A 71,642-nucleotide genomic window follows, 5' to 3' on the forward strand; every position below is an offset into this window, starting at 1 on the left:
AGTGAAAAACAGGTGGGATGCAGATTCAGGTTGGCTATGGCAGAAAGGGCAAAGGTCATTTTCAACCTGAATTTGTCTTTTAACTAAGTTATCCTTAGTAGGGAGTCTATCCCATAACAATCTCCGGGCAAAAGATAAGGCTCTAGGAGGGATTTTAATCTCCCAAAGTTGCTGGAACCCCAAATGCTGACCTTCATCACCCTGCCCAGATTTAATGACTTGGTAAGTAGATTTGGATCCCATTAGCTTCAGCTCTCCAAACTCAGGTGTCCTTCAAGTTGATGTTTAACCTAATTGCATGGATTTGGTCAATGAATTTGGAAGCTGGTTGCAGCTCATTATCAAAGAGATGTCTTCTCCAAGACATGTTCCAAACCCACCCATTATCAGACCAAGATCCCACATCTGCCACCCTGAGATCTCTTTGGGAAGAGATTCTGAATAATTCACAGAATTGATCTTTGAGGGGAATTCCCTCATCACCCCAAGGATCTTCCCAAAAGAGGAACTGGTCACCTCTACCCACCTTCCAACAAGTTTGGTTAGAAGTAGCATTCATGCTCTGGTGTTGAGTAATGGCCCTTAAGTCAGCCCACCAAGTAGAAAAGTACTGCTTTTGAGGCCCCTGACCCAAACCCCTCCATCCTTTGTATTTAGAAACCAGAATCCTGTTCCAAAGGTGGTATGGTTGATGGAACAACATCCATTTCCATTTGAATAAAAGAGCCTAATTGAGGATGTTAATGTCTTTGACCCCCAAACCTCCCATATCTCTAGGAGTACAACAATGACTTCAAGATATCCAAGCAATCTTCCTCCCTTCTCGATTACCACCCCAAAGGAATTGCCTTTAGATGGCAGAAATCCTATTAATGACAGCTGAGGGGGCCCTGAAAAAAGACAGATAAAACAGAGGTAATGTTGTTAAGACAACATTGATAAGGGTGGTTCTACCAGCCATAGAGATATTTCTCTGGTTCCATTTGCTCAACTAAGCCTCAAACTTCCTTATAATCGAATCCCAGACCACCCTTCTTCTTGGATTGACACCAATTGGAATTCCTAAGTAGCAGAAAGGGAGCTGAAGCAGAGCACAATTGAGGTAGGCAGCAACAGAGATGCACCATTCCTCAAGTTGGCCTATAGCACCAAACTGGCTCTTTGCAAAATTAATCCTCAAACCAGAAACCATCTCAAAGCTTCTGAGAATGACCTTCACAGCTCTGACATTCTCCATGGAAGCTTCTCCAAAAAACATAGTATCATCAGCATACTGGAGAACATCCACAGGAACCTTGTTATTCCCCACCAAGAAACTTCTAAAGCAGTTTTTAGATACTGCTTCCCTCATCAGACCTATCAAGCCTTCAGCCACTAGATCAAAGAGAAGGGGTGCCAAAGGGTCCCCTTGTCTCAACCCTCTTTGAGGCTTGAATTCAGAAGTTGGGCTACCATTAACAAGAATAGATATGGAAGCTGAGGTGAGACAAGCCCTTATCCACCTAATCCATCTCTCATGGAACCCCATTCTCCTCAGCATATATATGACAAAATGCCAAGAAATAGAATCATAAGCCTTCTCAAAGTCCACTTTAAATACCATGCAAGACTTCTTGGATCTTCGAGCCTCCTCAATCACCTCATTAGCCACCAAAACTCCATGAAGCAATTGTCTGCCTTTTATAAAAGTTGCCTGCCTTTCATCTATAAGATAAGGCATGACCTTTCTCAGCCTATTAGCCAACAATTTGGCAATAATTTTATAAATACAGCCTATGAGGGATATTGGTCTGAAGTCATTGATAACTTGGGGTTCCTTCACTTTAGGAATGAGAGCAATAAAGGAGGAATTGCTGCCTTTGGGGAAGGAAGCATTAACAAAGAATTCATCAATAAACCTAAGGAAATCATGTTTAAACTCCTGCCATAAATGCTTAATAAACCTGAAATTAAACCCATCAGGCCCTGGACTTTTATCATTACCACAGCTCCACACAGCACAAGTGGTCTCCTATTCTTTAAAAGGTTCAACCATGATATCTCTTTGAGAAGAAGATGAGACACTGAAAGATACCCCATCCAGAGTAGGTCTATGAAGTTGAGGTTCATGGAATCTATTTTGAAAGTGCTGTAAAACCTCAGCCTTAACCAAGAGAGGGTCTTCAACCCAAGAACCATCAATCAGCAAACCCCTTATAGCATTTCTCCTCCTACTGTAATTGATTAGTTTGTGGAAATATAAACTGTTGTTGTCCCCCTCTTTAACCTATCTACTTCTAGATTTCTGTCTCATGATAGATTCATGAAGATTAGCCTTTTCCCAAAGCTGAGATTGAACTTTCTTCAGCTGCTTGACTTGTTGCTCCGAAGGCTGAGATGACATAGAGTTTTCCAACTCATTCATATTCTGTTGAAGGTGCTTTATTTGAGTACATAGATTTGTTGAGTTATCCTTACTCCATATTTTCAGCCTGTGTTTAAGGGTCTTAAGCTTGCTTTTTTAAAACGAATCCCCCCACCCCATGGGCTGATAAGCAAACCAGCAGTCCTTCACCACCTGCTGGTAATCCTTGATCTTTAACCAACCATCAAAGACCTTAAAAGGCTTAGGGCCCCAGTCAGTGGTCTTAGATTTAAGGATAATAGGGCAGTGATCAGAGTAATTTCTCTCAAGGTTGAGTTGAGAGCTATCGAGCCATAAATCAAGCCATCCATCTGAAACCAACACTCTATCAAGCTTACTTTTGCAGGTTCCATTAGGCCTCATCCAAGTAAAAGGCTTACCCAAGCAAGGAATGTCCTCCACCTCCATATCAGCAAGCCACTCATTGAAATCAGCTATGATTTGAGAGTCTGAGTTGCTACTGTTAGTCCCCATTCTTTCTAGAGGGTGTCTAATACATTTGAAGTCCCCAACCAGACACCAACAAGTGTCTTGAGACTAAGATTTTCTAGTGCTGAGATTCTGCCATAACTGTCTTTTCCCAGCAATATCACAAGGGGCATAGATATTAATGACTACCACCCTTTGCATTTGAGGCAGCCAAACCCCACCCAGCATAATGTAGTCTTTATCAGAAAACCGAAAATCAACCTGGAATTTATTATTATCCCAGACACAGAGCAGACCCCCAGCAGCATTCACAGCAGGCTGCCATTCCCAAGCCAAGTCAGATTGCCCCCACAAAAATTGACACGAAGCTTTATCCAAAAATTCCTTTTTGGTTTCTTGAAGACACAGAAGATCAATATTAAACTTCCCCACCAAATTCCTGATAGAAGCCCATTTGAGACCTCTACCCAGCCCTCTAATGTTGTAGGACAGAATATTCATCCCTGAATATTCTTATTCCCTAACTTCAAAGCTTATTTCCTGTCCCGAGACTCCATGGTTGTAAAGCTGTGAATACAATCATGATGATCTGATTCATGTTGAAGGCCTATAGATTTCGCAAGAAGTCATTGCTGCATAGCCTCTTCCAAGTCTTCAAGAGAGTTTTCTTCTGTATTCTTGAACCCCTCAAAAGCCTCTAGAGTCCTGTTGTTTGGGCCTTTACAAGAGGAATCATTTAAACCACCCAGACCCTTGTCCTCCCTTAGCGAGATATCTTCTTCTACTACAGGCTCAAGAGGGGCAGCTTTAGATGGGCCATGTCTTTGTCTAACATAGACTTTAGAGAACAAATCAGAGCTCCCTTTTGATGTCTGAGCCGAAGTTGGGTGGTTTTCCTTTTTACACCCCTCCATCTTCATTATTGGGCCCGAAATAGAGCTTGGCCCAATAGCCTTTTGGAACTGTAAAGAAGGCATGCCTGGTTGTGATCCCCTATCCGTTACAAGTCTCGTGTTTACCCCGTAAATGTTTTGCTCCTTTTCTGCTAAATCTTCACAATTCAAAAAATTTCCAATCTGGTCTTCAACAGGCTGTCGAGACCCAGCTTTTGCAGGGTCCAAGGTTATCATATCTGTTAAAGCATTTCCCTGAGCCTTCTCTGTGAAACATACCACAGGGTCAACCTTTGCCGAAATAGAACCCTGAGTATGCTCCCCTCTGTCTCCTGACTTGTCTATGTATTCATCAGCAGAAGGGGTATTATCCAGCGGACTAGAGTGGTTGGGTGTTTGGCAGCAGTAACCACTGGGTATAGCGTGAGACTGATGGCTCGAACGAAGCTGGTTCTTGGTCGATGACAGCTCCGCCGAGTAGGAGAAGGTTGTGTCATCATCGTCGTCGTCCTCCTCCACCGACGTTATCTCTTCCGTCCACTCTTCGGACAAAGGAGTTCTCGTTCTCCTCACAGCTCCGTCGTCTCCGACCTCCTCCACCAACCACACCCTATAGTCGGCGTCCCCAGTACGAACAATGACCTCCTTCATGATCGCCGGCGGGAGAGGTGTCCGAACCAGTAGTCGAGCACGATCCAACCGGTGACGGTCGTCGGTATCTTCGTCAGTTTCAATAACATCTCCAATAATGGAGACAACCTGCTTCATGTGGTCAACATCCCACACTTCAATCGAAAATCCCCATAGTTGTAGCCAAACGACCCGATTGTTTGGCCTGCAACCCGATCGTCATTTCTCGAGGGAGTAGAAAAGAGAGCTGTCGCCATCGATCTCTGAATTGATAATCTGTTGAGCTTTGTCCTCCGACAGGCCAGTGAGAATGACCATATCGTCACCGAGGAATTTGGTACTAATATTGTACCCTAACTCCCACGATATGCAATCCTTCATTCTCTCCAACACCATAGGTTTCTTTAATCTGCGAATTCAGGCCCCTTTGCACCAGAAGTCACGACCTTCATGGGGTGTGACCGAAATGATTGGTGTATCTCCTTCGCAGCTCGTCCTTCCACCTGAGACTCCTCTCTGAGCCGTCACCTCCGCGTAGGATCTCACCCGAGGTCTGTTGGTAGCTTCTGGACATATGATAGTTCCTTTTTTTGGCTCCCCTCCTTTACCAACCCTTGTCTGCATCTCAAGGTTCCAAGCTGATCTTGCAAACCTAGGAAGGTTGACGAACAACTTTTGATCATCGATGAAGATATTATCCAGTTGCACCTCCAGAAGCTTTACATCTGAAACTCCCTTAAATCGCACGAACCCGTATCTTCTACCTTCCTTGTTACGACGTTTAGCGATAAAGACTTCACGCACGTCACCCCATACCTTAAACTTCTCCCAAAGCCGCACTTCGTTGACCTCATCTGTGACGTGGGTGAAATAGAAGGACGTGATATCCTCCTTATTTCTCCAGTTGAGATGATAGTTTGAAGGATTACCCCTTATGTCATACTTATGGGGTGTTCTATCCTCTGAGGTAATCTTCTTCCTTTTCTTTGCTTTCCTCCTACTAATCACCTTTGTCCACTCTTCGATTTTACCAAAGCTAGCGTCCTTCGCGTTCTTGTTAAAGCATTCCTTGTCGTCTCGTTTGTGTTCCCTTTGGCCCCTGTTCAAACTTCTGTTTGAAGTACCATTGAAGCTCCTTCTGTGCGTATCTCCATTTCTCCTCTGTCTCGAGTTGCTCCCACAACGTAGGGAATGTTCTTCCATGTTTCTCCTACCATTGTCAGTGAATCACTCTCTCTATCTCCCACTCTATCTCTCAGCCTCTCTCTCTCAGACACTCTCTCTCTCTAAGGTCTTTCTCTCTCTCATCTCAGAAGTCATTCGTGCAAGCCTTGATCAGGTTTCATGCAAGCCTTGATCATGTTTCTCCTACCATTACCTAACTAAGGCAGCCATAGGTCTGTAGCTGATTAGTTATCATCCCTGAGTCCCCTTTCAAGTTTGGATTAATTACAATGATGAAATCAGTTCAGAGAAAATGTAAATTAGGGTGGATATGAATTCCCTTTTTTCATAGATTTCTCCATGGGTTGATATAGTTGACAACACATACTGTGAGGTTGTCATTCTTTTAATGCTTGTTTGTCTTGATCCTTTCGTAGGCTTAATTTGGGTTATGTGGTATTGTTGTTCCAAGGTTTGAAGATGTTTGGGACATTGAGGATCTTTATCCTTTGCCTGTCATCTTAACATTGTTGTGTTCTCAAAGAAAATGGAAAGCTACTTTCCGGACTTGATCAAGATTTAATTTTGAATACTAATTTGCTTTATTTGTTGTGCATTGTTAAAGTCATTGTTCTCTCTCTCTCTGCATACTTTCTTTCTCTCTCTATCTCTAATGGTATTTTAACCTATAATTATATTATTTTTCACTTTTAGTGTTATTATATATTTTTATTATTTTTGTTGTCTTGTTTGTTTGTTCAATATTTTATCAAGAGTTCAGTCTGCTATGTTACTTAAGTTGAAGGGCCGAAAACCCGAAACATGATTATTTAACAGTTGTTTCATATAATAATCTTTGCAGCTTTATATAAAGATTTTTGTCTTATAAAAGTGGAAGTACATAAAGATGCCTGATCTTCGATTCCAAGTTGGGGATTTGGCGGAGTCAGGATGCTTTCAAGGTGGTTATTGTGGTGCATGGTTTAGATGCAAGGTATAAATTCTTCCTTCTCTAAATTTGTTTTATTGTGATAACGTGCAAAGCATGGCAACCTAAATAAGAAGAGAATTTTTGGATTGGCATTGGCTTCTTATGAGACACTTTTATCAAATGTGCATTACTAAAAAGTAAAAACCAGCTATTTGTGGTGTTTTCTATTAATTGTTAAACAGCAGCTGTGGAATTGCCATTTTCTAACAATATACTATAATATGGTTATGGCATCGTGTAATTCTCATGGCTGCTGTAGTGATAGGAAGAGGTATGGTGGGGAAAGCAGTACTTATTCTTTCTTTTTAACACAACAAATTCTGATTGTTCAGACTTTAGTGACTATTTCCTTGCATTGAATGTTCTTTAAACATGGTTACTACAAATGTTCTCACATCTGTCACAAACTCAAACCCATGACTTGAATGAGACCTCTTTGATTGAACACTTCTACCAAATTTTGTGTCAGACTCTGCTGTGAACAACTGTTTTGGTTTTCTTTGGTAACCTGTCTATTTTGAGTCTCATTCTTTGTTCTTTTTCTCCAATTATCTCATATGTTTCCTTGTCTGTTATCTCTCTATTTTTTTAAATTCTGTAAGATACACTCTATTCCTTTATTTTGTGTGTCTATCTATTCCTATGTGTTCTAAGTCTCTACTTTTCTTTGTTCTCTGTTTTGTCCTTTATGATTTAGGACTAGTGGTTCTCTAATAGAGTTTTGTGAAAGAGAGTGATTGAGAGTGAGGAAGATATTATTATTCAACCTAATTCTTTAATCAATACATGCTCAGTTTATATACAGCTTAACATAACAGAACTGAGTAACTAACTAACTGTAGTTAGTTAGTTAATACAGTTGTTTGCAGCTGTAATGACAGCTGTCAACAGTTGTACTAACAAAAGAAAAATAAACCCATCAGAGTAGGTATACTCTAATACCCCTGCGAGCTCATGAGGGGTTGGCTGAAAGATTTTCAAGCACTCTAAGCTTGTCTCTATAGACTGAAAAGGTGGAAGGTGTGAGCTTTTGTGAGGATGTCTACACACTTATCAACAACAGGAATGTGAACAACTTGAATCAGATTAGTGAGTACCTTCTCTAGAACAAAAAACAAATCCAACTCCATATGTTTACTTCAAGAGTGGAGAACAGGGTTATGTGCCAAAGCCACTGTACTTGTGTTATCACAAAGAATAACAGAAGCATGACTGACCTTGAGTTCAGAAAGCAGAGACAAAATCCAAGTGACTTCTACTGCAACTAAGGTCATGCTTCTATATTCAGCCACAGTGTTGGATCTTGGGACAACAGTTTGCATCTTGGACCACCAGGAAATTAAGTTTGGACCAAGGAAGATAGTTGCTCCAGATGTGGACCTCCTGTCATCAAGATCAGAGGCCTAAGCTGCATTACAATAGGCATGAATGGAGAAAGGATGTTTGGCATTTTATTAATGGTCACATATTTTAATGTCATGTTTGATTGAAACTTTTCAGATTTGAATATTTCATTGTATCTTTGATAATATGTTTTATCGCTAGCCTCAAATTCATAAGTCTGTTTTGCATCCGTGATCCCTGACTAAGTTTACCTGTCTTGTGATTATTGTAGTATGGCCAAAAGATTGCTGCTTTCATGCAATAATTTGTTTTTCGTAGATAGTTTGCACAAAAGAAAGACGGCAGAAAAGTAGTTGTATTGTTTATGGATCCAGCCTCTTCCATATATTATCTTGATATAAGCTGGAATGAGATAGCGAGAAAAAGGCCACAGAAAGGTATAATCTTTCTAGATACATTATACTAGTTTATAATGGAAGCTTTGATTACTTTTTCAATATCTGTGGAAAAAAAGTGAATTGTTGGCAGTATTTTTTATGCTTTCACTATCTTGTGTTACATCAAATTGTGTACTTTGTCACATTGTTCATGTATGATGTTGCAAGGGATACCTTTGGTATTACCATCTTCATTGGCGTTTTGCTTCATCATCTTGGATGGTTCCTTAATGCTTACATCTGCTTCAAGACTATAATAATTTGAAAACGGTGTCGTCAAGCTGCTAACAGGGTTGTTACATTTCTAATTATATTGTAAAGTAGATTTTGTCTGCTACTTTGCTTTTAACACTTCTTTATTGATGCCAGTGAATTTGGGAATAGTGTACTTCTCTTTGTTATGGAGAAAATTTTCATGATATTTGCATAGAAAAACGTAATGGACAATGTTATAATAATTGTTTGTAGATACGTGGATGACTAATTTGTGAGGAGGTATATTGTGTCCTTGCAAAACTTTTTATTGATGAACATCAGCCAAATTAATGCTATTTCAAAAGTTTGTTTAATTGTGTTCAGTTGGTTTTGATACAGTGGAGACACCTTTGCCTTATGTTATGTTAGACTTGGGTTTAGTGGATGGTGATGCTGATCAATGCAGGTAGCAATCTGAGGAATGGTAGTAAAGGGTGGGTGAAGGCTGGTTTGTAAGCAGAATTCACACTTTGGTATGGACGTGCCGTTGGAAGGCCAAAGGAGGAGAGTACAAAGGCAAGTGGAGGCATGACTGAGGAAGTAGTTACTTGCATGGTTTTTATTAGTCTTTGTTATAAAGGAAAGAGGAAGCCCAATAACATTAGAAAGTTGTAACTGACTTCACATAATAAGATCATGCTTTTGTCAACCAACATTAAGATTTTTTTATAAAAAAGAATTCTATAAGATGAGATAGTGTTGTGGAATTTATGAGGATAAATGACGCAATGAAACTAGAATAAGAAAGAAGCGAATTAAGTGGTTTACTTAAATTACTCTAAAAATAAAATAAAATTCTGTCAATAATGATTTAAAGAACAGTAATGATACATAAATTATCATCTATTTTAAGCATCATATTACTTTTTTTTTTTTGTTATCACATCATAAATCTTATCTGCCCTATCATTTCTCTTTTTTTTTTTAATTCTTTCTCTAGGTTTTAAATAACAAGTGTTTATCAAACATTTTTCTTTAAAAAATTTAGAAGACAATGAGTTTTTCTAACTATTATTGGGAGGCCTGCTTCCTGCATTGTCTTCCTATTCAAACAGTTGTCGTTAGTCACATTCTCATGTACATAAATAACTTTTTCTCAACCATTGCTGGTGTTAAATAACAAGTGTTTATCAACCATTTTTCTTTAACTTTTTCAAGAGGCTTACAAAATTAACAAGTTTATAACATAGGGGAGTTTTTTAATAAAGAAAACAAATTCATAATCTAGATGAATGTTGCACATTTGAACCCTCTTGTATGGATTACAACTTTTACCTTAAACAATTACTTTACTTCAAGACATACAATAATACAATCTTACAGCATTTTAGATGAAACTATGTATTATTAATAACACTAGTAAGATTCCCCTGTGGTGCACGGATCACTCCTATTTTTACTCAGATTCAAAATACACTTATTTATAAAAGTAAAATTTTACATTGAAACAATTTTAATTAGTTATCTAGGTTTTAAAAAATAAAGAAAAAATCATTTAACAATTCATTTACATAATTTAGTATATGAAAATATATATTTCTAAACGTCTTATTTAACTATAGCAAAAATATTAAATTGTTGGTCTTTTACTATTTTAAGCTTAAATATTAATTATTTACATGAGCAAAAGATATTTATGCATAAAAGAGATACTATTACGCAAGAAGACAAAAAGCAAGTACAAAATAAAAAAGACCATACATTCTATAGATAAAAAGAAAATACTGTGTATATAAATTGACTACTACTATCACATTTTATGTATACATATTAATACTTTTACTTCTATTAAATATTAATTATTTTAAGCTTAAATATTAATTTTTTATATGAGCAAAAGATATTTATGCATAAAAAAAGAAAATACTGTGTATATAAATTGGTTACGAAAGTACCACATATTTTATGTATACACATTAATACTTTTACTTTGATCAACTTTTTCAATGTATTACTGTTTTTATACATTTTATAATTTTAAACTTATTTTGAAAAATATTAAAAATAAGATAATTTATTGAATAAAATATTATTGACTCAAATATAAAATATTATTGTCCAAATATAATAAATATTATTTAATACTAAATGTGTTTAAAATGTATATTTTTACTATGATATAAATTCATTTTTATTTTGTATTATATTATTTTTTTCTACATTTTAAAATAAATCCAAAAAAACCCGACATGGCCCGGTTAGGAAGCTAGTAAATAAGAAAAAATCTGAATGATGTGTTTACCAACCTGCTATACTCAAGTAGGATTGTAGCAACCAAACTTGTCAAATATCCAAAATCCTAAGTTCCTAGCCTGAAACATATTTACTAGGATTGCCTAAGTTACAATTCTTCCAAATATAACTTAAACCAGTATCCAAAATTTCCTATAAATATGTTTTTTATATAACAAGTACTAATGTCTAATGTCAATACCACAGATTCCCTACAACAAGGAAGTACTCATGGGATTGGCGAAGAAATGCTCTCGGCATATCAACTTCGGTTGACTGGATTTGCTTCCGATAAGTTCCGGAAGTAAGGAGGGTCCCCCATCTAACATATTTTGATGCATCTTCTTCACAATTAGGTGTTTATCCAGAACCATCAATTCCAAGAGAGTTCTACAGTTCTGTCAGAAACTCGAATCAGCATATAAGCTCAAAACCAGCATACAAACAGAGTAATAAAGGCAGTGACAGCATTAAGAAAATCATATCAACGTTTAGGCTCACAATCACCAGATGAAAAAAATAGTAGTATAAAGCCTTGCATAAAACCAATGACCTTTCCTATTATACTTATATAGTTTTATCTGATAAATGACATTGAAATAAATTGGAGTTAGACATTGAGAAACTTATATGCTTGCAAAATTCTAGGCTTGAATCTTCTCCAGTTTCATAATATACATAGATCATCCCTTATCAGCTTCTTTTCACCTTGTATGGAAGAACAAAATCTGTGATTGCAAACAACACGAGCATGGGCACACAGATAGATTTTGCCAACCATTGGAGGTTCATTGCATAATTTTAAATTAGAGAGGGTGGAGGCATATTTCAATAATACCTCAGGAAAAGGATCATTGACTCAATCTTATCTTTAAAAGATTCTTTAAGAAAAAAACAAATGGAGATAATAGTCCAGAAATTTCAGAATAGAAGTCAGCACATGACTAAACTAGTAACTAGCAATTTCATAACAAAAGTACAGAATTTTGAAAAATTTGATAAAATACCTGTGGATTCAACACGTGCATATGATGTAGAATACCATCCTAACACATACAAAATGAAATCGTAAGTGGATTTTTCCATTTCCTAATGAAGGATTAAAAATTGTAAAACTTGATTTACACTGCACCTCATTATAATGTTGTAAAAGGAGATTTTGCCCGATTTTACTTGAAATCCACACACATAAAGAAAGGTGAGGCAAAGTACAACTCTTAAAGGTTAGTGGTTATAACTAACTATTCTAGCCTATATATACCAAACTGTAACACAAAGTTCAGTGGCTTAATATCAATTTTCACTTCTTGCTTCCCAAGTTCTCTCTCTCTCAAAATATCTTTCTTATCTTCTTTTATGATTCTGTTAGAAATCTGTTAAGTAAGGTTGTAAACAAGGATAGGATAAAAGCAAATCCTTTTTCATTATTCCTTTAGGCCCTCTTGATATTAATATGCAGCATCACTCAGAGCTAATCCCATTTCAAAGTTGTATGAAATTTCAAATATATTAAATAAAGTAGCATTATAGAGTTTGCATACCTCCAATATCCCAGGGTTTTGCATCACTATTCCAAGAACACGACGTCTGAGTACCCTGTAAACAATGTTGTTGATGATCCCATCTCCATTGACCCATGGCAATATTGGCACACATGATTTACTAGAAGAAAATTCGAGAGTTTCTTTCTTATGATTGACTCTGGATAAGCCAAGTCTGTTTTGCTTACAGCCTTCATTCCTATCACAAGCTTGATTTTCAGGATCCACATCCCCATGTGGAAGATTGAGAATTGTCAATGTCTGCACGCTATCAATAGCGGCGTTTCTTTACCTCGAAGTATCAACAGAAGTAGTATCCCTTTCCTCCGATTCATAAAGCTCACATGTATGATCACTTTTCTCGATGGTTTTTGATGAGGAAGGTTGTACAACACGAAGATGAAAATCAGACATAGGTGTCAAAAAGTACTTGTGACGGTATAAGACATCAACAACACGGACAGTATCATAAGCATTAACCTGATCCAAAAATAACAAGTTATGAAAAAACATGGTTTAGTACTTGGGTTGTGTTTGAACATGATTTTGGGTCTCAAGCCATGGTATGTGTAGAAGTAGGGAAAAAACTTGCTTTCTGTTGGGTCAAACCATTAGTTGCAAACAAACACATGCAATAAACTATTGAAACAAGGAAAAGGGGGGAGGAACCTTTAAGGCTTGCCCAAATGCTTGAAGAGCATCAACAATCAAGACATCTATCTCTGCTCCTGGAAGACAAAGCCAAAGAACAATAAACATTTTCAAAGTATAAATAATTGAAAATCTATATAAATATTAATCGATTTCAAGTCAATTTTATACTTGGCTAAATCTCAGAATCTATACCTGGCAAGTTAATAACCTGGGAAATTTCTCCCATGCTTAATCCTTGGTCACCAGCCTTTTGGATGGCAGCATAAACAACTCTGAAGACCTCAGCACAAATTGCATATGCATGTTTTTTATTGGAATATTCTGACAACAAATGTCGTGCCTAGCCTGCCATAGCTTCCCAGGGTGATTCACTATGATTTTCTTCCAGAGGTACAGGGTCAGAAGATTTAGTGATTTCCAAGATATGGTCAGGAAGTGAATAATTACAGCTTTGGTCAATGTTTAATTGGAAATCTTCGTCAAAAGGTTGGCCACAGTTATCATTATCCTTCAACAAATTTAAAATATCAGCTCTTGAAATTGTTGTTTAGTGTGCAGAAATGATGATACCAGGAAAACCTTTTTCCCGACGAGAAATAATTTCACCTTCTACTCCAAAGAAGGATTTTGACTTTTTGGCTTTATCACTATATGAAGACTCGGTAGTATCATATTTACGCTTTGCACTTCTCAAGTCCTCAGCCTCTCCAACACCATTATCTGGTAGGAATGGAGAAATTGAAAGTTCACCCGATGAGACTAAAGCAAGCAAATGAAAAATGTCCCCACATTGTAGATCTTCAGCAAGATTAGCGCCCACTTCTGTGAGGTCTTTGCCTCTTTCCTCCAGCCATGCAGAAAATTTAACAGCTTGCTTTCCAGTATTAAATGGAAATGGTGACTTGGAAACACTCTGCAAGAAATGTTGTGATAGTTCAAAACGTTCATTGCCAGTGCCCCCAACCTGTCAAATGTCGATGTAATTAGAATTTGTACAAAAACATGCATGGGCACACACACACATGCACATATTCAGGTTGTCTATATAAAACATTAACTAGTGAGAAAAAGGAGAAAGGAAGAGAAAAATAAACCAGGTAGTAAAATAAATCTTAAAGTGGAGAGTGAAATTAAAATAAATGGCAACAGTACCAGAAACTATCTTAAAGTGGGCACACACACACATTCAGGTTGCTCATCATAGTTTTAACCTCTTCAGAAATCTAAGGCAACATCCATGAAGTCTTTTAAGGTCAAAGGAAAATGTCCATTACAGTTAGCAATGAGTTATCAGTAAAATTGAGTCTTAGTAAACCTGAGAATTAAGAACAACACTATAGTGACCCTGATTACTTTTATCTTATTTGGGATTTAATAGTGTGTGTATTGGGAAAACTCGAAATCCCACATCGGCTAAAGATAGCGCCAAGATAGAATATATAAGTGGAAGACAATGCTTGCCCCATGAGTTAGCTTCTGGGATTGAGTTAGTTCCAAACTCATGTCCCAAGAGTGTGTGGCTACCAATGATTTTGAAGTGAATTTCATAGCTTGAATAGGTATTAGGTATTTTTCCAAATACACAAGGATGTACAACCTATATTGGGGGGACATGTAGCAACTTTTATGTATATTTTAATCCTTGTAAACCTTTGTACATGTAACATGCGGATAGAATTTGGCGAATTATGCGACTAATCAGCTAAAATGGAGAGTATTTATAATCTGTACAGCATTCAATAGAATGGAATCTGATGCTAATTCTAAGGGCTAACATACAGGAATTAATTACTCAATCAGCTAAAAATCAGTAACAGCTAATCTGAGTTATGCATGTGCTTATCTCTTGTTTGCATGTGCTTAATTCTAATACTGACAACATGAATATAGACATTTTATCACCAAATTAAGTCAATTTTGACATAATATTCTCTTAGCAACTGCCTTCAAATATATAACCATGTTGCATATCGTTTTCCTCATGTTAAGCTACAACTCTCTTATAAGATAAATATTACTTCATTTAAAACAGGCTTTACGGTTTAGAAATGAGTCTACACACCCACACACATGTGAAAACGTAATCTGGCTCATACATAGTAATTAAAATGCTTTATAAAATTATGAGGCATGTTACTATTTCACATGATGACCAATATAAAGATGACTACAGCAATCAACAGCACAGGGTCAATTTAAGCACATAACCAATCAACATCACATCTGATGCAATTAATGCAAACAATGAGAGATTAATAACGACTTACCATAACTTTTTTCTCTTAAAGATAGTTAAAAGCAGCAAATAGATCATGCTGTGAGTATCGCCGAAGAATGTCATCTGGTAATTTGGGTGCCTGAGGATCGGTTGAGGTGCTTAAAAAAACAAGTTTAAATAGCTCTACAACATTTGAAATAGCCAATGATTCATTTACTTGTCCATAAACATTAACCATATTATTCAGAAACCTAGTAAAATTTTTATCAAGCCGCCGCCGACGTGATCTTTGGGCGGAAAATGTATGGGGCTTCCCATGACTCTGAATATTATCACAAGGAATAGCTGATGTAATTTCTTCATTTTCTTGAGATTCCTACCAGAAAAAAGATTCCTTTTGTCAGAGTATCATACAGATTCCAGATATTAGAGTATAGTATACTCTAATACCAGAATACCTGAAGACTATAAAACAAATTATAAAAATTAAAAATGATTCATCCAACAAGGAAAATGAGAGGAGTACAAAGGAAAATTATGAAATTAAAACTTAAATACTAGATCCAGCCAGAAATATGTTAAGTCTCATTTAGATACTTGGAAGCAATGACTTGACATTATTGTTGTTTAAGTCTTAGAGAATTACAAGTCCATTAGCATTCGCATTTGCATCTGACCACCCATCATATTGCAATTGACCTTTTTGGGAGGAGGCACCCAGCTTAGCCATCATCTTACAGCGAAGAATCTCATCAAGGGCCATCTTGATATTTTTGTTCTCAAAGTCATCCCAAGCTTCTTTGTTTAGACTTGTAATTTGAATTTCAGCATCAGGACTAGAATTATTGAGGATACCTTCACAGGACTGGGATCGCACAAACTGTTTGCAATCATTGTTTAATGACGAGTACTGGGACTTTTCCAGTTGCTTTGCATATCATTCACTGAGCATGTTACAGAGTTTATTCACGGCTTTCCTAAATCTCATGTTACTATTCAATGAATTCATTCTTCTCATACAAGCGATTGGAGAAGCTGGAAGATCAGAAATGGATGTCCAATCTATGCGATGATATTTGGCACCAAGAACAGCACGATGTTTAACATATTGGATCACCAACTGCCTGAAATGATATAAAATCATAGATACTCAGACCACATAGATAATACAGCAAATATGCCTTCAAATTACAGAGCAATAGAATGGATACGAGCAGGGGGGGAAATGTACTTTTTATCAATACTCTTAAGCTATTTATGAATTATAATTTAAGCCATTTTTTTTAAAAAAAAACTCGTTAATATTAAAATCGTGTCATAAAATCAGTAATCATGATCAATTATAAGCAATTTCTTTGGTAAATGATGCATATAGTACTCATGATCATCAAAATAGAGTTGTGCACTAAAAAAAGTTATTTATGTACATGAGAATGTGACTAACGACAAGTGTTTGAATAGGAAGACAATGCAGGAAGCCTGCCTCCCAACCATAGTTAGAAATACTCATTGTCTTCTAAATTTTTTAAAGAAAAATGTTTGATAAACACTTGTTATCTAACACCTAGAGAAAGAATTAAAAAAAAAAAAGGAGAAATGATAGGTCAGATAAGATTTATGATGTGATAACAAAAAAAAAATAGTGACATGATGCTTAAAATAGATGATAATTTATGTATCATTACTGTCCTTTAAATCATTATTGACAGAATTTTATTTTATTTTTAGAGTAATTGAAGTAAACCACTTAATTCGCTTCTTTCTTATTCTAGTTTCATTGCGTCATTTATCCTCATAAATTCCACAACACTATCTCATCTTATAGAATTCTTTTTTATAAAAAAATCTTAATGTTGGTTGACATATCCGTGCGGCAGCAACAAAAGCATTATCTTATTATGTGAAGTCAGTTACAACTTTCTTCAATGTTATTGGGCGTCTTCTTAGTTAAAAACCAAATTAGTACATATATTATTAACCATGAAATCTCTTAACAACTTTCTCTTATGTCATTCTTGGTCTTCCTCTTTCCTTTATAACAAAGACAAATAAAAACGCAAGTAACTACTTCCTCAGTCATGCTTCCACTTACCTTTGTACTCTCCTCCTTTGGTCTTCCAATGGCACGTCCATACCAAGGTGTGAATTCTGTTTACAAACCAGCCTTCACCAACCCTTTACTACCATTCTTCAGATTGCTGCCTGCATTGATCAGCATCACCATCCACTAAACCCTCAAGTCTAACATACCAGAAGGCAAAGGTGTCTCCACTATATCAAAACCAACTGAACACAATTAAACAAACTTTTGAAATAGCATTAATTTGGCTGATGTTCACCAATAAAAAGTTTTGCAAGGACACAATATACCTCCTCACAAATTAATCAATCATCCACGTATCTACAAACAATTATTATAACATTGTCCATTACATTTTTCTACGCAAATATCATGAAAATTTTCTCCATAACAAAGAGAAGTACACTATTCCCAAATTCACCGGCATCAATAAAGAAGTGTTAAAAGCAAAGTAGCAAACAAAATCTACTTTACAATATAATCAGAAATGCAACAACCCGTTAGCAGCTTGATGACACCATTTTCAAATTATTATAGTCTTAAAGCAGATATAAGCATTAAGGAACCATCCAAGATGATGAAGCAAACAGATAACTTATTCGTGACAAATAAATTCAGACTGTACCTGAAAGAGACCGACGCCAATGAAGATTGTAATACCAAAGGTATCGCTTGCAACATCTGTGACAAAGTACACACAATCTGATGTAACACAAGATAGTGAAAGCATAAAAAATACTGCCAACAATTCACTTTTTTTCCACAGATATTGAAAAAAGTAATCAAAGCTTCCATTATAAACTAGTATAATGTATCTAGAAAGATTATACATTTCTGTGGCCTTTTTCTCGCTATCTCATTCCAGCTTATATCAAGATAATATATGGAAGAGGCGGGATCCATAAACAATACAACTACTTTTCTGCAGTCTTTCTTTTGTGCAAACTATCTGCGAAAAACAAATTATTGCATGAAAGCAGCAATCTTTTGGCCATACTACAATAATCACAAGACAGGTAAACTTAGTCCGGGATCACGGATGCAAAACAGACTTATGAATTTGAGGCTAGCGACAAAACATATTATCAAAGATACAATGAAATATTCAAATCTGAAAAGTTCCAATCAAACATGACATTAAAATATGTGACCGTTAATAAAATGTCTGCAAGCCTGCTGAAAGCATGTTAAAATCAAGGACCGAAAAATTAGGGGAGGTAGGGATAAGTTCCATAAAGATACTAGTGATCTACTATTAACTAGAATATGATAACACTCATGCCTTGTCCCTTCCTTCACAGAAAACATACAAACAAAAAGCATAAGATTTACTAATTATTACCGGGGTGTGGATAGATTAATGAATTTCATGGTATAGAAATTGAATGAACGCTTCAAGCAGAAGTGAGCTACATGGCAAGCATAAAAGATCAACCAACTGAAGCAGCTACATCTGACAGATCTTCAGAACTGGATGTATCCAAAATTAGGTTCCACTCTGTATTATCTTCTGCCTGATGTTTATGTTTTGCTTGTACACCATCAGCATGCCTGTCAAAGTTTAAGAAATGCAATGCCTTGGCAGATAATAACCTCAAATCTCTTATCTCAGCCAACAATTTTAAAAGAGAAAGATGAGTATCTGATCTACACATATATTTACACAAGTTGGAGAAATTTCTGCCACTCAAATATATCCTTGAATCAATCATCTCTTGCAGTATCTGTTTTATCATCTGGAGATCCCTTTCTTTACAAAAAGTGAACAGCATCATATTATAGGTATGAACACTAGGTTTCAGACCATCGTTCTTCATCTGGTCATACAATGTGCAAGCCTCTTGAGTTCTTCTACCTCTAAGAAGTGCACAGATGCCAACTGTGTATGCTACAGTGTCCAGTGGATATTTATTCATTACTGCAAATCTTAAAACACTGACAGCCTTGTGAAACTTTCCGGTCTTTAGAAGACCAACTATTATTACAGTATGGATGTGAGCATCAATGTCATGATAACTCATTACAACACCATGGTACACATTAACTGCTTTATCAACTCTTCCCGCACAACAGAGTGCACTTAGTAATCCAGCAAAAGTATATTTATCTGGCACAAAACCTTCATCAATCATATGGTCATAGAATCCAACAGCAAGAGAAGGAAGGTCGGCCTTAGTAAGAGAGCTTAAAAGAGCATTACAGAACACTAAATCAGCATCTACATGTCTAGAGACTAGAACTAGTTTAGGTAAGAGATAAAACATTTTGGAACGACAGATTGTAGATAACAATGAAGCAAAGGTATAAGAATCAGGCTTTAAGTTTCGCTCTGACAAACTGAGAAAAACTTGAATTGCATCCTGGCACCTTCCAGCCTTTGAAAGACAATCAATTAATACATTACAAAGAATTAAATCCGGAGATTGGCCAGAAGATAACATGACATTAAACAATCGAAAAGCAGGGCTTGGCATGTTGGATTGCATAAAAGCCTTAAATAAGATGGTATATGTCACAACATTAGGAGAACAACCAGTTTGAAGCATATTGTGGAAGAGGTTGTTAGCAAGACGAAGGCGGCCGAATTTACAATAGTTATGGATGAGAATGGTCCAAATATTGACAGAGAAATTGATCCCGAGAACCGTCATGAGAGCGAGGAGCTGATAAGCCTGTGGGAATGCATTAATCTTGCAAAGAGAATTGAGAAGCATCTGAAAAGTGAGAGGAGAGGGAGAATAACCGGCCCAGAGCATAAGTCTGAGCATACGAGCGATGTGAGGGAGGTTGAGATTGAGATTGTTGTTGTTTAGTTTGGAAAGATGGAGGAGCAAAATGTGGAAGGTGAAGAAATTAGGGGGATGAGTGTGGTTGAAGAGAGAGAGAGTGAGGGTGAGAGCGAGATGGGAGTGGCCGACCCTAAAGAGAGCGTCCATGACCAAATTACGAGCAAAGGTATCGGGGACAAAAGCGTAAGAGGCTTGCAAGTGGTGATAAGCCTCCAAGAGCATCGCATACATACCTGCACGCGAGTAAATCCTCAACAGCACCAACTGAGATACAGGGTTTGTGAGAGAGGCACAGCCGATGGTCTCCAAGTGAGAGAGAATGGCTGGAACGGTGTCGTAGCGGTGAGTGAGCCGACGGAGCACAGTCACTATGCGATCGAAGGCGAATGAGTCGTGGCGGCGACGTTGGGCTGACCAAAGGAAAAGGGAGAAGGCAATCAAATCAGATGGACATCTCGACAATGTCTCGCTGTTCACTGTATTCCTCCTCCGCCATTTCGATGATGAATGCCATGAGCGACACAAACACAAACACCCTTCCACTGCTATTCTATGGGTTCTTCTATACCTCATCCCTGTTCCCTTTGATGTCGAAATCAAATCAATTCAATTCAAAACCCTAATTCACTTGGGAAACTGGCTGGCTGCTTACCCCATTCATTGTAACTCCCGCGTTAAGTCCTTGGCTCGTACTACAATAAACAGCAAGCACAAATTAATCACAAACAGTGCAAAATAGTGGGCAGAAACAAGAACAAAATGAAGAGTTTATGAGAGGATCACTAGCCTAATCGCACTCAAAACCCTAATTCATAAAATTAGGCACATTTCACCGTGCTTAAACATTAATCATAAAGCATTAGTCATAAACATCGATGCACTAAGGTCGAAGAAAGGAGGCATCATAGTCCAAAAGGAACTACATGGGGCATATAGAGATATTGTAAATGAAATATGCTTTAGCAAGGCTCCTATCTGATTGGTTAAATAGTATCATTTGTCTTTAGGAAAAATAACAGGCAAACCAAACCTATCATAAAAAGTTTCTCAATCCCTAATTCACAGATTCTCACATTGCCTAACTAACCAAAAAAGGGAGATAACCAAATCACTTGTCTCCAACAACAATAATAAAAAGAACAAATGCACACCTTCCAGGTTAGTAGGGCCTGATGGTGTTGGACTGTTGGTACTGGTAAAACTGTGCAACTCAAATGAATAAATTCTTTATCACCTAAATTCAAAAATGGGAACTGCAAAGACATAGAATCTATAGATATGAGAACTTGGATCCCTACTAAAATAATCACATTTCTCAGCATTTTAAATATATTCAAGCTAGAACAACGCATTCACATTCCTAAGCAATGATCAAATTAAGGTATGTTTAGAAGAGCTTATTTAAAGTTTACTTGGGCTTATCAGCCCTTCTGTAAGTTGCAAAAACTTATGAAAATAGCTTATGGTATGTCCGTAAGTTGTTTTCTCCTTATTTCAATAAGCTTTCTAGGATAAATGATGAAAACAACTTATATCTTATGTGAAAATAGTTTAAACTGATTTCTTCAATTTCAATTATAAAAATAAATTATATGATATCTAAGTGCTTATACATATCTTATGTGAAAATAGTTTAAACTGAATTCTTCAATTATAAAAATAAATTATATGATATCTAAGTGCTTATACAATAATAGACAGACTCAAGTTTAAAAGAGAAAGAAAAAACCAGCATGTGTGAAGAAGAAGTTTGCTAAACATGTATAGCGCATTTGGCTTTCTCTTTCTAAGAGCGAAAGTTTACGGGGGGATGGGTGCTCTTTAGGCTGTGCACTTCAGCCCTTCACATCAAGGTGACAGGATTCGAACCTATGGCCCTCTGTACCCAAAACAGATGCGCTGACCAGACTGCGCTACACCTCGTCTCACCCCCTCAGCATATAGATCCACCCGATCGATGAAGACTTGAACCGAACTCATCCATCCTTTTGGGCATAGGGACGTGAGAACCAATCCGAGTAATCAACCGCTTTTTTTAGAAAATCTGCCTCCAGATAGGGCGACGCCAAAAAGCCGTATAGTGCAGGAGCGCTCACATTTTTTTGCTTCCTCTTTCACTTGAATTAAAAAAAATACGGCTCAGGCTACCTGTAGTGCTTAGTAAGGTGTTCGGTGTTCAGAGTAGATGCACCAGAGAAAATTGTATGTTTTAATTGGTGGAAAATAAAGTACAGAAACAAAATTCTTGCTGCAGGATTACATGAAGAAAGAAACAAAGAAATAAAGAAAGAAAACTACAGGGCATGAACCAAAATCGATAAGATAACAAAAGAGGGAGAGAAAGGGAAACCTAATCTGAATTTGACAACAATGAAAGCCAATGCGAGTGAATGGGGAGAGAAGAGTGTACTTATCACTTGAAGATTGAAGTGCGAACAAACAATTTGAATCAACGTCAGGGTTTCTGAAGGCACAAGGTTCTTGGACTGAGGTTTGTTTGATTCTAAAATTGGGGGATGCACTCGGGGTAATTGGTATACCGGCTGCGTGCTATTGTGGGATGTGGGCTGAAAATGTAACCCATATGGACAGGCTCATGTCTAAAAAACATTTTCTTCTTCTTCTCACCCTCTACTTCCTTAGCTTTTTGTAAAATTAGTTTCCGTAAATTTCGTTGTTTAATTTTATATGATGGTTTCCGTTAAAGACATTTTTGTCAAAATAAAATAAAATAAAGGTGAGGGTGTCAAGATCAAACAGAGTATCAATATCATGGGCCATATGGACATAAGCTAAGGAACTGCTCTATAAAAAAAATAAAAACAAATATATATTAAGTCTTATTCGTTATCACAATTTTATAAGGACCACAATTATTAAGACGGTGGCATATCATAAAAAACATAGAATCAAGATTTTTTTATTTATTACCTAGCATGGTAGTTAATCGTGCATAATATTGGTGTTATTGTGCCAGAACATCACACATGGCACCCTACTCCTCCAAGCATCATCATACCTCACCTGGTCATTGTGACTGGAACAGTGCTTTTCACGGCCAAAATGGTGGCATGGGTGAGCAAATCGTGTTGCAATGCCGTTCTGCAGCTTCTATTGATTGTTTGCTCTCACGCTGCACTGTTAGGGGGTTAGAAAAAAGAAATACCTATCACAACTCTAACTTTAAACGACACCATTTTTTTTTTGCTATTTTAACTCTTGTGTTTTATTTCCAACACAAATTGTATTTGGTTTGTCAATTTTAACTATTAAATACTTATTCATATAACTTTCTTACCTCTTTTGCTCAAAATTCAAATTTATATGCATTATAGTCAAGTTTTATTTTCTAATCGAATTTAAATAGAGATATTTTCTAATTATTGTTTAGTATCAAATAAAAATTATTTAAATGATGTGATATCTTTTCTATTTTAATAAATGTTTAAATATTTTATCATAAAATATATCCTAAAACATTGTAAAATCTGTTAAATTTTTTCAAATCCTAATATTTAATTAATATATAAAATATTTATTATAAATAACATTAAAACATTGGTCATCCCACTATAGTGTTTTTGGGGCCAACTATTCCACAATGATACTTATCAAACTAACTCTTCTCAAGTTAGAACAAATTCAGTATTATGTTTCAATTTCTAACTTTCAACTTATCAAGGGGATGGTTGTTTTTGTGTGTGTACGTGTTTTTTGTTTGGGACTAGATTTTTGGATCTTGAGTGCGTCTGATAAATTTTTTATTACATAAAATATATATCATTTAACAATTCATAAATATATCATTTAACAATTCATTTACATAATTTAGTATATGAAAATATATATTACTATTTCTGTAACGTCTTATTTAACTATAGCGAAGAGATTACGAAAGAAGAATATGCTGCTTTCTACAACAGTCTTACCAATGATTGGGAAGAGCATTTGGCTGTTAAGCACTTTTCTGTTGAGGGTCAGCTGGAGTTTAAGGCTGTCCTCTTTATCCCCAAGAGGGCATGTTTTGATCTCTTTGACACCAGGAAGAAGCCTAACAACATCAAACTGTATGTTTGCCATGTCTTCATCATGGACAACTGTGAGGAGTTGATGCCTGAATATCATAGCTTTGTTAAGGGTATTGTGGATTCTGAGGATCTTCCTCTCAACATTTCTAGAGAAATGCTGCAGCAGAACAAGATCCTGAAAGTCATCAGCAAGAACTTGGTGAAGAAGTGCATTGACATGTTCTTTGAAATTGCTGAGAACAAGGAAGACTATAACAAGCTTTACGAAGCCTTCTCTAACAACCTCAAACTTGGTATTGATGAGGATTCTCAGAACAAGACAAAGCTAGCTGAATTGCTCAGGTATCACTCCACTAAGAGTGGTGATGACATGACCAGCCTGAAGGACTATGTTACCAGGATGAAGGAAGGACAGAATGACATCTACTACATTACTGGTGAAAGCAAGAAAGCTGTCGAGAATTCCCCCTTCCTTGAAAAGCTTAAGAAGAAGGGATACGAGGTTCTCTACATGGTTGATGCTATTGATGACTATGCTGTTGGTCAGCTTAAGGAATTTGCGGGAAAGAAGTTGGTCTCTGCTAGCAAGGAAGGCCTAAAACTTGATGAGAGCGAAGACAAGAAGAAAAAGAAGGAAGATTGGCTGCTTAAGTTCTACCATACCCTCACGGAAGGTAAAAAATGCTGAATGATGATGTAGATTGTGCTTCTCTTGTGTGAGAGTGACGAGGATATTACAAAGGAACAATGAAGTCAGGTTTTCGTTTTGCAGGAACAGAGTTGGAGGTTTATCTTGTTATCTAAATCGTGTTGGTTGGAGAGTATCCATTTTGGTTTTGGATACGTGACTTTTATTGGGTCGAGTTGGCCTCTTAATCGGATTCAGACTCGGATAACATTTTTTTTTAGAGGGACTTGGATAACATTAGAAAGTAGAAACTAAGGTTAATTTATTTAGGACAAAAATAAAACTTAGAATAAAGTGGAAGGGTGAAAATATAGAGTTTCAATATTTTTTTCTGGGGCGGAAAATAATCCCGCTCGTGGTAGTGTGTGATTGTTGTTAGTTTAATAAAATTTTACATAGAGAGAATCGAATAAGGATTTATCTACTAAATAAATTATTCTTCACAATAAAATCTTATCTCAATGTATCAACCAATTATATAGGTTATATAAAGTTTAAATATAATGAAGCCTTGATGACCAATCCATTTTACGGTAGATTAACAATACATACGTATATTAATTTAAATATAAAATTATTATAAAAAACTAAATATAAGTGTAATAAAATGTTTAAAATTATAAGATAAGTGTACAAATAAAATGTGCCACTGTATGAATAACAAAAATGCTTATTTACACTTGTTGAGATTATAGGATGAGCTTAATGGTTATGGACTCAGAGTATAAAATATTTTTACACTGTCAATTAATTTTAAATCATCATCGGTATGATTTTGAAGATAGTTATTATAAAAATCAATCATAAAGGGATGGACCTAAACTTAGATAGGAGGGGAGTCAAAATATAAACAAATAAAGTTCACCCATAAATGTATATACATCAAATTCATACAAAAATTCACACAACAACAATGACTCTGTTCCCGCATAGTTTTGGAGCACTTTCTGATGTTCAAATGCTTCTCTTGGAAGCTGTAGATTGTGCTAGTTTTGTTGCCTATATTATTATGCTGAATGATAAAAAAAAAAAAGATGACACAATATTTTTATTATCATTATTTATAAAATCCATAAAATTTAATAATTAACATATATAAAATAAATTGATATAGTTAATAATTGATTATTGAACTCACACAATCGAATTTTTTCTTAGGCCCCAATAATTCTAGACAAGGCCATGCCATGGCCATGGTAGAAAACAGCCTTTTGAATCTAAGTGGCTGCTGCCACAGCACAACCACTTTGAAGCTGCAAAGGCTACCCAAAACAAAGTTGTAATGTACATGGTCTCTTTCTATTAAGGCTCCAGCACGAGGGGAAGTCATCTTATGCACTACTCTGTTAACCTTGTTATAAAAATATGAGGATCACTATACATTCAAGGGTGTCCGATTACAGTTTTGTCACGTGTCTCTTTCTTTCTCTCTACTCACTCTCTCTCCTATCTATGCAAAGCTTATCCATGAACTACACCAGTGCTAGTAAAATACCACTGTGGCTGGTAAATGTACAATTTAAAAATAAGAAATGCTTAAAAAGTGGAGTTTTTGTCCACAAACAGTTACCAGAGGCAAAGCAATTGCAAAGTTTCATTAAATATGTACATTACCTTCTATTGGAGGTATATTGACCCTTTCCTTTAGCAATAAAAACTCGAACACGATGTCCCAAATATACTTTATTATTCAATTCAAGAACCTGTCATTACAACAGAAAATTGATTTTCAGGTTGAAGTGATTACAACTGAGTATAACTAAGACCTTTGTAGAACTTATTAGTATGGTACTGTATGACATGGATGACAGGATGCGATTTCTCATGACAATATAAACTAATCATTCTTATGCATGTGTAGAGGCTAGCACTTAATGTTTTCTCATATGGCTACTACAACTCACAATTTTCTTCTGCAACGACTAAAATTTAAAATAGGAACTATAAGGCACAAAGAAATAGTTTAACCAACGAAATTCTTCTAAACATAGATAAAAGTCAGAATGGAAGGACCTCAAAATGACCTAGCAATAGCAATTACTAATTTCGGTTTACTTTCTATCACTCAATTACTAATTTCGGTTTACTTTCTATCACTTTGTTGCTTTATTGCACTAAGTTTCCAATTTAAATTTTTATACATGATCTGGAGCAATTTGTTATGCGACAAATATATGTGAGTAGAGTACTCATTTGTTTTTTGGGTATGTGAGTAGAGTACTCATTTGTTTTTTGGGTATGTAAGTCAATCATAATAATTTCTCAGGATTTCCAGTTGTCTAGCAGTAATAAATGGACTGGACTAGAAACAAATAGACTATCAATAAATTTTAAAACAAAAACCATAACAAAGAAAACTATCAGTTCCTACATTTAGTCCCTAGTTGGCAACTATTTTGGTCAAGGTTTGGATTTGAGTAAACCCGGGCTTTTTAAAATGCTTTGTCATAGCCTTTGTTGGAACAAGGACATTATAATAATGAAACCATACACATGAATCAATTAACACAAAATTATTTAATTTAACTAAAGATTAATTGCAAGTTTAAATTGTCAGCATACAGTAATTAGAAAAATTGTCACCTATAATAATTTTATATATTTGAACATTATTTTTAATGAAAAATACAAGTAGTGTATAAAAAAAAATCAATCAACGGATGGCTGACTTCATGATTTAGCGTTAACTTTCAAACCCATCAGAATACAAAATTAGTGCTAACTATAGTGGATGTGTACCAAAAAAGTAAAAAGAAGCGGACAAATGACAACTCTCTAGTTATATACCAGCACATTAGCACGCACCAATAATGTGGTCTATTCTAAGGAAAACTTATCAACGGAACCAATTCGTACGAAGAAAACAGTAATGTTACAAAAAGTGAACATTGGTCTATTCTAAGGCCAACAAGCATACAAAATGAAATCAAATTGCTTATGCTAAATGAATCGCTGCTGATTGTAATTGCAAGGATGGACTAAAAGTGACCACAAATATATTCCAAAACACTCTCACTTGAAGGATTGAATAATCTCACTCACTCCTTGAGCACCATAGCACAACATGCTTGTTGCATAAACGGCTAGTGAGATAGGACTACACTATTTGTCTCTCAAAATTTTAATTTGGTTTTCCTCAAAACATGTTCCGATATGCTTCAACCATATCTTGAAATGAGATCATTAATTGGGTAGGATTAACAGTCATTCATAATGAACGGTGTTGATAGCAAGGCATGTTACCCACCAATATTTAGTTTTAATTTTTTTTGCAAAAACTGGATCCCCTACTGGTGACATGACCCTGAAATGAGCACCAAAAGAAGTTGAACAAGGTGAAGACAGCAACACATGACACAAATATCAATAATTTGCGAAGGCCACCAGACAGGGGCCACCCCCCTCAGCAGAACAATGACCAAACAAACTGCGAAATTACTCATACCTTAACAAAAGCACTACGAACAATGTTAAGCGAAGGAAGCTCACGATGTCATCCCTCTGCAATTACAGCACTAGATTAGACAAAAAGCACGGCACTATGAACACAATAAAATTGTAAAAGGGGTACAGAACTAAAAGGGGTATTTTACTACAAGCTGATCTCGGAAAGATGTACGACCTTTGTGAGTGGTAACGGAAGTTACATCGGCGGCATGGATGGGAGCTCAGGCACAAACGGACGAGGAGCGCGGAGCACGGCAAACGGCAGAGGAGAGAAGCTGCTGCTAGGGCAAGCGCGTCGTCAATGGGAGATTTCGAAGAAGTGATCGAATACGTGCACGCCTGAATCCAAAAGACACACTCACGTGTGTGGCACGTGCAGGAACATCCTTTAGCTGCATAGGGAATTACCTCAAGAGTATAATTCTTTACCCCTTCTATTATGATCAACTGGGTTTTGCATATTTTAGGCAAATTGCATGTAATTTTAACGAAAAACAGATTAAGAATTTTGCAGGTTATAAATTTTAACTTTGATAATTTTATTAAAGATGTTTTAACCTATGTTTAGTTTTTAAAAATTAATTGCATATTTTGAAGATGGACTCAAACTATTTATCTTTTTTTAAAAGTTTATACTTTTTTTAACAATTTTATATTAATAATAAGCTTTTTAACTTAAGAATATTTTGTATAATATGGTATTTATATCAATACTATTTATTTTAAAATCTACGATACCAGTATAAAATACATCTTAATTTTAGTTTTATATATTAAAATATTAGGTTAATTAGATTTGTCTTATTAAATTTTGGATAATGTAGGCTCAAATTTATGTAAATGATTCAATTTTTGTTTTCGAATTGAATACAAGTTATCTTGAGTACACATGCTTTATTATATGTTGGTTTAGGAAATTTTTAAAAGGTTGAAGTTTTTCAATGATTCTTTAACTTTTTCAAGAGGCTTACAAAATTAACAAGTTTATAACATAGGGGAGTTTTTTAATAAAGAAAACAAATTCATAATTTAGATGAATGTTACACATTTGAACCCTCTTGTATGGATTACAACTTTTACCTTAAACAATTACTTTACTACAAGACATACAATAATACAATCTTGCAGCATTTTAGGTGAAACTATGTATTATTAGTAACACTAGTAAGATTCCCCTGCGGTGCACGGATCACTCCTATTTTTACTCAGATTCAAAATACACTTATTTATAAAAGTAAAATTTTACATTGAAACAATTTTAATTAGTTATCTTGGTTTTAAAAAATAAATAAAAAATCATTTAACAATTCATTTACATAATTTAGTATATGAAAATATATATTACTATTTCTGTAACGTCTTATTTAACTATAGCGAAAATATTAAATTGTTGGTCTTTTACTATTTTAAGCTTAAATATTAATTATTTACATGAGCAAAAGATATTTATGCATAAAAGAGATACTATTAGGCAAGAAGACAAAAAACAAGTACAAAATAAAAAAAAGACCATACATTCTATAGATAAAAAAAAATACTGTGTATAAAAATAAATTACTAAACTATCACATATTTTATGTATACATATTAATACTTTTACTTCAATTAAATATTAATTATTTTAAACTTAAATATTAATTTTTTATATGAACAAAAGATATTTATGCATAAAAGAGAGATTACTACTCAAGAAGACAAAAAACAAGTACAAATCCGATAAAGGACTATATATATTCTATAGATAAAAAGAAAATACTGTGTATATAAATTGGTTACGAAACTATCACATATTTTGTATACACATTAATACTTTTACTTTGATCAAAATTTTCAATGTATTACTGTTTTTATACATTTTATAATTTTAAATTTATTTTGAAAAATATTAAAAATAAGATAGTTTATTGAATAAAATCTTATTGACTCAAATATAAAATATTATTGTCCAAATATAATGAATATTATTTAATATTAAAGGTGTTTAAAATGTGTCTTTTTACTATGATATAAATTCATTTTTATTTTGTATTATATTATTTTTCCTACATTTTAAAATAAATCCAAAAAAACCCGACATGGCCCGGTTAGGAAGCGCTAGTAAATAAGAAAAAATCTGAATGATGTGTTTACCAACCTGCTATACTCAAGTAGGATTGTAGCAACCAAACTTGTCAAATATCCAAAATCCTAAGTTCCTAGCCTGAAACATATTTACTAGGATTGCCTAAGTTACACTTCTTCCAAATATAACTTAAACCAGTATCCAAAATTGCCTATAAATATGTTTTTTATATAACAAGTACTAATGTCTAATGTCAATGCCACAGATTCCCTACAACAAGGAAGTACTCATGGGATTGGCGAAGAAATGCTCTCGGCATATCAACTTCGGTTGACTGGATTTGCTTCCGATAAGTTCCGGAAGTAAGGAGGGTCCCCCATCTAACATATTTTGATGCATCTTCTTCACAATTAGGTGTTTATCCAGAACCATCAATTCCAAGAGAGTTCTACAGTTCTGTCAGAAACTCGAATCAGCATATAAGCTCAAAACCAGCACACAAACAGAGTAATAAAGGCAGTGACAACATTAAGAAAATCATATCAACGTTTAGGCTCACAATCACCAGATGAAAAAAATAATAGTATAAAGCCTTGCATAAAACCAATGACCTTTTCTATTATACTTATATAGTTTTATCTGATAAATGACATTGAAATAAATTGGAGTTAGACATTGAGAAACTTATAGGCTTGCAAAATTCTAGGCTTGAATCTTCTCCAGTTTCATAATATACATAGATCATCCCTTATCAGCTTCTTTTCACCTTGTATGGAAGAACAAAATCTGTGATTGCAAACAACACAAGCATGGGCACACAGAGAGTAAGTGTAGGAATAGATTTTGCCAACCATTGGAGGTTCATTGCATAATTTTAAACGAGAGAGGGTGGAGGCATATTTCAATAATACCTCAGGAAAAGGATCATTGACTCAATCTTATCTTTAAAAGATTCTTTAAGAAAAAAACAAATGGAGATAATAGTCCAGAAATTTCAGAATAGAAGTCAGCACATGACTTAACTAGTAACTAGCAATTTCATAACAAAAGTACAGAATTTTGAAAAATTTGATAAAATACCTGTGGATTCAACACGTGCATATGATGTAGAATACCCCATCCTAACACATACAAAATGAAATCGTAAGTGGATTTTTCCATTTCCTAATGAAGGATTAAAAATTGTAAAACTTGATTTACACTGCACCTCAAGTTATAATGCTGCAAAAGGAGATTTTGCCAGATTTTACTTGAAATCCACACACATAAAGAAAGGTGAGGCAAACTACAACTCTTAAAGGTTAGTGGTTACAACTAACTATTCTAGCCTATATATACCAAACTGTAACACAAAGTTCAGCGGCTTAATATCATTTTTCACTTCTTGCTTCCCAAGTTCTCTCTCTCTCAAAATATCTTTCTTATCTTCTTTTATGATTCTGTTAGAAATCTGTTAAGTAAGGTTGTAAACAAGGATAGGATAAAAGCAAATCCTTTTTCATTATTCCTTTAGGCCCTCTTGATATTATGCAGCATCACTCAGAGCTAATCCCATTTCAAAGTTGTATGAAATTTCAAATATATTAAATAAAGTAGCATTATAGAGTTTGCATACCTCCAATTCATAAAGCTCACATGTATGATCACTTTTCTTGATGGTTTTTGTTGAGGAAGGTTGTACAACACAAAGATGAAAATCAGACATAGGTGTCAAAAAGTACTTGTGACGGTATAAGACATCAACAACACGGACAGTATCATAAGCATTAACCTGATCCAAAAATAACAAGTTATGAAAAAACATGGTTTAGTACTTGGGTTGTGTTTGAATATGATTTTGGGTCTCAAGCCATGGTATGTGTAGAAGTAGGGAAAAAACTTGCTTTCTGTTGGGTCAAACCATTAGTTGCAAACAAACACATGCAATAAACTATTGAAACAAGGAAAAGGAGGGAGGAACCTTTAAGGCTTGCTCAAATGCTTGAAGAGCATCAACAATCAAGACATCTGTCTCTGCTCCTGGAAGACAAAGCCAAAGAACAATAATCATTTTCAAAGTATAAATAATTGAAAATCTATATAAATATTAATCGATTTCAAGTCAAATTTATGCTTGGCTAAATCTCAGAATCTATACCTGGCAAGTTTATAACCCGGGAAATTTCTCCCATGCTTAATCCTTGGTCACCAGCCTTTTGGATGGCAGCATAAACAACCCTGAAGACCTCAGCACAAATTGCATATGCATGTTTTTTATTGGAATATTCTGACAACAAATGTCGTGCATAGCCTGCCATAGCTTCCCAGGGTGATTCACTATGATTTTCTTCCAGAGGTACAGGGTCAGAAGATTTAGTGATTTCCAAGATATTGTCAGGAAGTGAATAATTACTGCTTTGGCCAATGTTTAATTGGAAATCTTCGTCAAAAGTTTGGCCATAGTTATCATTATCCTTCAACAAATTTAAAATATCAGCTCTTGAAATTGTTGTTTGGTGTGCAGAAATGATGATACCAGGAAAACCTTTTTCCCGACGAGAAATAATTTCACCTTCTACTCCAAAGAAGGATTTTGACTTTTTGGCTTTATCACTATATGAAGACTCGGTAGTATCATATTTACGCTTTGCACTTCTCAAGTCCTCAGCCTCTCCAACACCATTATCTGGTAGGAATGGAGAAATTGAAAGTTCACCCGATGAGACTAAAGCAAGCAAATGAAAAATGTCCCCACATTGTAGATCTTCAGCAAGATTAGCGCCCACTTCTGTGAGGTCTTTGCCTCTTTCCTCCAGCCATGCAGAAAATTTAACAGCTTGCTTTCCAGTATTAAATGGAAATGGTGACTTGGAAACACTCTGCAAGAAATGTTGTGATAGTTCAAAACGTTCATTGCCAGTGCCCCCAACCTGTCAAATGTCGATGTAATTAGAATTTGTACAAAAACATGCATGGGCACACACACACATGCACATGTTCAGGTTGTCTATATAAAACATTAACTAGTGAGAAAAAGGAGAAAGGAAGAGAAAAATAAACCAGGTAGTAAAATAAATCTTAAAGTGGAGAGTGAAATTAAAATAAATGGCAACAGTACCAGAAACTATCTTAAAGTGGGCACACACACACATTCAGGTTGCTTTGCTCATCATAGTTTTAACCTCTTCAGAAATCTAAGGCAACATCCATGATGTCTTTTAAGGTCAAAGGAAAATGTCCATTACAGTTAGTAATGAGTTATCAGTAAAATTGAGTCTTAGTAAATCTGAGAATTAAGAACAACACTATAGTGACCCTGATTACTTTTATCTTATTTGGGATTTAATAGTGTGTGTATTGGGAAAACTCGAAGTCCCACATCGGCTAAAGATAGCGCCAAGATAGAATATATAAGTGGAAGACAATCCTCGCCCCATGAGCTAACTTTTGGGATTGAGTTAGTTCCAAACTCACGTCCCAAGAGTGTGTGGCTACCAATGATTTTGAAGTGAATTTCATAGCTTGAATAGGTATTAGGTATTTTTCCAAATACACAAGGATGTACAACCTATATTGGGGGGACATGTAGCAACTTTTATGTATATTTTAATCCTTGTAAACCTTTGTACATGTAACATGCGGATAGAATTTGGCGAATTATGCGAATAATCAGCTAAAATGGAGAGTATTTATAATCTGTACAGAATTCAATAGAATGGAATCTGATGCTAATTCTAAGGGCTAACATACAGGAATTAATTACTCAATCAGCTAAAAATCAGTAACAGCTAATCTGAGTTATGCATGTGCTTATCTCTTGTTTACATGTGCTTAATTCTAATACTGACAACATGAATATAGATATTTTATCACCAAATTAAGTCAATTTTGACATAATATTCTCTTAGCAACTGCCTTCAAATATATAACCATGTTGCATATCGTTTTCCTTATGTTAAGCTACAACTCTCTTATAAGATAAATATTACTTCATTTAAAACAGGCTTTACGGTTTAGAAATGAGTCTACACACCCACACACATGTGAAAACATAATCTGGCTCATACATGGTAATTAAAATGCTTTATAAAATTATGAGGCATGTTACTATTTCACATGATGACCAATATAAAGATGACTACAGCAATCAACAGCACAGGGTCAATTTAAGCACATAACCAATCAACATCACATCTGATGCAATTAATGCAAACAATGAGAGATTGATAACGACTTACCAAAACTTTTTTCTCTTTAAGATAGTTAAAAGCAGCAAATAGATCATGCTGTGAGTATCGCCGAAGAATGTCATCTAGTAATTTGGGTGCCTGAGGATCTGTTGAGGTGCTTAAAAAAACAAGTTTAAATAGCTCTACAACATTTGAAATAGCCAATGATTCATTTACTTGTCCATAAACATTAACCATATTATTCAGAAACCTAGTAAAATTTTTATCAAGCCGCCACCGACATGATCTTTGGATAATTTATGTAACAATTATAGTACAGATAACATACTTTTTAAAAATAATGATTGTTGGCTTTTCATAAGGAAAAAGGTATAAAGCAGAAGCAATGGGAGAGGAAGCACTAAGAAAATATAGAAAAGAATAATGTGTACACCAGACTACCAGTAGTCTCGACAGGAGCAAAACCCATCCTTGAAATGATGAAATCGAAATCCATCTCTCATGATAAGTTCCCTTGAGGTGACCAAGGACAACAACTTTATTACCAAGTGACAATCATTGCAGACGCGGAGATTCTTCGTTACTTGTATAGGCATCCAAGGTGGCAAACTAAGCAACCCAAAAGCAAAAGCAAGCTTTTCACTATGGTATTTCTGACTCCTATGGGCACAAGAGACGATACTAACGTATCTTCCTGTATCTTCTATCTTCTTCATCATCTCCTCCAGTTTTACATATACCTTGTTTATCTGTGGATGACTGGTTTCATCTACAGTAAACACATGTACCCTGTTATCAACCTCTATCCAGCTACAACCTGGACTCTTTCGAATTCCTTTCACTTTCATTAACTTTCTCATATCAGCAACATTTTCTAGTTCCCCAGACTCTGCATATATATTTGCTAGAAGAACATAACCTCCAGAATCTTCAACATTTAATTCCATCAACTTCTTTGCGGCAGTTTCTGCTAGTATTGAATCGTGATGGATTCGGCATGCTCCTAGTAGAGCACCCCAAACAGTGGCATTTGGCTTAAAAGGCATTCCGTCTATTAAATTCTTGGCCTGGTTTAGTAACCCTGCTCGGCCAAGCAGATCTACCATACAAGCAAAGTGCTCATTTGTTGGAGAAATGCCAAACACTTGAGTCATGGAATCAAAATAATGTTTCCCCTCAACTACAAGCCCCATGTGGCTGCAACCAGATAAAACAGCAACATAGCTTATATGGTCAGGTTTGCATTCTGTCCTCAACATAGCCTCATATGTTTCGATTGCTTTATTGCCTAAACCATTTTGAGCAAATGCTGCCATCATGGCATTCCAGGAAATCAGGTTTTTCACATGTATTGAGTCAAAAACTTTCCGTGCTTCTTTGATTTGTCCACATCTTGAATACATGGTGACAATACTGTTTGCAACTGAAACATCCGAACTAAGCCCAAACTTTGTCACATGAGATACGACTTGTGTCCCAAGTTTTATAGTAGCCAAATCAGCGCAGGCCCGGATAGATGTTGCAAAAGTGACCCAATCCGGTTTGACTGCTTTGCTTCTCATCAAAACATACAACTTCATCCCTTCTTCCGAGAAGCCATGTTGAATATATGTGCTTAACATGGAGTTCCAAGTTATGACATTACGCTCAGGCATCATATCAAAACATTGGCGGGCCCTGTCAATATCTCCATTCTGAGAGAATGCAGTGATCATGGCCGTCCATGATATGGTATCTCTTAGTGGCATTGATCTAAATGCAAGACTAGCTTTCTCAGTATCACCACACCTTGCATACATTGTAATGATTGCATTCCCCACAGGAACAGAGGAATCCATCCCACTTTTGATTGCATATCCATGAAGTAGTTCCCCAGAGGCAGCATAATTTTGACCTGAACAAACCCCAAGAATTGTCGCAAGGGTGAATTCATCCAACACCACAGAAGCCTGCCTCATTTGGTTAAATAGTGCCAAAGCATCATCACCAAGTCCAAACTGTGCAACCCCTGAAATGAAGCAAGTCCAAGAAACTTGATTCTGTTCCCCTAAACTGTTAAACACACGCCTCGCCAGTGCTAAGCATCCACATTTGGCATACATGTCTATGAGACCACTTCCCAAAAACGCATCCAGGCTATGTTCCATGCGAAGAATCCGAGCATGCAAATGGGCACCCCATTTCAGATCAGAAATGCTAGCACATGCACTGAGTACACTGCCATAAGTCATGAAATTGGGCTTAAACCCCAGATTGCACATCTCCACAAACGTACTAAGACAGCGGATCCCATGGCCGTATTGAGAGAACACTGAGATCAGCGTGTTCCAAGAAACATGGTCACGTTCAGGCATTCGGGTGAACACGTGGAGAGCTTCATAGGGTCCATATAATTGAGAATATCCATAAATCATACTGTTCCAACAGAACAAACTTGGGCTTTCAATGTTAAGGAAAATAGTCTCAGCCAAAGTGATTGCTCCACACTTAATATACATATCAACAAGGGAGTTCTGAATGCAGGTTTGGGCTCCCAAATGTAACTTGATGACATGGGCATGCAACTGAAGAGCCAACCGAGTGGAGGCAAGGCAGCCACAAGCCTTCATAGTACAAGTATAGGAAAAGGGGTCACAGTTTTGAATGTCATGATTGGAGTCCCGGAGCATTGACATAAAAGTTTTGATGCTATGACCAGGGAGGCCGTTTTGACAATAGCCGGATATCATGGTGGTCCATGAAACGGAGTCTCTCACTATCAGGGGCATTTCATCAAACAAGTTCTCTGCTTCCCTCATTCGACCCGAATCAAAAAAGGCATGGAGCATGGTGTTCCAAGTGAAGATATTGGCATGGTTGGCCTCGCGGAAAACGCGAAAAGCATCGTCTACCATGCCGCAGTTGGAGTACACGTGCAGTAGATTGTTGAGTAAGAAAAGGGAAGCATCCAAACCGGAGAGTATGAGTTGGGCATGAAGTTTGCGAGCAATGGGTGGGGACCCACACAGCTTGAAAGCATCGTAAAACTTCTGAGACAGTTGCATGTAAGACATTTGGTTTTGTGAGGTTCCTTACTCGCATATTCATGATTTCAATGGGAAGCACGGACAAGTGTTTTTCATTCTGTTCTCCAGCTTCACCTATTACCCTTGTTGGCTCATAATTGGATCAACACCTTGTTAAGGAAAAAAGCCCGAAATATATTAACCTAAAATAATGATTAAAGTTATTAAAATATAAGAAAAATTAATTTAAAGTAATTATATATATGTGTGCCTAGATATTGAAAATTTAAAAAAATCAAAAAATTATATTAATAGATACTAATTAATATTGTAAAACATATTACAAATTTAAATAATATACCAAAATGAAATATACCCCCGACATATGATATGCTACATAACATGCATCCATACACATACCAAAGAGTATCATGCACTAAGTAACTATGGTATAAAGTATAGCATTTATGAAAAATGAAAACCATATATTGGTCAAAGGAGTCTACCTCAACTCGCCCATGCAATACAACAACGACATCAGACAAGTTATTTGCTTTCACGACTTCATTTGCCTGCTTGCAAAACAAAAAAAAAAATAGCTAGTTGAAACCAAGTAGGTCAAGGTAAAAAAAAGTGCTACTTAACCAACTTATTCACAATTCAAAATTCATAACCTCAACCTTTAAACTTATAGAACAACTACATAACTCTTTGTTCTCTAAATTCCACAAAAAGAAAAGATGAAATTAAACAGAACAAGAGCAACCACTAAATTGTACAACACAGAAGAGATGAAAAAAAGAATATGTAGACACACTGGTAATCAATGTACACTTGGTATTACAATTTACAAAATTTAAAATTTTGAGCAAAGTAACGTAATTCACTAAGCAAGAAAAACTTATAAGAAAAAAAAATTATTACAAATTACAATGCTTTATAGGTAAGGAAAACATAAAAGGCCTGATGAGAATTCTCTCAGTCTTTCAAATAGAAACAGATCATATAATGGTTGACACCATCATTCATATTTTCAAGGAAAAAATATTAAAAAAATGAACTATTATAACATTGTGCATTACGTTTTTCTATGCAAATATCATGAAAATTTGCTCCATAACAAAGAGAAGTACACTATTCCCAAATTCATCGGCATCAATACAGAAGTGTTAAAAGCAAAGTAGCAAACAAAATCTACTTTACAATATAATAAAAAATGCAACAACCCTGTTAGCAGCTTGACGACACCATTTTCAAATTATTATAGTCTTGAAGCAGATATAAGCATTAAGGAACCATCCAAGATGATGAAGCAAACAACAGATAACTTATTCGTGACAAATAAATTCAGACTGTACCTGAAAGAGACCGACACCAATGAAGATTGTAATACCAAAGGTATCCCTTGCAACATCATATATGAACAATGTGACAAAGTACACAATCTGATGTAACAAAAGATAGTGAAAGCATAAAAAATACTGCCAACAATTCACTTTTTTTCCACAGATATTAAAAAAAGTAATCAAAGCTTCAATTATATACTAGTATAATGTATTTAGAAAGATTATACCTTTTTGTGGCCTTTTTCTCGCTATCTCATTCCAACTTATATCAAGATAATATATGGAAGAGGCTGGATCCATAAACAATACAACTACTTTTCTACAGTCTTTCTTTTGTGCAAACTATCTGCGAAAAACAAATTATTGCATGAAAGCAGCAATCTCTTGGCCATACTACAATAATCACAAGATAGGTAAACTTAGTCAGGGATCAGGGATGCAAAACAGACTTATGAATTTGAGGCAAGCGATAAAACATACTATCAAAGATACAATGAAATATTCAAATCTGAAAAGTTCCAATCATACATGACATTAAAATATGTGACCGTTAATAAAATGTCTATAAGCCTGCTGAAAGCATGTTAAAATCAAGGACCGGAAAATTAGGGGAGGTAGGGATAAGTTCCATAAAGATACTAGTGATCTACTATTAACTAGAATATGAAAACACTCATGCCTTGTCCCTTCCTTCACAGAAAACATACAAACAAAAAGCATAAGATTTACTAATTATTACTAGGGTGTGGATAGATTAATGAATTTCATGGTATAGAAATTGAATGAACACTTCAAGCAGAAGTGAGCTACATGGCAAGCATAAGAGACCAACCAACTGAAGCAGCTACATCTGACAGATCTTCAGAACTGGATGTATCCAGAATTAGGTTCCACTCTGTATTATCTTCTGCCTGATGTTTTATGTTTTGCTTGTACACCATCAGCATGCCTGTCAAAGTTTAAGAAATGCAATGCCTTGGCAGATAATAACCTCAAATCTCTTATCTCAGCCAACAATTTGAAAAGAGAAAGATGAGTATTTGATCTACACATATATTTACACAAGTTGGAGAAAATTTTGCCACTTAGATATATCCTTGAATCAATCATCTCTTGTAGTATCTGTTTTATCATCAAGAGATCCCTTTCTTTACAAAAAGTGAACAGCATCATATTATAGGTATGAACACTAGGTTTCAGACCATCGTTCTTCATCTGGTCATACAATGTGCAAGCCTCTTGAGTTCTTCTACCTCTAAGAAGTGCACAGATGCCAACTGTGTATGCTACAGTGTCCAGTGGATATTTATTCATTACTGCAAATCTTAAAACACTGACAGCCTTGTGAAACTTTCCGGTCTTTAGAAGACCAACTATTATTACAGTATGGATGTGAGCATCAATGTCATGATAACTCATTACAACACCATGGTACACATTAACTGCTTTATCAACTCTTCCCGCACAACAGAGTGCACTTAGTAATCCAGCAAAAGTATATTTATCTGGCACAAAACCTTCATCAATCATATGGTCATAGAATCCAACAGCAAGAGAAGGAAGGTCGGCCTTAGTAAGAGAGCTTAAAAGAGCATTACAGAACACTAAATCAGCATCTACATGTCTAGAGACTAGAACTAGTTTAGGTAAGAGATAAAACATTTTGGAACGACAGATTGTAGATAACAATGAAGCAAAGGTATAAGAATCAGGCTTTAAGTTTCGCTCTGACAAACTGAGAAAAACTTGAATTGCATCCTGGCACCTTCCAGCCTTTGAAAGACAATCAATTAATACATTACAAAGAATTAAATCCGGAGATTGGCCAGAAGATAACATGACATTAAACAATCGAAAAGCAGGGCTTGGCATGTTGGATTGCATAAAAGCCTTAAATAAGATGGTATATGTCACAACATTAGGAGAACAACCAGTTTGAAGCATATTGTGGAAGAGGTTGTTAGCAAGACGAAGGCGGCCGAATTTACAATAGTTATGGATGAGAATGGTCCAAATATTGACAGAGAAATTGATCCCGAGAGTGGTCATGAGAGCGAAGAGCTGAGAAGCCTGTGGGAATGCATTAATCTTGCAAAGAGAATTGAGAAGCATCTGAAAAGTGAGAGGAGAGGGAGAATAGCCATCCTAGAGCATAAGTCTGAGCATACGAGCGATGTGAGGGAGGTTGAGATTGAGATTGTTGTTGTTTAGTTTGGAAAGATGGAGGAGCGAAATGTGGAAGGTGAAGAAATTAGGGGAATGAGTGTGGTTGAAGAGAGAGAGAGTGAGGGTGAGAGCGAGATGGGAGTGACCGACCCTAAAGAGAGCATCCATGAGCAAATTACGAGCAAAGGTATCGGGAACAAAAGCGTAAGAGGCTTGCAAGTGGTGATAAGCCTCCAAGAGCATCGCATACATACCCGCACGCGAGTAAATCCTCAACAGCACCAACTGAGATATAGGGTTTGTGAGAGAGGCACAGCCGATGGTCTCCAAGTGAGAGAGAATGGTTGGAACGTGTCGTAGTGGTGAGTGAGGCGATGGAACATAGTCACGATGCGATCGAAGGGGAATGAGTCATGGCAGCGACGTTGGGCTGACCAAAGGAAAAGGGAGAGGGCAATCAAATTAGATGGACATCTCGACAATGTCTCGTTGTTCACTGTATTCCTCCTCCGCCATATCGATGATGAATGCCATGAGTGACACAAACACCCTTCCACTGCTATTCTATGAGTTCTTCTATACCTCATCCCTGTTCCCTTTGATGTCGAAATCAAATCAATTCAATTCAAAACCCTAATTCACTCGGGAAACTGACTGGTTGCTTACCCCATTCATTGTAACTCCCACGTTTAGTCCTTGGCTCCTACTAGAATAAACAGCAAGCACAAATTAATCACAAACAGTGCAAAATAATGGGTAGAAACAAGAACAAAATGAAGAGTTTATGAGAGGATCACTAGCCTAATCACACTCAAAACCCTAATTCATAAAATTATGCACATTTCACTGTTCTTAAACATTAATCATAAAGCGTTAGTCATAAACATCGATGCGCTAAGGTCGAAGAAAGGAAGCATCATAGTCCAAAAGGAACTACATGGGGCATATAAAGATATTGTAAATGAAATATGCTTTATCAAGGCTCCTATCTGATTGGTTAAATAGTATCATTTGTCTTTAGGAAAAATAACAGGCAAACCAAAAATATCATAAAAAGTTTCTCAATCCCTAATTCACAGATTCCCACATTGCCTAACTAACCAAAAAATGGAGATAACCAAATCACTTGTCTCCAACAACAATAATAAAAAGAAGATATGCACACCTTCCAAGTTAGTAGGGCCTGATGGTGTTGGACTGTTGGTACTGGTAAAGCTTTGCAACTCAAATGAATAAATTCTTTATCACCTAAATGCAAAATGTTAACTGCAAAGACATATCATGGAATACAACAGTTTAACCAATTTATTCAACTACAACAGATGGGATTAAAACAGATAAAGACAATTTTTTCTCATTTCTAATGCTTACTTTAGAAAAAACAAATTATAAACCTTCAACTTAATTTTGAAAATTGGAACCACTAAATCAATACAACTATTATCAGCCCCGCAAAGTAGAACTTAAGGATGAATCAAGCTTGCTAGTTGCAAGCTATCAACCACTACCAGCAGCATTCACAATTGTACTAAAATCCCAAATCTCAATAACCTCTATAAATAGAACACATTTTTATTTTCTGTTCTCAAAACTAGTGTTGTTTTGGATGTAAAAGCTAAATACCTTGGTCGTGTAGTCAAAGTAGTTAAATAACCCTACATTATAGTGCAATACCTGACCCTTATATGCTATAATGGTACAACAAAGCAGCTGCTACACCAAAGCAAATAGTTTCTATATAACATGCTCAAAACTAAAGTACTCAAATCATAACTGGAGAAACAATGTTGGGCTTGGTTGGAAAAGGATAAAAGAGAGACTGAGGGACAGGAAAATGCAGAGGGTATAGAGACAAACAAAGCATGAACATGTGTTTGGCTGTTGGAAACTTTAGAGAGCAAAATGCAGAGTGAGAAACAGGCATATGCGGTTTCACGATGCAAAAACAAGGGTGAAGTAGTGGCAATATGCTGTAGCAGGGGGTAGGCTATGCAATTTCCTTGTGTTTATGAGTAGAGTGGGCTTAAAATTCCTATGGCTCACAATGTGTGATGAGTTTGTGCAATAAAGAACAGAGGCTGCTAATCCTAAAATGCCTCATTGCATGGATGAGTATAAGACACCAAAAACCCTCTTAACAAGTAAATAAGATACAATTAGGGATGGGCAAAGAAGATATCTCTAATCTGAAATAATAAAAAATAATTTCAGGCCAAAGTAAAACCAAATACAAAGTTTAATGCTCAATAAAATGGAAGACACTAGTTTATATAATTTTAGAAAGACTAGCAACAGTACAAATGTTTAACCAATTGATGCATACAGGGGGATTGGTGAAGTCTGCATGAAATTATTCTGAGAACCACAAGTTTTATTTTATAAAAAAACACAATGGAATTGGAAGGGGTTTCAATATTAAATAAAATAGATTTGCACTTCAAATGTTCCAGCATTAATCAGATGAAAAAAAAATCCTGACTTGAATTCATAGTTATTTAATTTAGTATCCAACTTCTTCAAAACTAGACCTATTAATGGAGAGGATATGCAAGTAGTATTTAATGCTTATAGAAACTACACTTCTTAATAACTTATATTAATGAATTTAATTTCTTTAATGAGTTATAGAGCTATATTAATACACCAACAACAAAAGCTAACAAGAGACTAATTAGAAAGCTGATTCCTTATTTGAATTCATATTTATTTTATTTAGTATCCAACTAAGTCAAAACTAAACCTATTAATGGAGAGGATATACAAGAATTTAACACAGTTAATTGACTAGTTTTGTCATAAAATTAGCTAAATTTTTCCACATGAATCACATACAAAAAGTGCTCCTATTATTTTTTTCCAAGGAATGACAATATTTCCACTCTGGACCAGCCTTGTTAGAAGTCTGCAATGATCCTTCACCTAGACACTACGAGAATCATTGAGAACAAATAGAAGATTGGGAATATTAGAGTATAACTACTCTGATGGGCTCTATTGTTGCCTCTACCACAACTCAAGCACCAGCTAAGTGGTGCGCACCATTCTGGACTCCATCATATAGGTTCCCACAACAGTTTGCCTATCTTCAGTTATACCAAACTCAGCTTCCTTACACTTCACCAACCCTTTGCCTTCGAGTTATACATGTTAGGCTGCTCCTTAGGCTTATCTCACTAGCACTGCTCAATCTCCCTCACAGAGCAGGTATCTTGACTCTGGTGCATCTCACCATGTCACCAATATGTCTCAAAACATTCATCAGTTAACTCCTTTTGAGGGTCCTGACCAAATTACTATTGGTAATGGTCAAAGACTTAACATCAATTCAGGTGTCTCTACCTTTCCCTCTATTTTAAAACCTAATTTGTCTCTTGTCTTAAATAATCTACTGTTTGTTCCCTCAATTACTAAAAATCTAATTAGTGAGTCAAATTTGCAAAGACAATGATGTTATCTTTGAATTTCATTTTTCTTTTTGTCTTGTTAAATCATAGGACACTAAGGAAATACTTCTTCAAGGGTTGGTGGGACATGATGGTCTTTATCAATTTCCAACTTTACAATCTTTGGTGCCTCAGACTCCTCGGTCTGTTTTTGTTAATAAAAGTGCTTCTATTGTTCCTATTGTAAATACAGCTTGTAATTCAATTTCCTTTTCAACTTGGAATTCTAGACTAGGTCACCCGAGTATGGATGCTATGAAAATTGTCTTTAAAATCTGTAATATTCCACCAATCAATAAAAATGTTTCTGATTTTTGCAATCATTGTGGTGGTTGTAAGTTTCATAGACTTCCACTTTCTTGATCTAAATCTGTCAATTCAAAACCCTTTGAACTCATATTTACTGATTTGTGGGGTCCTGCACATGTTCCTCCTCCTTAAGGTTTTAAGTATTACGTTACATTTGTTGATGCTCATAGTAGATTTACTTAGGTATACTTTTTTTTTTGCTCAGCAAAAGTAGGTAATATATATTAATTGAGTACCAGAGGTACTAAATTACAGATATAGGAGTGCCCAAAACAATGATGCCCGAAACATTGGTTCCAAAACTGACTAAAATGGAGTTAGGAACGGAACCACAGTTAGGCTACCCCAGCTAGAGCAAAGCTAAATAGTCTAAAATTACTGTTACATGAACCTTGCAGAAATGTTACTAGACCATTGGTTAAAATGCATGGAAAAATCCTTCTCTAAATTCCGCAACCACGTCCAAAGTAAAAAGACTGCATCATCCATGACTTTGTTGCTGTCAAAAAAATCATTGGAGAATATCAGCTTATTTCTTTGCTTCCAAATAGTCCATGTGACAACTATCCACCACCATTTCCATCTTTTAGCCCTCAATCCATCAACCATTGATGGATCATGTTGTAGGAAATGCATCTTTGGGTCTTTCGGGAAAGCAGCAGATTGGCTCACCCATGATGATGATTCCCACCATATGGGGGTGACTTTTCTGCAATGGAAGAACAAATGGCCTGCATCTTCCACCGCATTCCTGCATAAAGGACAGCTGGTATCCGAGACCTCTACTTGTCTTCTGTGTAAATTAATTTTGGTAGGTAACCTATCTCTAAGTAGCCTCCAAGCGAATATTGTACACTTAAGTGGCACCTTCAATTTCCATAATTCGTGATAAACACTGTCCTGGATCCCATCGGCTGTTTCTTCCCTCAACAAATTGTAATTTGATTGTGCCGTATAATGACCGCTTGGATCTCCCCTCCACACCCACCCATCTCTTCTATGCATCTGAATAGGTTGTCTTTCGATGTCATTTAGAAAGTTGATAGCCATGGTTACTTCATTGTCAAACAACGGCGTTCTCAAGATAGCTTCCACTCCCACTCCGCTTCCTTATAATCTCCCATGTGCTGGATTAAATGGTTTTGTTGGCATGAAATTAGTGACAATCTGGGGTATTTTGATCCTAGTGATGCCTCTCCTTCAATCCACTCATCCTCACAAAATTTGATCCTATCCCCACATCCAATTCTCCACTTTATACCTCTTTTTATTTCCTCCCCTTGTTGTGATGCTTGGAAAACCATTTTTAGATCCCTCCACCACAAAGACTGTTTTTTATCATTAGATGCTGCGTCCAAACCCCTCCATCCGCCATATTTAGACTCCAATACTCTTACCCACAGCTGACCTGCGTTCTGAAACAAGTTCCATCTCCATTTGCCAAGAAGTGCAAGGTTGAACGTGTTTATATCTTTAATACCCAAACCACCTTTTTCTTTTGGGAGGCAAATGGTCTCCCATTTGATCCAGGCAATTTTGTTATTATCCGGACCTCCTCCCCAAAGGAATCTTTTTTGCACACGTACTAACTTATCCACCACCTTCTTTGGAATCCTGAAAAAAGACAAAAAGTAAATGGGAATAAAAGTTAAAACTGATTGAATTAGAGTCGCTCTCCCCCCAAATGAAAGATGTCTTTGCTTCCACTTAGCTAATGCTCTCTCACACTTAATGATAATAGGTTCTCACATGTGATCCCTCCTCAAGTTGGCACCTATAGGTATTCCTAGGTAGACAAAAGGGAAGGACAGCTGACTACAATTCAAACATCTGGCTGCCTCGAAAATCCACCTCTCCGACATGCCAATTGCACCAAAACAACTCTTAGCAAAGATAATTTTTAAGCCTGATGCCAACTAAAAAATCCTCAATATGGCTTTAATTGCTTTGATGTTCTCCATAGACGCCTCTGCAAAAAATATAGTATCATCCGCATATTGGAGGATACTAATGTCCACCTTATTTGAGCCAACAGTGAAACCCCTGAATAAGGTTTTCTTGACAACTTCTCTCACCAAGCCATTCAGTGCCTCCGCCACAATATTGAAAAGAAAAGGTGCTAATGGGTCTCCTTATCTAAGTCCTCGCTATGGTGAGAATTCAGGCGAAGGACTACCATTGATCAACATGGAGATGGATGCAGATTTCAAACATCCCTCTATCCACTGAATCCATTTGGAGGAAAAGCCCAATCTGCTGAGCATATAGATCAGGAAGTCCCAAGAGACCGAATCGTATGCCTTCTCATAATCAACTTTAAAGACAATGCACGGCTTCTGACCTCTTCTAGCCTCTTCCACCACCTCATTTGCTATTAGTGCACTTTGTAGCAAATTTCTACCCTCTATGAAAGCAAATTGTCTCTCGCCTATTATAACTGGCATAATCTTCTTCATCCTATTTGCCAATATTTTGGCCACGATCTTGTACATGCAGCCAATGAGTGAAATAGGTCTATACTCCTCCAGATGTTGTGGATTAGCCACCTTTGGAATTAAGACTATGAACGATGCATTGCTTCCCCTTGGAAATATTCCGTTGACATAGAACTCATCCAAAAATCTCAGAATGTGCGGTTTTAAAATGATCCAGAATCTCTTGATGAATTTAAAATTAATTCTTTTTGGTCCCGGGCTTTTCTCACTCCCACAGCCCCACATTGCCTCCTTCATTTCATCCTCCTCAAACCTGCCCGATAACATGACATTGTGATGATGGTTGATAGTCTGAAAGCATATGCCATCTAGACGAGGTCTTTGCTGGTTTTCTTCTTGGAATCTGTTGTAAAAAAAAATCTGGCAGCCTCCTTCACCTTCTTTGGTTCCTCGGTCCATGCTCCATCAATCCAAACTCCACTCACAAAGTTATTTCTGTGACTTGCATTAACCATTAGGTGGAAATATTGAGAATTACAGTCACCTTCTTTTATCCATCTCACTCTAGCTTTCTGTCTTAGTAAGGATTCGTGAGATTGTGCAGCTAACCACACCTCTTCCTAGACCTAATTTCTTTTGAGAAACTCTTGAGGAGAGAGCTGTCTGTTAATTGTACTCTCTTCAAACTGATTTAACTCTCCCTCAATCTTCTTGAATTTCTTGAAGGTGTCACCAAACTGCTCTTTGTTCCATTCCTTCAGTCGGTGTTTCAATCTTTTGAGATTTTCTTTAAGCACGAATCCTCCCCAACCCCCTTGGGTATGTGACTGCCAACATTCATGCACAATAGAATCAAAAGACTTGTCCAAGAGCCAACAATCGACGATGCGGAACGGCTTAGGACCCCAATCAACAATTTTGGACCTTAGAACAACTGGGCAATGGTCTGAAAAATTTCTATCCAATGGCTGTTGTAAGCTTCCTGGCCATTTTGCGAGCCATTCTGGAGAGATTAGAGATCTGTCCAGCTTACTTTTTGCAGCTCTGTTGGGACTGAATCACGCAAATTTCTTACCTATCCATGGAGCTTCTTCCTCTTCCAGTTCACCTATCCGCTCATTAAATTCTTATATATTTCCCTCGTCCATCCCTCTCTGTCTGACTCCAACCCTCTCCGAAGGATGTCTAATGTTATTGAAATCCCCCAAAATGCACCAAAGCCCCCCTTGGGTTGTTGATTTCAGCAGTTTAATGGCATTCCACAAGATTCTTTTATTTTGCACATCACATGGAAAGTATATGGCTACAATATGCACCTGCACTGCCTCTTTTGTCCACTGGCCTGTCAGCCAGATGAAGCCATCACCAATGGTTTTCCTCTCAAGCTTGAAAGTTTTTTCACTCCACATGCATAAAATTCCCCCTGCTGAGTTATTTGTCGGCTGCATTTCCCATGAGACATTAGGATCCCCCCACATTGTCTGACACCAGGAATTTTCTATTGTGTTCCTCTTAATTTCCTATAAACATATCATATCTGCATTTTCTTTTTTAACTAATCGCCTTATTGTTGCTCACTTGACCCCCCTCCTTAATCCTCTCATGTTGTAAGTGATAATATTCATGAGGTACTGCTTTTGTTCCCCGCTTTCCCTGCCACCTTGTTGTCTCTTTCCTCCATGTTCATGAATTTCTCCACCATTCCCTCCTGGTTTTCAACTCCAGATACCCCCAGTTGTTTTGCTAATTCCCATAATTCTTTTGCTTCATGTTTGTTGTTCTCTACTGACCCTGTCTCCTCCACTGCATGTTGATCCAATGTCTCTCCTTTGTGATCAGTGTTGTGCTGGCCTCGAGCTCCTTCCTCCTCTTGAACCATTAGCCTTTGTTCCCGTGGGCTTAGGATCTGTTGTTGCTGTTGGGAGTTTGGTTGTTGTAGTGGTGGGCCTATAATTTGGGCTTCCAGGTGTTCGCAACCCTCTGTTTGTAGCTTTCGACCCCTCCTAGTTCGTGAAAACACCTTCCAGGAAGTGGCTGGACATGAATAGGTAAGATGTGGGCTTAATGTTGTGTGTTTAGGTGTTGTGGGGGGGGGGTGTGTGACTAGTAAAGCCCAAAGTATTTGAAATTTGGCTTTCCACGTTGTTCTCACGTGATGTTTCCTTCAAAACTATATCTTTGCTTGCTGTCTGCCCAACCTCTGTACCCAAGCCATTTTCTCTTTCATCTTTCCTTTCCATGTTTATCATGCTTTCTCTTTCCCCTCTCTCCTTGCTGCCAACTTGTCTTCATTCCGCAAAAGAAATGTCGCGAGCTGTCCTACTCGGGGATCCCGCTAGCCATTCTGCATGCTCCGCTGCCTCGCCTTCCTCTATGCTGCTTTCCTGACATGCTTCCTTTGACCGCCAATTTTTTCTATTACTCGGTGGTCCTTGTGATATTGGGTGACCATCGGGTAACGACGGTGAATGGTATGCTGCGCCTCCGCCTGTTGAGCTGGTTCCATGCAATCGTGGCTGCACCGCTGGGTTCCAAACTTTGTTCTCGAACACCAGTGACCTTGAGCTCTTCGAGATCGATGACGCCATGAAATTGTCGTCAGAGTCAATTTCTTCCGACGATGTGGCGTCGCTGCATCTCTTGCCCAGCCACCTCTCGTCATCGTGACCCCTTTCCTCCAATATACGAACCTCGAACATCTCTGATCCAAGATAGGCGTGTACAGTGTGCTGAATGGCGGGTTTCCACGGTGTCTTGATGAGTACCCTCGCTATGTCCAGCCGCCGTCATTCTTCGACATCTTCGTCAACCTCCACCAACTCCCCCATCACCCCCACTATCTTCTTGATGGATAACTCGTCCCAGGAGATGACTGGGATTCCCCAGCAGTGTACCCAAGCAAGCCTGTGTCCCGGATGTAGGGCTGGCGTCCATTTCTGCAACGAGTAGAACATGGGGGTCATGCCCTGACCCTCCACGTGAACCAATTTGTCTGCTCTCTCGTCGGTCAAGCCAAGTAACAGTACCATGTCATCCCTTAAATATTTGACTGTAACATCCATTTCGAGATCCAACCTAAGTTCATCTTCCACGCTGTGAAATCTCCCTGGGTTCGTCATCCTCCCTACCCACCCTTCTTTCAGTCACCTTTCCATTTCTGCAGATGGCTCGAGATATACTGACGAGAAACCATCTTCATGACTGTATGCTCCATTCCTCTTGCCTGCGACTGCCTCCGCATAGGATATTTGGTTTGTTCTTGTATTTCTCTGGATACGACAAAATGCCTCATGCTCGTTCCGAGTGGGGGGCTTGTGTTGTTGATACTGTTTCACCTCAATAGTTTTCTTTTCTCCCTTCTGTCTCCCATATCGTGGAAGATTGACATATAGCTTCAATCCTCCTATAACCACGTTGTCAAGTTGGCTCTCTAATTTTCGTTCATCCTCTATGCCCTTGAATCTAACAAAGTAATACCTTCTCCCGTTCTTATTTCTTTGTTTTGAAATAAATATCTCCCGGATGTCTCCCCATTTTTTGAAATGGTGCCACAACTCCTTCTCCAGTTTGTTTGGTTGTAGTGTAGCTGAGTCCTATCCCTGAGTCTGGTTTGTGTGTATTGGTGCCTCTCTCTCAGTTTCACTTTGTCTCTCTCGAAATCCTTACCTCTACCTCTCACTCTCTCCAACCCTCTGTTTCTCTCTCCTCTCATTCTCTCACTCTCTCCGATCTGACAATACCTACTCTAATAGCATTCAAGCTTGAATCCCCTGTTTTCATTCCACACAATGAATGAAATAAGCCAATCTGCTAGGTATACTAAAAAGTAAATCAGAAACATTGGAGATTTTTAAACAGTTCAAATATTCAAATATAGTGGAGCTTGGTCTTACCTTACTCTCTCAAGCTAACATGCCTTCTCATTATTGGGACCATGCCTTCACTTCAAGTGTTTATCTTATCAACCGATTTCCCTCCTCTTCCATCAACAATGAAGTTCTCTACCGAAGCTTATTTCAGAAATTACCTGATTACAGTTTCCTCAAGGTGTTTGGCTGCACTTGCTTTCCTCTGCTCAGACCTTACAACAAGCACAATCTGCAATATAGGTCTCAGTAATGCATCTTTTTGGGCTACTCTACCTCTCACAAAGGCTACAAGTGCCTTGCTGCTGATGGTCGAATATACATCTCCAAAGATGTAACTTTTAATGAGTCCAGTTTTCCCTACAAAACTCTTTTTCCCAATCCCTTATAACTCACCTCATTTTGACACCCTTACAACCTACTCTACCTCTCCAAACACCCTTACAACCTACTTTACATCCTCCGACCACTAATACTATTCATGATTCTACTATCCCAACACCTCTTCTAACACCACTTCCAACACATTTTGACAGTCAATATGCTTCACCATCTTTACCAACTAATGAACCTGAACCATCCATATCAATCTCAATGAAGCTTCATCAGTCATTGATACTATTCAGTCCGACCCTCTTTACAACCTCCCTTGTTAGACCTGACAGTGTACACTCCATGTGTACTCATGCTAAATCTGAGATTGTTAAGCCAAGACTCAACCCTATATTACTTCTCACTCATCTTGAGCCCAAAACCACAAAATTTGCCCTGAACAATCCCACATGGATTACTGTGAATACGATGCTTTACTCAGAAATGGCACTTGGACTCTAGTTGACTTGCCACCTTTAAGGAAAGCTATTGGCTGCAAATGGGTCCTCAAGATTAAGGAAAATCCTGATGGGACAGTCAATAAATATATAGACAGGCTTGTTACCAAGGGTTTCCATCAACAGCTAGGGTATGACAACAATGAACTTTCCCCCATCATTAAACCTGTCACTCTCAGGTTAATTCTCTCACTTGTTGTCACCTATAAGTGGCTCCACAACAGCTGGATGTGAAGTATGATTTCCTCAATGGAACCCTTCAAGAGGAAGTCTATATGACTCAGCCTTTGAATCCTCCAACAGGCGGCTTGTGGGTTGACTGCACAAAGCTATTTATGGCTTAAAACAAGCTCCTACAGTTTATATTTTCCTCCAGTAAGTGTGATCCTTCTCTTTTTGTCTATTCTGAGCAAAATTCTGTTGTTTACATCCTAGTCTATAGGGATGACATCATGATTATTGGAAGCAATTCCAGTCTCAATCAGTCCCTTGTCTCCAAACTGAATGTTGTTTTTCCCTAAAGGATCTAGTTGATTTGGATTCTTTTTTGAGAATAGAAGTCTCAACTTAACCAAATGGGTATCTTATTCTCACCCAATCAAAATACACAAGGGATCTACTTTCCAAACCAACATGGAAGAAGCAAAACCTATTTCTTCTCCTATGGTTGGAGGCTGCAAACTGACTAAGACAGGTTCTGAAGATGTCTCTGACTTTACCCTATATGGGTCTGTTGTAGGGGCACTTCAGTATGTCACAATCAAAGACCCAAAATTTGTCTTTCTGTTAATAAAGTTTGTCAGTTTATGTCTAAACCCTCTGAACAGCACTGGTCAGCTGTCAAGAGGATCCTAAGATATCTTAAAGGTACCATATCATTGGGATTAATGTTCCAGCTGGCTTCCACCAAACATCCTTTCTCCATTCATGCCTACTGTAATGCAACTTAGGCCTCTGATCTTGATGATAGGAGGTCCACATCTAGAGCAGCTATCTTCCTTAGTTCAAACTGAATTTCCTGGTGGTCCAAGATGTAGACTGTTGTCCCAAGATCCAGCACTAAGGCTGAATATAGAAGCATGACCTTAGTTGCAGTAGAAGTCACTTAGACTTTGTCTTTGCTTTCTGAACTCAAGGTCTATCATGCTTCTGTTATTCTTTGTGATAACACAAGTACAGTGTCTTTGGCTCATAACCCTATTCTCCACTCTTGAAGTAAACATGTGGAGTTGGATCTATTTTTTGTTCTAGAGAAGGTGCTCACTAATCTGATTCAAGTTGTTCACATTCCTATTGTCGATCAGTGTGCATACATCCTTACAAAAGCTCACACCTTCCACCTTTTTTGTCTACAGAGACAAGCTCGGAGTGCTTGAAAATCTTTCAGCCAACCCCTCATGAGCTCGCGAGGGTATTAGAGTATACCTACTCTGATGGGTTTATTTTTCTTTTGTTAGTACAACTGTTGACAGCTGTCATTACAGCTGCAAAAAACTGTATTAATTAACTAACTACAGTTAGTTAGTTACTCAGTTCTGTTATGTTTGTTAAGTTGTATATAAACTGAGCATGTATTGATTAAAGAATTAGGTTGAATAATAATATCTTCCTCACTCTCAATCACTCTCTTTCACAAAACTCTATTAGAGAACCACTAGTCCTAAATCAGAAAGGACAAAACAAAGAACAAAGAAAAGTAGAGACTTAGAACACATAGGAATAGATAGACACACAAAACAAAGGAATAGAGTGTATCTTACAGAATTTAAAAAAAATAGAGAGAACAAACAAGGAAACAGATGAAATAATTGGAGACAAAGAACAAAGAATGAGACTTAAAATAGACAGGTTACCAAAGAAAACCAAAATAGTTGTTCACAGCAGAGTCTGACACAAAATTTGGTAGAAGTGTTCAATCAAAAAGGTCTCATTCAAGTCATGGGTTTGAGTTTGCGACAGATGTGAGAACATTTGTAGTAACCATGTTTAAAGAACATTCAATGCAAGGAAATAGTCACTAAAGTCTGAACAATCAGAATATGTTGTGTTAAAAAGAAAGAATAAGTACTGTTTTCCCTACCATACCTCTTCCTATCACTGCAGCAGCCATGAGAATTACACGATGCCATAACCATATTATAGTATATTGTTAGAAAATGGCAATTCCACAGTTGTTGTTTAACAATTAATAGAAAAAACCACAAATAGCTGGTTTTTACTTTTTAGTAATGCACATTTGATAAAAGTGTCTCATAAGAAGCCAATGCCAATCCAAAAATTCTCTTCTTATTTAGGTTGCTATGCTTTGCACATTATCACAATAAAACAAATTTAGAGAAGGAAGAATTTATACCTTGCATCTAAACCATGCACCACGATAACCACCTTGAAAGCATCCTGACTCAGCCAAATCCCCAACTTGGAATCGAAGATCAGGCATCTTTATGTACTTCCACTTTTATAAGACAAAAATCTTTATATAAAGCTGCAAAGATTATTATATGAAACAACTGTTAAACAATCATGTTTCAGGTTTTCGACCCTTCAACTTAAGTAACATAGCAGACTGAACTCTTGATAAAATAGTGAACAAACAAACAGGACAACAAAAATAATAAAAATATATAATAACACTAAAAGTGAAAAATAATATAATTATAGGTTAAAATACCATTAGAGATAGAGAGAGAGAGAACAATGACTTTAACAATGCACAACAAATAAAGCAAATTAGTATTCAAAATTAAATCTTGATCAAGTTCGGAAAGTAGCTTTCCATTTTCTTTGAGAACACAACAATGTTAAGATGACAGGCAAAGGATAAGATCCTCAATGTCCCAAACATCTTCAAACCTTGGAACAACAATACCACATAACCCAAATTAAGCCTACAAAAGGATCAAGACAAACAAGCATTAAAAGAATGACAACCTCACAGTATGTGTTGTCAACTATATTAACCCATGGAGAAATCTATGAAAAAAAGGAATTCATATCCACCCTAATTTACATTTTCTCTGAACTGATTTCATCATTGTAATTAATCCAAACTTGAAAGGGGACTCAGGGATGATAACTAATCAGCTACGGACCTGTGGCTGCCTTAGTTAGGTACAATATTAGGGGTACACACAGCTCAGGTTGGATCTGGTTTTGAAGAGAATAGAGTCCAAACAAATCAAATGAGCATGGTTTGGATTGCATCCTATTAGCTTCTTTTTTTTAACACAACCCAAGCGGGCAATTGCGTTACACACATTGCAGCATTCAATTTTTTTTTTTTAAAAAATATTATTCAGATAAATGTCCTTATTAGGAGAATCATCATCAACCTCAATCAGTTGTATCAAATCATGGCCTAGGAGAACCCTCAAGACCAAGACAAAGAAAGCATATAAAACATCAATGTGGGTGTGAATCGTGTGATACCCAAATCATTTTGCACCCAATTGAAATAACTGGGAGGTAAAGAGTAATTAGGCAGGTATAACAGCTAAAGCCTTGAAATTTCATCTACACCCATGTTAAGATGAATTCCTTTCATGTCAATTTGAAAACTTTTGTGTTCAAGGATACGAGAGATCAGGTTTGGGTAGGGAGAGAACTGTAAAATGGACAGTTTTGACTGAGAATCATTGACAATGATTAAGGAAAATGACGATGAAAAAATCCTAAAGAAACCTGGTTCCGCGAAAGTTATGCAGGAAATTAATGAAGGTAGAGGAATAATATTGATGAGTAAGAACTACATGCTAGATTCTTAAGTGGACTTGTATAGGACATAACACATGCACACCATGTACAATAGCAACGAAAGCCTTAAGGAAGAAGGGAGAATGCACCGACAAATATTATGTTACATTCATCTATCATTGCAATTCGTTCAATCCAAAGCAAAACAATTGAAAGATAAAGGCAAAACCAAATAGTAATATTGATTTATCCCTTTGGTTAAAAGATGAAGATTTCACAACCAAATCGGAAATCACAAATCAAAATGGGATCGAGAAAACCTGAAACTGAAACGCGTTCGATCAGACAAAGAGTGGACTCTCTTTCAGAAACCGAAATGGGATCGAGAACGGGGGTTCTATCATTCCTTTCCTCTTTTCTTTTCTTCCACTACCGTAGCAAGCACCATTCTCTCATTCTCCCATTCTCTCTCCTTTGCCGTCGACAAGGAAGATGAAGAGGGCCACGGACAAGGAAGATGAAGAGGGCCACAGACAAGGAAGACGAAGACGCCAATAATGACATTCTTGTCACTTAAGGGTTGATCTTGCAAAAGATTTGTGGGAGGAAGAAGGGTCAAGACTTGGAAGGTGGGGTGAGATCTGAGAGAGAAAAAAAAATGGATTTAGGATTGAGTGCTGCTAGGTGCACCCAGCAGTTTTGCTGGTGCACCCAACAATTGTTGTGAAAAGGCCTTTTAGCCCCTCAATATTTTTTAAATAAAATAACTCTCACCTCTCTCTCTCCCGCGCCGCGATTCTGCTTCTTCTTCCTTGGACCGTTCTGTTTCTTCATTCTTCTACTTCTTCTTTGAGTTTTCATTCTTTTGCTTCTTCTTCAAGATTTTGCATCTTCTTCGTTCTTCTTCTTCTTCTTCGCCTCCCAAGTGAAGCTCCCAAGCCGTTTCCGCCATTATTTCCGTGATTAGGAGGAAGGTGTGGGTCTGCTTCTTCTTCGTGTTTCTGCTTCTTCTTCGAGGTCAGTTTCTCCTTCGCATTTTGTTTTTTCCACCATTGTTGTCGACGATGGCAGAAACCGCTATCGGGAAGTTGTTGGGCTGTTTACGGATCACCTAATCCGTAAGCATTTTCCGGATCAAGTTGATCCGGAAGATGCTTACAGATCAAGTGATTCGTAAACTATTTGTTAGTAGTTTATGGATCACTTGATTCGTAAACTACTCACAACTTCATTTTATTTGAAAAATTGCCAAATATTTGATACATTGTGAGCTTTTTTTGAAATTAGGAATTTTGGTTATTAGGATCACCTCTGAATGTATGCTAAATATTTGATAAATAGTGTCATTTTGGAGAATATCTACTGTTTCAATTTGATTTAATGCGAATATGTAATTGCCTTTGATGTAATTGCCACTTAGAACTGAATGTGGTATCGCAAAACTGATTCAAACGCCTAGACAATCTCAGCAAATTAAGTTCAAAAGTAACATGATTAGGACAAATCCCTAAAACTTGATCAATAGTTGATCCTTGAGAGAAAAAGGAAAATGGGAAATCATTGCTTCACCTAACTCACCTGCCTAATGCCTATGAATTTCTTTTGCTCCCTCTAAAGCTCAAAGTCCTGCAATCATTTCATTCTTCAAAAAGCAGCCCAACCTCCTCTGCTTTGAACAAAGACATTGAATTTTATTCATGTCTTAAAAGGAGAAAACATTCATTATCTGGTGGTCACACTACTAACTTCAATTTCAACGTTCACAACATATTTAGGACTAGCATTATTAGCTTTTTGTAGAACTGGTCAACAAAAACATATTGGTCAATGTGGATTATTTCTAGATAGAATGCTATAAGGACAATCAATTAATGTATATAGAAAACATTTAGAGAGAAAGTTTTATAAGGGTTAGGAGAACAATTAATCCAAATCCTATAATGATTGCAACTTTTACTACCTGTTCTTATTTCTATTTTAGACTGAACATCAGTATTGTTCTATATATTAATATATATTGTTCTTAGATGGAATTGTCACAAGCAGTATAACAAGGAATGGTCCTAGTTGTGGTAGCCAACAAGGGAGGGAATTGACATTGATATCATAATGAAGTGAACATGTTATGGCAATTGAATTAGTTTAAAGTAGTCTCCCCTTCTCTACGTCTTTAGTGATGAGGTTGCAGTGGGTTACTTCTACTAAAGTCATCCAAGTTTGTACATTTTAGTAAGAATTTAAGTCAAGTTATAAAATAACAAAATAAGGAAAATTTAGAATTAATAATTTCTTTGTATCTATAGATGTTGAGCAGTACTGGTTTTCAAGGCTAAGATTCTGTCGCAGGAATGGGACGTGGCTATGGATCCTAACAATTAGGGAGTGAGGAGATGAAATAGAAAGAGAACCTGACAAAAAATATGTTGAAAACTACGTGAAATAAGGAAATGAAGGAAGGTGCAAAGGGTGTGGAGTCAGCTATTTTATTCCTTCACTCAATCCTCTAACTCTCTCAGATTTGTAGTTGTTTTTGTCTTCTTCTGCACTTGTTCAAGTTCTTTCCCATAATGGATTAGTAAGAATGGACCTAAAGTCTGAATATTTTACACTAGAGACCAGTACTAATTCTCAAATAACTAAATTTCAGCATAGGACAAGGAATCATAATTGAGAATGATTTTGTGACGATTAATTGTAAAAGTATGTAAAAATTGCAACTACATAGGGTGAGTGAGAGTTCTCAAAGATTTGGTGTCTATCATAATGTGGTTCTGTCTTTAGTTTTAATTCATGGATTGAAAATGACTCAGCTTTGTTGACCCATCTTGCTCACATTTTCTTTCAAGTCTTTGTTGTTAATTTGGCAAGCCAAGAAAGTGTACGAGCTCGAGATGCACACACAACAACAAAACTAATCCTTGTACTTTGGAATAAACTCAACTTTGATGCCTCCTATGATGACATCTCTTTTTCCAACCTTAGGCACCAAAGTAACTAGCACAACATCGTCTTCTTCAGCTTCTAAACAATCAAGCACTTTCGATATCCCTACCTTAAAACTAGTTACTTTGATATTATGGCCTTGTCCATGGAACAAATTAACAAAAGTTCCCACAAACTCTTTATGATCTGGTTCACTCAAATTATCTTCATCATCATCAATATGAACATCAAACTTTACATATTTATCACTCCCATGCCTAGAACAATTCTTTGGTACTTGCTTATTCATGAAGGCTTCTCATGAACAATTCTTTGGTACTTGCTAGCTTATACGAAACTTGTCATGAACCACAAGTGTACATGAAGGCTAGATTATACGAAACTTGTTGATGAGAAGGCCTATCATCATTAGGGTCAAGTTTTTTGTAGTTCAGATCAACCACGTGAAATTTTCGTTACTTTGAGTGAATGAAATCGGTGATTGAATTTGCGGTACTCATTTGCAGATCATGGTTAGGACTAGAGGATTAGGTCGTGCCTTAGGTCAGGTTACTGGCAGAGGTGTGGGTAGAGGAGATCGTGATGATTCCAAAGATGCTCTGCAACGTCGACGGCCTACTGCATCCGCACGAAGGCAGTGAGTCGCTGTGAGTGCGACGCACGATGAGTCAGTGGTCCATACGCCAGATGTTGAGCCTGATGTATTTCTGGATGACTCGATGGAGGCACCAGCTGATTCTGAGGACATTGTGGCAGACATTCCTGCGGACACAGGCGCGGAGGCTGTTGAGGATGAGCATGAGGGATTTTCAGGTGGTCCGAGCGACCCATCCGTGTTGACCTAGTATGCGGATCATGTTGCTTGCAGCGTATAGACGGGAAAGGTATTTATAATATTTATTTTAGTTACTTGTAAATTATACTTTATGATTGAAATTAGTTTTCCTTTAAATGATGATTTTAAAGAACTTTGCGTTCCTTTATACTTCAATTCAGGAGCGTCCTGAATTGAAGCTATCCTCTCATGGGAGGAAGGTCCATAGTTTAGGCAGGCCTGTCCCTTCCATTGAGGGACTTATTGTTGGTACAAGACTAAGTCCTCTGATCGCGTGTTCGGTAGACACCGGCGATCGGGGACTTTTGTCCATGTATGTAGAGCGGTGGCACCGGGAGACGTCTAGTTTCCATCTCCCGATGGGAGAGCTCACCATCACGCTGGACGACGTCTCCTCGCTTCTCCATCTTCCCGTGGTTGGCGACTTACACGCCTTTGAGTCCTTGCGCGTGGACGATGCGGTTTAGATGCTGGTGGACTTATTGATGGTCTCTGCAGAGTCTGCCAGGGTTGAGACAGCCCAGTGTCATGGACCGTACGTACGCCTGTAATGGGTACGTGATATATATGAGCGCCGATGCCAGGCAGGTCATTGGACAGCTGCGGCTCGCGCATATCTTCTTCATCTTTTGGGTTGCACTCTGTTTGCTAACAAGAGTGCAACCAATGTCCATGTTGTCTACTTGGAGGCCCTTCGTGACCTCAGTATGACGGAGAGGTACGCCTGGGGAGTGACTGCTTTGGTGTATATGTACGACCAGCTGAACGATACATCTATGAGCCACAACCGACAGCTTGGCAGTTACATCACACTGTTGCAGGTAACAAATATGTTTTTCATTCGTTTAGCCTCAACAATATTCAACTTTAAATTTTGTTACACTTTCATTATTAATGTTTATAATTTTGATGTTACATCTGTAGTGCTAGATTTACATGCACTTTCCGTCAGTCGCGGACTCCACTGCTGATCAGGAGTGCGACAAGGATTCTCCGCCTGCGTGTAGGTGGATTGCGACGAAGAAGACCGTGAAGAGCATTCGTACGCCGGCGTACAGGGAGCGCCTGGACCGACTTCGGATTCCAGATGTCTGTTGGATCCCGTATGGGGAGCACCGATCGGTCCAGGACTTCCATGTCAGATCATGCTATTCCGGTCTCTTGCGCTGGGGGCCTGTTGCTGTTTATTACCAACCAGAGAGGGTCGTGCGACAGTTTGGATACATGCATACCATTCCTGCTCCTCCTGTCGATTCATGGGAGTCGTATGATGATATACACAACAGGTGGATGCACTACTCGGATCATATCGTTCCAGCAGGTGAGGTGTGCATTGTGTCAGGTCAGTGTTCCAGTGACTACATGGACTGGTTCTTCCGCATCTCGCATCCTTTCATGACACCAGGCCACGCATCAGATCCTCTGCCTCATGGTCACGCCCCACAGCCCCGAGTCGTCCCTCAGGCCCCACAGACGGATATCCCTCACGTGCCAGAGCTAGGAGCATCGTCGACATCTGCGAAGGAGCCTAGACATGCAATGGTAAGTAATACTAATAATTTACGTCATTTACCTCAATATTTGCATAATAATTTGTGTAATCAGTTTGTTTTGTATGTAACAGGAAGTTTGTGATGACATTGTTGAGAGGTTGGAGCACCATCTGAGTCTAGGGGTGGTCACACCAGGCTCATCGACACATGAGGTGATCGAAGAATGCCTCAGGTTAGCCAGGAGAGTGACACAAGACCATCTAGTATATGTTAGGTCTAGACGTAGGCGGCGCACGGATCAGGCATAGTTTATTTACATATTTTATATTGATATTCCATGTATATACAGATATTGTACATAAATCCATTTCATGAGTATTGTTGGTTTTATTTATTTTCATTAGTAATGTTAGTTTTATTTATTTCCATTGATTGTGTATTCCATTTGTGTCTATATACACGCGTGTTATTAAAATGGTCTAGTTAACTTAGTTATAGTATATGTAAATTATTATAAATGGTCTAGTTAACTTAGTTTACCAACTAATAAAAAATAATTTTAAATATAACTTCAAATATAATTGAAATAAAGAAGTTGAAAAGGGTGTAGAAAAAAATAAATTAAACAAAAAATGGATATCATGAGTAGAGGTCATACAAAAAAATAAATTAATATTTTTGTAGAAAAAAAAAATTAAACAAAAAATGGATATCATTCGTTATCTAAGATCCTTATTTTATATAATGTACTAATATTTTTAAATTCTCTTATAATTACTATTTTCCCTCTTATACTAATGATCATGTAAAAAAATGTATTATAAAGTAGTTAGTATTTTAATTTTTAATATAATATTAATTATTTTTTATATTCTTTATAATATTAATGATATGATTAATTATAAAAATAAAAAATAAATTAATGATGATAATATTAATTTTATAAAATTATTATTATCTTTTATGTATTTATTGATTTTTATTAATATGTATAAAATAACCTTAAACAATAATTATAATGGGACTGAATAAGTATTTTAATATCATCTTCTAAACAAATTTATTCTAAAAAAATATATTAAAAATTAATTATTTATAATAAATCAATATTTATAAATATATTATAATTAATAAAATAAATATCTTTAAATGTATAAATTATATTATAAAATAAATATCTTTAAATATCTTGTATAATTAATAAATTATTATTTTTTCTCTTACGGATCAAGTTGATCCGTAAGAGACTTCCGGATCAACTTGATCTGTAAGAGGAAAACCAAGCAAGGGTAATTTTGTCATTTTTTTAGAATGTTGGGTGCACCAGCAATAATACTGGGTGCACCTAGCAACACTCTTTAGGATTTAGGGGGATTTAGGGTACAGGGTTAATGATTTATGGTCTAGGATTTTGGGTTTTTGAGTTTTCAGGTTTGGTGTCCAAGATGAGGACTTATGGCTTAGGGTTTAAGATACTCATGATTGTGGATGTTTATGGTTGAGGGTTTTGGATTTTTGAATTTTTAGTATTTTAGGTTTAGGGTTTGGGAATTGGGGTGTTGGGATTTTGGATTTATGGTTTAGTATTTATTATAGCAAAAATGTATATGATAATTTTTTTAGTATTCAAATTTCACTCTTGTGTGAAGGATAGATCATGATATTTGCTATATTGTCTTTCTTATCAATCAATATTTTCTATTAAACATCTCAATTTACAATTCAAAACATTGAATAAGAAAAATATAAATCAAAATAATAAAAAAACAACATCACACATCTTTCAAATGTTTATATATCTTAATACTTATAAGAATAAAAAATATGAAATGCCAAATTATAAAAATTAAATATAAATTAAAAATATAAAAACTTTCACAAAAGAAAAACATTGATGATGAAAAATTTAAGTTATTTATGAAAAAATAGCATAACATTTTTTTTTGAAAAAACATTGAATTTTAAAAAATAGTAAATAATTTAAAAATTAATCTCACATCATTATTATTATTATTATTATTATTATTATTATTATTAATAATAAAAGAGTTGTCACCAATTAAAATGATTACTTACAACATAATGAATTGAAAACATAATTATTGATTAAGGTAATGTAATTGGATGTATTCTTATTTTAATATTTAAATGGATTGATTGATTTGATAAAAATTTAGTTTAATGGAATAATAAATAAATTATAACATTTAATATTTTGAATTTGAACTAATTAAAATAAATCAATGACATTTAATTAATGTTGAATAAATATATGATTATTACATAATATTTTCTTACCGTATAAAATCTTCTTTTATGTATGGATGATAGCATAGTAAATTATTTTCACATACACTTATTTTAAGAGATTTTACGAAAATAATTATAGTTTATTTATTCACATATGATTTTAACTTATTTCAATAAACTTTTTAAAATAACTTGATGAAAACATTTTACTATTATTTGTAAATTGATCTAAAACAACTCATTTGGATTTTCGCAACTACCTCCTACAGCTCCAAGACCTAATGAAGCCTTTTAGTTTTAGATCTCATACCCCCTCAATGTAACACGTTCCTTTCTCGTTCTTGGTCCTCGTGATAACTGTCGTTGCTTCGCGTGCAACATCCATGGTAAGAAATTTTTTCCTCTTTCATTTTTCTTCAACTCACACTCACACTTTTCCACATCCACAGGTTTCCCGTATGAGCGCTCTCCGTTCGCTTCTTCGATGGCAGCTCTGAGCCCCTCCGCATCTTTTGCTCTCATTTCCTTTCTTGTCTCCTTGAATTTATTCACTATTAAGTTAGAACCTCATGAGTTTTGGCGAAGACAACATGGCGGTGATAAATAAACTCATGAAATCTATCTGAATTCTAATTTACAACGGGAACTTGAAACCACAACCACTTGATCATCACCTATCACCTCTCTGATTTTTCGTTGTGAATATTTTACCAGTAGAAATGTAGAATATACATGTTTACTTCAGTGAAGGATTCTGTTTGTGCCCATTGTAGCACAATCACAACTTGCTACAGGATACAACCAACATGCACACATTAAATGTATAGCAATAACATTTTTATATAAAAGATTAATTTTCCCCATTTCCTTTCCTCTTCACAAATAAATGTGTATCAATCTTGACATGAGTAATTGGAACATTTGTTTTTAATAAGATTAAAATGAGTAAATGACTAGCAAATACTTGCTTCAGTTAGACTGCACTGACTCGGTGACGGGAGGTATACAATCTAGGACTTGCTAGGTGAACCCAGCATTATTGCTGGTGCACCCAGCAAATTTTCTTAATAGCCAAAGTACCCGTTCCTCTGCTGCTCCTACATTCCGTCTTGACGATGAACAGTGCCGCTATGAACAGTGCTTTGCACCAGGCACCAAGCTTTTTTAAACGGCACAATGCTTCATTTTCACATTCTTTCGGTGTTTTCTCTCCTCCGTGCATAGTGTTTCTTCCTCGTAGTTCTTTCGTTTCGTTGCAATCGGTTTGGTTCGGTGAACGGTTAGGTTCTGTGAAGGTGAAGGCATTTTGGTGGTCGGCGGTAGCATACGAGGTACGCAGTGTTGGGTGCGTTCTGTTCTAGTGTACGACAAATCGGGCGGATCAAGTTGATACGTAAGAAGTTTACAGATCAACTTGATCCGCAGTTAAATTTCATTGTTGCGGATCAAGTTGATAGTCGCAGATCAAGTTGATCCGTGAAAGACTTACGGATCAAGTTGATAGTCGCGGATCAAGTTGATCCATGAAAGACTTATGGATCAACTTGATCCACAAAAGACTCACGGATCAACTTGATCCACAACTATCAACTTGATCCGCAACAATGAATCATGGATCAACTTGATCTGCAAGAGACTCTGTTTTTTGAAATTGTAAAGTTTAATTTTGTTTTAAATTTATTACTTTGTTTGTATTGTCATTTTGTATTTGAATTGTTTATACGTGTAGAATGAAATAGGGTTTTGGCTTTTTACTATGTTATTTGTGTATTTGTTTTTAAATTATTACTATGTTATTTGTGTATTTTTATTTGAATAGGGTTTTTCTCCCCGCCAGCATGTGGGAGTGCCACTATCAATAGGAAACAGACTTCTTTCCTCCTTATTCTATCAAACAAGCAATTAAATACCTTAGGATATCTCATATTTTACATTATTAATCTAGCATTGGACTCTTACCTGGACTAAGAACACTTCTAGTTCTAACAATACATTTCATAATGAGCTAAACGTGCTACCAAATGAAATGGTCGAAGGTCTTTTCAGTTCTCCTTCCAATTGTTGCAGTACTAAGGCCAGTTCTTATAGTTGGAGTCCTATCCTAATAGAATCCCTTACCAGCCGAGCTTCCCACTATAATAAGCGAGTTGGAGAAAAAAGGTAAACCTATCCAATAGCAGTCCTAGGGTTTAAATTTTTTATTTATTGTTAAGATGGACGAGGATCAGTGGATGTATGAAGGTATAATGCCTGAAGAAGTGGATGAAAAACTGAGTCTCCTCCGGAACATATGGATTGAATCCAACGGGATGCAACCAACAACATATTTGGATAGCTCACAAGCACAAGGAAGACCGTGGGTCGTTCTCATCACACAACCACAACTGGAAGGATTGTTGCCAGCATAGTGAACACGCTCAAATTCAGCAGCAATCTGATTTAAAGCATACCTTGAAACCATTCCAAGAAGACTCTTGTATAAGGTTTTTTTGAATACATGTCCAATGATATGTGTACTTGTTTTAAATGATGCTCTAATTTTCGTGTGTTGTAACGTCACCATGTTGTTCATGGCATCCCAGACACTGCATAAGTCTCCAAGGCTATTTTGTAACACTCTTTTTAAAGCCCAGTGAGCAGATTCAACCCTACATTTCAAATACAAAAATAACAATAAACATATACAACTTCGTCATATCAGCAATAAGTGTCTTTTCAGCTTTACTCAATCGCCCTGCATATGGATGTCCAACTAATGAGTTGGCCAATTCATGATTATGAATCCCACAAATCAACTTCATCGTCCAGCCTTGTCCTCCAACCATTGGCTTGCAACGAATCTTGAAGGGACACCCACATTTCCTAGTCTCAGTGTCTCTTCTAACAAATTCTTTCTTCCTATACCTATACTCGCCACTCCTTTCACACCCAATTAACACAAACGAATTTCTTCCTCTACTACCTGTGTTTGTGTCAGACCTTACAATCACTGCCACAAATCCATTTTCATAAGCAACAGATCGAGCCCATCGCAGAACATCCTCTCGGCTGTCAAACACCTACAAACCAATCCACATAATTTCAGCTTCCTACGACATATTCATTTTATTAAATCACTCACAGTCATGAACATTATTACCTGAGAAGTATTGAATGCATCTCAACAATCAACACGTGGTTCATTCACACCACATTCTTCTTCATTTTCATAATCCATATCCACTTCTTCAGGCATTATACCTTCATACATTCACTGATCCTCGTCCATCTTAACAATAAATCAAAAATTTAAACACAAACATAGAAAAAACCTATTCAAATAAAAATACACAAATAACATAGTAATAATTTAAAAACAAATACACAAATAACATAGTAAAAAGCCTAAACCCTATTTCATTCTACACGTATAAACAATTCAAATACAAAATGACAATACAAACAAAGTAATAAATTAAAAACAAAATTAAACTTTACAATTTCAAAAAACAAAGTCTCTTGCGGATCAAGTTGATCCGTGAGTCTTTTGTGGATCAAGTTGATTCGTAAGCCTTTCACGGATCAACTTGATTCACAACTATCAACTCGATCCGCAGCAATGAAATTTAACTGCAGATCAAGTTGATCCGTAAACTTCTTACGGATCAACTTGATTCGCCCGATTTGCCGTACACCAGAACTGAACACACCCAACACTGCGTACCTCGTATGCTACCGCCGACCACCGCAACGCCTTCACCTTCACCTTTATGGAACCTAACCGTTCACCGAACCAAACCGATCACAACGAAACGAAAGAACTACGAGGAAGAAGCACTGTGCACAGAGGAGAGAAAACAATGAAAGAATGCGCAAATAAAGCATTGTGCCATTTAAAAAAGCTTGGTGCTTGGTGCAAAGCACTGTTCATGGAGGCATTGTTCATCGACAAGACGGAATGCAGGAGCAGAGGAAGGGGTACTTTGGCCATTTAGAAAATTTGCTGGGTGCACCTAACAAGTCCCAAAATCAAGCCATCCAACAATGTCGTTAACTAGTCCAAATAAGGAAGCTCACAAGTAATTCCAATGACAAATTAATTGTGCAATGCTCACAAGACTCAGACACATTTGGTTCCATTTCATTAATTGTTTAAACTAATTAGTCTTGACAGAGGTTGAGTTATTTCAAGTCCGATTTTCTAGTCCCTTGTAAGCAAAAATGAGCACCAGCAATCATGCATGCCTTACTCTTGACAAATGGTGACCGTCTCCTTTAGTCTCATTTGCAGAAGGTGGGATAGAATAAGGTTTTTCAATTACATTGGTCCAAATGGAACTAAACTTTGATTTTTTAAGTAAGGTTTTGAATTTGAATCTTGTAGATAGAAAAAACATAATTAAGAGAGAAGAATGTATTAAAGGTGGTCAGTGAAGTTTTCCAACAAAAATTATTTATATGCAAAGTTGATTCTTTTTTGTCGAATTATCTACAAAGTTGATAGATACTTCACACATTTAACATGATAAAAAAAAGTACAATTTAAAACAAAAATGAAGTATCGTGATCCCTACCTTTAAAAAAAAAACTGAGTCAACTATTCATGTACCTTTGTAAGGATGAAACTGGAAGATATTCTGTGAGTTATGCATACCAACTTATTTTGAAAAGGGGAGTGGAAAATATTCATAATGTTCCATTGCAGGCATTGTGGAACAATATTATTCCTTTGAAGATTATTGTGTTTGTATCACAGGTTAGAGATAGAGATAGGTAACTTGGTGGAAAATGCAAGTTGTTGTGTCAATAACATCTCCATATCACCTCTGTCATGGGAAAAGCAGCACTGCCAGACACCATGCAACCCGAATATGTTTCAGGCTACTATGTCCTAACTGCTATGCTCAAAGTTACCCTTGCCCAAATGTGACACAAATGCATTGTGTGATTGATTATTTTTAAAGAAAATAAATTGAATGATTTAAAATGAAATTTCATCTCATGCATGCATCTCTAAGCAAAGAAAGGTTCTGAAATAGCTTTTGGCAATGCACATCCATGAGAAAATTTCCCAACTTAAGTTGACAACATTCAATGTACTCCAACAACATATACATGCCTATAACTCAGTCTTAGCAGTGCATTCAATTGCAAGCCTAAACCAGAAGTCCACAACTGTTGCCACAACATTATAGTTTTACAGACTTTCAAAGCCACATTTCAACCGGTTATGATTGCATTAGCCATATATCATATATGCCTATAATTTTTTCACAATTTGGATAATTACAAGGCAACCAAGATTTAAAACCATGATATAGGTGAATTTTAAAATATTTTGCCAATCCCGGTTCTAGTACTACACACCAAAAGCTGTCCAGCATTGAAAATATTCAGCAATTCAATTTGACATTGCCAAGACCAAGTGACAGGTTTATGAAGGATAACCATCACATAATCATGCCAACACACAGCTTCACCGTCCTTTGGCAGCATACATGCCTTCATTCGCATGTCTTTCCTTCTTAGTTCTTTGCTAATAACATTATTACTATAAAAATGTAATAAATATGGTAAAGAGATAATCTCTGCATTAAACCTTGGAAATGGCTATTATAATCTGAAATTGCACACAGGTGAGACCTCTGTTATATTTGCTTGAACTTAGAGGATCTAGAAACATTTTAAACTCTAAACTGATGATTTATCCAGAATTGGGTAGAGTTCCAACCCTTTAGAATGGCATTCATCAGCCTAAAATTATGCATAGCTTTGATAGAAAAGAAGCATATGCAAATGTGCATCAATCCAATAAATGGTATAAGCTACCACATATTCTAATCATTATCTTAACCTGAGTTATATACAATACATAGGTCTTCAATTACCACCTTCAGATTCGAAGTTCCAATACATCCACTATCTTGCTTATAGCCAAAATTATACTGCATTATGTATGAAATGCGGGTCTTTCCTGGCACTTCAACCCTCAAAACGTCTGAACCAGTCACTAATGGTTCTGGCAAGGATCTTGGTATCATTCAAAGAAAGAGATTTAAGCCCTTGAGCAACAGCATCTGCTGGAGTATACAATTTACCCACCTGCCATCTCGGTTCCTGATCTCCCAGTGTAATCAGTCAGTAATGAAAAAGGAGCACCACAAAATGTAAATGAACTGAAATGTAAGGCTTTTTATAAGGAAAGGAATCATCATAAATCTTCCTTAACACAGCAATGCAAAATCATATTTTAATTAAAAAAAAACTACAACTGTATAAAAAATCATGTTTCCTTCAATCAATTGAGTGGAATAATGTTCTTATCTTTTCTTTTTTTATAAACTAAAACTTTTGGCATTATCCTAATGATTCAGCTATTCATGATTGTGTGTCCAAAACTATCTGAAGAAATATCCAATTCAGACAATATCAGTAGTGTGTGACATGTGCCAACAAAAACTTAAATAATAAAATAAGTGAAAGTAAATCAAGGGAAAATATTTAGAAGAAAACATTTCATTTTTTTATGTTAATTACAAAATCTTCTTTTCCTGCAAGGACTTCAGAAGATTTAATTGTATTTCAAATAATGCTATTTGCATGTAAACTAAGTCACTTCACTGCCATGATAACTCAAGGAACAAGGAAGCAGATTCCAGCAAAAGAGGAAAACTTCACTGTAATAAACAGAAGGATGCTAGTATGGAATAAAAGGAGGATAAAAAGAAGTTTTACCTGAATGCATGGTGTGATGTGGTTACCACTTAATGTTACTTTTTCTAATGTCCCACCCAATGACTCCACGCGAAGCTTTAGTGTTTCTTCAAGAATATCTGTCTCATCAATTGCATCAGAATTGAACTTCACCTAGAGAGACAGATAGACAATGTCAGACACATCTTATCAAGCCAGCCATCTTTCAAGAATAAGTTCTAAGGTGTAAGGCATCAGACAAACCAATAGTGTGTGTTCAACATTGTATAAACATTTAAAGCAATCACGGTTTTCAGATGGTGTTGGCTTGAACTCTGATACTCCTTGTGTAACCTGACAGAGAGATATATGTGCATCAATAAAATAAGTTTTAAGCATCATTGTCATGCTTGCCCATCATTATTATTCATTATAAATCAATGGTTACAAAGATCACCCTTAGCTATTTATCCATTGCCTGAGTTAAACTAAAGAAATTATATGCATCTAATACGTGCAAAATTAACTAGTGAAAAAAATTAACTTAAGAAATTATATGCATCTAATATGTGTTAAACGGATGTGGTTATTACATATAACTGGAGGCATAGGAATCAACAGCAAAACATGACCTATAAGGTTTTCCCTTTAACACATACCTAATTGAAAGAAATAGCATAAAATATCAAGTCAACATTAACACACCTCATTCATTACTGACGGTAACTGATCAACAAATTTAGTTAATGAATTCAGTATTTCCTGCTCGGTTTCCTGTAGAGTTGATCTAACAGCATCCAACATCATCTTCCACACATCTCCTACATAGATTGCAGGTGACATTCATCATAGATACTCAAATTATTATAGTTAATTATGAAATGATATATGCATAAATATATAACGAGACAAAGTCTGCATGTTATTGAATATTTGAGCACACCAAGGATTCCAACTGAGTATTGAGGTGATAGGGAAACAACTGCATCCATTGGTAGTAATAGCAGAATTACATTATTAGAGGATCAACAACAATTTTGGATTTCAGACCAAGATAGACTTTTGATTTAGAACAGAATTATTATGCGTTTGGATTCTCTGGTGCAGCTGGCTATCTACAGCTCCCTGCTGCAACAATCTCAACCATAAATGAAATACAACGGTTCATATAGGTTTAAATGTTAAAATAATTAAAAACTTAAAAAATGAAGTCTTTCTTTCCTAGCAAATGAAACAAAGTCTTAACTACTGTGATGAGGCCATTTTGGCCATTCTTTTGTATCTTTTCCATCCGTGATAATTATAGAGCATCAGTGTATTACTATTGTGAGTGATAATTTTATATTGATTTTTATTAAAATTAATAAATTTAATGATTTTCCTTTTATTACAAAATTATATAAAATTATTTTTAGTAATATAAAGGAAAAACTAATAAAATTATTTAATTGTAAATGCATTATTTATAACTTAAAATAGCAATACCAGATGATAAAATAAAATAATATATTAAAAAGAAAGATAAATAATATTCAAATACTTTGCCTAAGAAAAAGAAAAAAGATATAATTATCTTCATAACAAAACTATGAAAAGAAATAAAAAAATATGTATTTAAAAATATGAAAGAATGTCATTATCTTTATAATGAAAACTATAAAATGAGAATAAAATACATTATAAAAGTAAAGAGTGAGATAAATAACATTTAAAAGTCGATATTAAACTCACAAAATAGAAATTATTGTTATTATAATATTAAGATATTATATATATATATATATATATATATATATATATATATATACTTTTCTATCAATAATCCTACATTTATCAAAATATAAAATAAATTTATTTATTTTTTATAAAATAAAAATATTTACTTTTTTACATGAACAATA

At 36.3% G+C, this 71,642-nt stretch overlaps 8 protein-coding genes and 1 non-coding gene across 22 annotated transcripts in view; 2 read left to right on the forward strand and 7 right to left on the reverse strand.

Moving 5' to 3' along the window:
- LOC106796706 (uncharacterized) overlaps positions 1-243 on the reverse strand; it is a 390-nt gene extending 147 nt beyond the window's left edge. Inside the window, exon 1 of the mRNA XM_014769625.1 lies at positions 1-243. This exon is cut by the window's left edge and continues 147 nt beyond it. Coding sequence (XP_014625111.1) covers positions 1-243 — 243 coding nt within the window.
- Positions 244-10,782: 10,539 nt separating this feature from the next.
- Positions 10,783-28,592, reverse strand: LOC100797548 (putative pentatricopeptide repeat-containing protein At1g16830). Of its 10 annotated transcripts, none has more exons than XM_041011462.1 (14): positions 28,400-28,592; positions 28,223-28,278; positions 26,392-26,480; positions 23,086-23,199; positions 21,213-21,314; positions 17,898-20,753; positions 17,285-17,463; positions 15,839-16,316; positions 15,242-15,568; positions 13,167-13,938; positions 12,990-13,048; positions 12,321-12,800; positions 11,787-11,825; positions 10,783-11,177 (listed from the first exon to the last, which is right to left on the reverse strand). In XM_041011462.1, exon 6 carries the CDS (start codon positions 20,632-20,634, stop codon positions 18,703-18,705), a length of 1,932 nt encoding a protein of 643 aa, XP_040867396.1. In that variant the 5' UTR covers positions 20,635-20,753; positions 21,213-21,314; positions 23,086-23,199; positions 26,392-26,480; positions 28,223-28,278; positions 28,400-28,592; the 3' UTR covers positions 10,783-11,177; positions 11,787-11,825; positions 12,321-12,800; positions 12,990-13,048; positions 13,167-13,938; positions 15,242-15,568; positions 15,839-16,316; positions 17,285-17,463; positions 17,898-18,702. The 10 variants fall into 10 exon arrangements, with proteins under 10 accessions (XP_040867396.1, XP_014625217.1, XP_040867401.1 ...); XM_014769731.3 differs by lacking the exons at positions 21,213-21,314; positions 23,086-23,199 and adding an exon at positions 28,025-28,081 and having other exon boundaries at positions 17,898-17,953; positions 18,615-20,753; XM_041011467.1 differs by lacking the exons at positions 21,213-21,314; positions 23,086-23,199.
- Positions 21,910-21,984, reverse strand: TRNAP-UGG (transfer RNA proline (anticodon UGG)). Its single transcript has one exon. It is a non-coding gene; the product is annotated as a tRNA-Pro (tRNA).
- LOC121173886 (heat shock protein 81-1-like) lies at positions 24,151-30,652 on the forward strand. Its single transcript, XM_041011427.1, has 2 exons — positions 24,151-24,763; positions 30,552-30,652. Exons 1-2 carry the CDS (start codon positions 24,151-24,153, stop codon positions 30,650-30,652), a joined length of 714 nt encoding a protein of 237 aa, XP_040867361.1.
- LOC100797008 (pentatricopeptide repeat-containing protein At2g13600) lies at positions 30,343-38,198 on the reverse strand. Of its 4 annotated transcripts, XM_006601139.4 has the most exons (8): positions 37,967-38,116; positions 34,504-37,663; positions 32,424-33,195; positions 32,247-32,305; positions 31,902-32,057; positions 31,367-31,407; positions 31,053-31,072; positions 30,343-30,742 (listed from the first exon to the last, which is right to left on the reverse strand). In XM_006601139.4, exons 2-6 carry the CDS (start codon positions 34,690-34,692, stop codon positions 31,375-31,377), a joined length of 1,209 nt encoding a protein of 402 aa, XP_006601202.1. In that variant the 5' UTR covers positions 34,693-37,663; positions 37,967-38,116; the 3' UTR covers positions 30,343-30,742; positions 31,053-31,072; positions 31,367-31,374. The 4 variants fall into 4 exon arrangements, with proteins under 4 accessions (XP_006601202.1, XP_003550224.2, XP_006601200.1 ...); XM_003550176.5 differs by lacking the exon at positions 31,053-31,072 and having other exon boundaries at positions 37,967-38,115; XM_006601137.4 differs by lacking the exons at positions 30,343-30,742; positions 31,053-31,072; positions 31,367-31,407; ... (1 more) ...; positions 32,247-32,305; positions 32,424-33,195 and having other exon boundaries at positions 34,784-37,630; positions 37,967-38,198.
- Positions 38,199-39,612: 1,414 nt separating this feature from the next.
- LOC102664301 (putative pentatricopeptide repeat-containing protein At1g16830) lies at positions 39,613-40,678 on the reverse strand. The gene is made up of 2 exons (XM_006601619.1): positions 40,009-40,678; positions 39,613-39,755 (listed from the first exon to the last, which is right to left on the reverse strand). The coding sequence occupies exons 1-2, from the start codon at positions 40,676-40,678 to the stop codon at positions 39,613-39,615; spliced, it is 813 nt and encodes a 270-aa protein (XP_006601682.1).
- A 4,427-nt stretch (positions 40,679-45,105) lies between these two features.
- On the reverse strand, positions 45,106-45,774 carry LOC102664430 (uncharacterized). Its single transcript, XM_006601620.1, has one exon. The coding sequence runs from the start codon at positions 45,772-45,774 to the stop codon at positions 45,106-45,108; it is 669 nt and encodes a 222-aa protein (XP_006601683.1).
- A 14,259-nt stretch (positions 45,775-60,033) lies between these two features.
- On the forward strand, positions 60,034-62,290 carry LOC102664697 (protein MAINTENANCE OF MERISTEMS-like). Its single transcript, XM_006601621.1, has 4 exons — positions 60,034-60,147; positions 60,257-60,868; positions 60,951-61,051; positions 62,251-62,290. The coding sequence occupies exons 1-4, from the start codon at positions 60,034-60,036 to the stop codon at positions 62,288-62,290; spliced, it is 867 nt and encodes a 288-aa protein (XP_006601684.1).
- A 6,323-nt stretch (positions 62,291-68,613) lies between these two features.
- LOC100799131 (uncharacterized) overlaps positions 68,614-71,642 on the reverse strand; it is a 6,620-nt gene continuing 3,591 nt past the window's right edge. For both annotated transcript variants that reach the window (XM_006601140.4, XM_003550180.5), the window contains 4 exons: positions 70,447-70,562; positions 70,006-70,095; positions 69,784-69,915; positions 68,614-69,165 (listed from right to left, as the gene is read on the reverse strand). In XM_006601140.4, coding sequence (XP_006601203.1) covers positions 69,031-69,165; positions 69,784-69,915; positions 70,006-70,095; positions 70,447-70,562 — 473 coding nt within the window. In that variant the 3' untranslated portion in view covers positions 68,614-69,030. The remainder of the gene's footprint in view (positions 69,166-69,783; positions 69,916-70,005; positions 70,096-70,446; positions 70,563-71,642) is intronic.

Source organism: Glycine max, chromosome 17, assembly GCF_000004515.6.
Source record: "Glycine max cultivar Williams 82 chromosome 17, Glycine_max_v4.0, whole genome shotgun sequence".
Taxonomy (NCBI): domain Eukaryota; kingdom Viridiplantae; phylum Streptophyta; class Magnoliopsida; order Fabales; family Fabaceae; genus Glycine; species Glycine max.

Bases quoted from the DNA above. Each gene is read 5' to 3' on its own strand.
- LOC102664301 (XM_006601619.1), bottom strand. From the start codon at position 40,678: ATGCCAAGCCCTGCTTTTCGATTGTTTAATGTCATGTTATCTTCTGGC. The intron at 39,756-40,008 runs GTCTGAAACCTA...AAACTTTGACAG, and splicing joins TGACCAGATGAAGAACGATG to GCATGCTGATGGTGTACAAG.
- LOC102664430 (XM_006601620.1), bottom strand. From the start codon at position 45,774: ATGGCTATCAACTTTCTAAATGACATCGAAAGACAACCTATTCAGATG.
- LOC121173886 (XM_041011427.1), top strand. From the start codon at position 24,151: ATGGACAACTGTGAGGAGTTGATGCCTGAATATCATAGCTTTGTTAAG. The intron at 24,764-30,551 runs GTAAAAAATGCT...TCAATGCCACAG, and splicing joins CTACCATACCCTCACGGAAG to ATTCCCTACAACAAGGAAGT.
- LOC100797548 (XM_041011467.1), bottom strand. From the start codon at position 20,634: ATGAGGTATAGAAGAACCCATAGAATAGCAGTGGAAGGGTGTTTGTGT.
- LOC102664697 (XM_006601621.1), top strand. From the start codon at position 60,034: ATGACGGAGAGGTACGCCTGGGGAGTGACTGCTTTGGTGTATATGTAC. The intron at 60,148-60,256 runs GTAACAAATATG...CTGTAGTGCTAG, and splicing joins GTTACATCACACTGTTGCAG to ATTTACATGCACTTTCCGTC. The intron at 61,052-62,250 runs GTTAGCCAGGAG...TTGAGTTTTCAG, and splicing joins GTGATCGAAGAATGCCTCAG to GTTTGGTGTCCAAGATGAGG.
- LOC100797008 (XM_006601137.4), bottom strand. From the start codon at position 37,508: ATGTCTTACATGCAACTGTCTCAGAAGTTTTACGATGCTTTCAAGCTG.